The following is a 72,089-nucleotide window of genomic DNA, read 5'->3' on the forward strand; positions in this document are numbered from 1 at the left end:
ATGGTAACATGTTTCTGACATGACTGCAGAATGTTGCATGTTGATCTGCATGAGCATATTGACTGTGCTTCGGGGCATGGCTGAAATGTTCAATGTTTAAGATGGTGGATGCACTAATGTTTGATTAGACATGCAAGTGAGTGCTTAATTAAGACAAAGATATTGTGCTGTGCATGCTTGTGTAAACCTGGACATGCTGTGCTTCATTCTTCTGACAGAACAATCTTTAGTAGGGGGAAAAGCATTTTTCCCCCCCCCACAGTGCAGATATTACATAAGAGGGTAACACTGTTGTATCAATCATACACAGAATCATGTTGCGAAACCAGGACTATTACATTTCTTAATAATCTTTTATTACTTTTACTAGACCAAACTGAGTTGTAGCGTCCATTGTTAAAATGAGATAAATGTGAGACACCTCTTGGACTATCCTTACTTGCTTTTTTTTTTTTTGTCCACACAATGAACACGTATTGTTTGTTTTCAAACAACCTTAACCCTCCTATGGCACAGCATTAAACTGCCCAAGGCACAGAAACTGAAGCAGTGCCTGGTATTACTAATCATCTGGAAAATGAATATATAAAAAAAATGTATTAGGGAAAACAAATTTGCCAAAAATGCTGTTAATGTCAGCCAGCTTTCTACTTCTATCTTCCTAACACACATCGCACAAGTTTTCCCATCTGACAGAAAAAATCTCTCTACAATCCTGTTAATTACGGTCTACACTTGATTGAGGTCTTTGACATTTTGTTCAACTGCAACCTCTCCAGCTGATTAAAATGCATCTGAGTGATACTGTTTGATGTCTAATTAGATGTACAAGGAACCCCAAATCCATCTGTAGGTGCTAAATTACTCTCAGCTGACAGTGTTCTACAGAATCTGTCTGTGCTCTGAGGGAACTCTGATGACCAGCAGTGGGAGTGGATAGCCATCACTTGTTATCATTAAGACAAGTAAACACATGAGACATTTAAAACATCATGCCATTAGGAGGCTAGCTACTGCAAGCTTATGAGGGGGGTAAACAGTATGAAAAGAAGGGCTTTAGGGAGCAATGATGCAGACAGACCAAATGAAAATCCCTGCTCTCTGCAAAAGCATTCTAATAGAATGAGGATCCATTAAGCAAATGGTTTAGAATATCAGTGCTTATGACCATAGCACAGGTTTGTCATGCTTTGGGCATATTTCTGTATACCATTCGCCCTCTTAAATAATGCAGGTCTATGTATTGTCCAGGACTGAGTCATTGTTATAATTTGTAGGTGTGTGTCTGTGTGAGATTCTTCCCATGAATTTGGACAGGACTTCCTTAGCAACCCTAAAGGACTTCCCTGGAGTAAAAGCAGGGAACTTCCCATTGCACTCAGTCATGTCGTGATGCTTCCATTAGGAAATGTCATCCTGATAAAACGTGTATAGCACTCACCATAAAATTGAATTGCTGCTATCACACAGTAGTCCCCTAAGGATCCTACATAACCTAATTGTCTGAACAGTTTTGCCTGGTAAAACCAACTTTGATGATACATATAAGAGCATGAATTTCCTGCTCCTGATTACAGCACACATCCATTGATCTCATAATAGACTGCAATACCTATGAGTCAATTCAACTGCGCATGTTTTGGCATAAACACGTGCCATTCGTACAATTTAATCCAGTAGATCTGTATTTTCTCTTTGAATTTAACAATCCATCGACAGCATGATGTCTGCCCTTTAATTAATCTGTCAAACCAAAGAAGCGTCAGATTTGTGACGGGCTCTTTGACTTTGATTTTGATGCGGCCTGAAAAGTCCTTATATTCCAAAATCAATATCATAGAAACTGCACATCACTCTTCTCTGTCCCTGTGATTCTGCAGGAACGTCAGACATCCAGAGGTGATGAGACTCTGATGAAGATCCCTCCCATCTCACGTAGTCTCATCTGAACACAACCATAAAAATTCGATACATTTTTTTTTTTTTTTTTTTTTGGTCAGAGGTTACTTTTTGAATGGGTGAAAATCAATAACTTTTATTTATTTATTCATTTATTTTTTCTGACTACCTCAGTCCGTGACTTTTGCGGCATGACAGAGGTCGGAGAGCGTGTAAAAAGTTACCCCAGAGGAATAAGTAAGAGAAAAAAACCCCAAAAGAGCTGATGTCAAATACCCGCTTCAGTGAAACTCCATTTAAAACCCACTAAACCGATGGTGAAGCAGTTACTTTTGTCAATGTCATCACAAAACGGTTGCCTCTAAGCATACAGTGACATTACTTTGCCTTGTCTTTGATTGGTTCTTCCTCTGATACATATTTGCTTGTGCAAAAACCCAAAGTCACTTTATCAGTAATGACTCAACAGGGAGTAGTTTCCATGCTTTTAAGATTTCTTATTCTGCGAGTTGATGAAAAGTTAAAAATGAGATGGGGTGCTTTTATACCAGATGTTCACAGCTTGCCATTTCAGTTTTTCTTCTCTGATTTACTTTGAGACACTCAGTGGAAGATAAATCAAAGCTTTGGCAGTTACACCAGCTGTGTTTTCATTGGTGATGAATTTATGAAGTCATTTCCTTATAATTTCTGTCTTTTACTACTTGCTTGAATACTAATTTGCTCACTTTTTAGAATCATTCAGAATGTTGCCCAAAACACTGAATAATTAAGAATGACCCTCTCTAGCTTCTCTAAATGAATGAGGATATAACCTATCATCTTCACTGGTGGTGGAAGGAGAGAATTTGTTAAAAGCATTTTTAAAAAATCTCAAAGATTTTGGCATTCATGTCGGTTTTTAACTTATAAAAACTAGGCACAAAAAATGTCATCTTTTTTCGCACTTAAATATTTTGTGCTTGAGCCTTGTAGCTCACCTCATGAAAGAAAGAAGAGAAACTATTTTTGTTCAGAGTTCTCCATCACAGTAAAAGCAAAAAACAGATCATTTCATACAAAGCTCTGCATCAAGGAGAGACACAAAACAATGTACGACATTTGCTAAGTTGACCCAAGGGTACGTGAAAAGATAATCATTTCTGTTTTCTCCTGACGCACAAAGTCTTAGCCCTAACACATAGGAAATCCATAGCAACCATGTTGCTATAGCAACCCCAAGAGCAAGTTAGGGACAAAAACTGTATTTTGGCCATTGGAGGGAACACTAAAGGCTTAGAGGAAGTTATCAAAGGCAAGATGATAAACTTGGAAGAACAAGATAGCCCATCATCCATCATTAATATATCAGTATGTCAGTGCAAGCTGACGACATGTGATTTTCCTATCTTTCTTATAACTCATACACACTGAATAAATTGGAATGGCAAAACTGCTGTGGTGGGCTCTATTGTGCTTATTTTAATGGCATGGTCTTCGCACATAGAATCTTTCCTTAAATTTATACTTTTCTCTGTACAAGACAGTTGAGTTTGTTTTGACAAGGGCCAGAAGGGGGCAACAGATCTCTTGATTGGTCTATGAATGAATGGTATCCTCTCAGTAAATATCTAAGTTATTTGTGACTCACTTTCTGGTTAATTATTAAACATTCATGTTTCTTTCTCAATCACTGTAGATTTAAACATTGTATAAGCAGACTATGTGTTCGACAGGGGCTGACACAAAATTCAGCAGAAAGTGTAAAAGTGTAGGACAGTTTACCTTTATGTCTTCATAGACTTCACCTTTTTAACGTATTACATTTAAACGAACTTTCCACGGATAGTAAGACAGGTAGCTGCTTATTTTTCCCGCCTGTGCTACACAGCCAACAGTTTTACTCTCAGGTAAGCATGACATCATAACATCATGGCATCTCAGATTGTTCCCGACAATTAAGCAGCAGAAACCAGCCATAAGGAAGTCCCACCTTGGCTTGAATCTGATTGGCCGTAAAACAAAATCCGCACTATTGGTTTAATCTCATTGGTTTAGAAGGTTGACGGTTCAGTATCGTCCAGGCTGTGGTGAACGCGTCAGGTGAAAGTCGCAGATTGTTGTAAAGATCTGGAAAGTTGTTTTATCGTAACAAATTAAAATAGTAAAGTAAATTTCGTTTCTTTTAAGTGAAACGAAAACACCACAAAAAACTTTTGTAGAGCCGAATAGGAACGATGAAGAGCCTGAAGTACCGATTAAAGAAACACGAAGTTACTATAACTGTAAGTAACAATATGTTTGCAAGTGACTCGCCTAAATGTATCATAACTTCGGCGATTCTTTGCCTCGCGTTGCTACACTGATGTTTCTAAGAGGAGAATTGGTTGTGGAGCTGTTGTTGATAATCAATTAGCTACTAAGCGAGATCAGCAGTGCCTGTTGCTTGGACAAAACTGTCTTAGCAGGACTCTGAGTAGCTTACAAAAGTTACCGAATGGTAAATGACCGATAAGTACACAGTAGCATTTATTTTGCACTCAGAAAATGTGTGTGTGTGTGTGTGTGTACGTGTGTGGGCGAGAGTAGAGAGAGAAACTATTATGAAAATCAGTGCACCGTGCGGGTTAGTTTTACTCATGTGTTGCGATGATGTTATCTCTCTGATAAGCTGCCCCATGCTCTTACGACCTTTACATGGAATTCAAGGATTTACAACGCGCCAATAGTTTAACGGAACTCAGAATAAGGGTTCGATGATGTGCCTGGCGACTTCTGTTACCCATGGCTTCCGAAACTCAGCTCGTACAACAACAGAGCCCAAGAAGTTTGCTCTGTATATGTATGTATATGTTTATTAATTGATCCATTCATGTTCGCTTAGTCACACAGATTCCATACCAAAGTGAGCGGAGGTCAGAATTTGAATTTGACTCTCCTTTATCATTGTCCGCACAGTTCGGCCCTGAAAAGTCTGGCATATTATAGGCGCAGTATGAGGTTATTAGGATTCAAGCCCAGTCCTGCTTCAGCTTCAGCTGCCTGGAGCTCTCTTCCCTCTGGCCATTTACATGTGAAAAGAACAAAAGAGTTAAGTTTGTCGGAGAAACTGTGGGATGGTCTTTGAGAACTTCTTTTTGTTTTGAGTTTAGGTAGAGAATAGCAGGACTCTCTGAGTCTCTCTGGGTTCCAGAAGTCCAGCCACTGAGCTCCTGAAAGATGCCGGAAAAGAAAACTCTTTTTTTCTTCTTCTCCCCCTCAAGCAGTTCATTTGACAATTGCAAATATGTAGCCTGTAAGATATAGCTCTGGTGCCTGTGTTTGTTTTGACTTAGGGGATTCATGTTCATGTTCTCCACAAAACAATTTTTAATGTGGGGTTAGAGGAAAAACAAGACTGTACTCTGAAGTCTCTTTTCCTTACCTCTACAAGAATCAACGTGAAATAAAATGCTTGCTTCACCGTCATAGTCATAGGGCATTTGGAAACCATGTGCTTTGAACAAAGGAAGAACATTAGTGTCAATCTTTCCTGTGACGAACATCTCGTCAGAATGGTAATTACTGGCTTTTCCTGAGTATATGGCTACAGCAGTATGACAAATCAGTGACAGAGACAAGAAAAAAAAGAAGCTTTCAGGCACCTTAGTGGAGACAAACTTTTACAGAAGAAGTCTCCTGTTACTTATTGGTGACCATGTTGGAGGAGGTGGACACACCCTGCCCTTTGTGGAATTTTGATTCCATTGTCAGTCTCTCCTCAGGGACTCCTTAAAAAAGTGAAGAAAGTTCTTAGCTGATATAGCAGCAATTAGAGTAACTGCTAGAACATTAAGAAGGACATCTGGAAGAGGACCCCTGTCCTGACGTTTGTACAAATCTACTAAGTAGCACATATTATGTGTTGTTTTCACTCTCTGTCCTTGGATAAAAAAGAGAAGAAAAGAAAAAAGGTCTGGAAGATTCGTGTAGAGTTCAGAGCTTTTGTGTGCTTTTACCGAGACGCAAATGGCTGAAGGCATTGTGTTTGACACAATATGCACTGTGTCAGTCCTGGAGAGTTTGTGTAGTTCAATCAATGTGTGGGATTTTTTTTTTTCACCACAATGCCATAATCAGAGTGTTGGGAAGATTTGCGGACTGAAAGGCCTTGAAGCTTCCTTCAGGCTTTAAAATAAACGAATGATCAGTGACTTCTCTTTGTCTCCAGCTGCTACAAGAGAGACCTATTGATGAAACCAGTTTGAACACTCAGTGAGAAGAGAACTCTCAAAGCCAATTTTGTGCATCACTGGTCTTGTCTAGTGCTTCATGTTCAAAGAAAGATGCAGTATCACCCGGGTTGAGATCAGACATTTGGACAATAAGACAATATTGGATTTTATTGGATTTTGTCTGTATAGAGGTAGGTGATTTTTTTTTTTTTTTTTGCCTATGTAGATTTCAAGCCCCTTACTATGACAGACTGGAACAAACCTTGATTTTCTTGGTTGCTGTTTAGGCTGACAAGATGTTAAGTTTTACAAATGACCAAATTGATTAAGTGCTCCTAAGGCCACACCTTGCAGGGTCAGGTTAGTGCGTTTCATATGGAACTCAAGATTACGTAATCCAACAATGACAAAATTATTCTTGTGGAGTCTTTGCTGATATGGTTTGAGAAACTCAGAATAAATGACATTTAATTCATCATGGAGTTACGTACAACTTTACTGAGCTGTATGAATGCAAAGGGTTAAGTTGCTGCAAAATGGTTACGTTCATTTTTGTTTGCACAGAAATTAAAATAGATATCAGAAACTGCAGGTTTTTAATCTGAATAAATGCTTAGTGAAGTGAAATGTTCAAAGTATGTTTTCTTCTATAATTCTCTAGATCTCCACAAGGTTTCTGTTGGCAGAGTGCAGTCACTGCCTACATATTGATAACATTCTACTGTAACCCTTGAATTTGATGAATTGGACCATGGGATGAATTTGAAGTTAATGTCAAGGAAAATTGCTGTTGCACTATTTTTGCTCAAATTCCTCTCACACATAGAGTACACATTTCTCAGCATCTCCATTTTTGGGATCTGTATGTCCTCTTAAGAGTATTTTCTCATTTCTCATTATTATGACTTGTCTCAGTTCATTATGTCGGAAATTGCATGAATTAATCAATTGAACCACTTCTGTGCTGTGTGCTTTACTTATCTTATAGATTATTAAATGATTAGTAATGAAGGTTCTTTTTTTTTTTTTTTTTTGTTATTGCCCCCTCACCCCCTTCTCCGACACGCATCTATTCAGGCTAAGAGCAGTTCATTGATTGGTTGTGGTAAGACTGTATTTAGACGTGGGGCAGTTCTGCTTTCAAAGGCTTCCGCTGGGTTTGGCTGAAAGCTTGACCATGTCTACCATGGCCCCCTGAGTGCTGGGAGTCAGACACTGTGGATTGAACGTCATTCTTGCATGAGAAGAGGCCTCAGGATTATAGGCAGTTGGGAATGCATTCTGGATGAAAGCCCCCTCGGCTGACAACCACAGCCCTGGAGGTCTGAACTTTTCATCAGGACATTTCAAACTCCTTTTACTTTCATGGATAGATTAACTTTGTGCACTGCTCTTACCGCAAAGCATCGTTTTAGGCCCGACGACAAAATCGCTTGATTTATTCGAATGAATAACTAAGTTAAGAAAAAGTTGAAGACCATTATGGGATTTCTTCTGTTTTTAAAAATCAAAAAAGAGATCACACAAATCAACTCTGAATGATTAGCATTATCAAAGAAGTGTGGTTAAAAACGAAATTATTATTCATCTCTGTTACTTTCATGATAGTAGCTTGTATTCAAAGCTACTTTAATTTGCTGTCCGTAAGAGTCTTTTGAGTTGAGTGAACAAATACTGGGAGAATGGTTATCTTCATCTCCCACTGTGAAGGAGGAAGTGTTTTTTTTTTTTTTTTTTTATGAAAATAGAACTCTAAATGGACTTTTCAATTGTCCTTCAAACTTTTTTTTGAACTGTGGAAAGTGCTGTTTTCTCCAGTCACTGTGCTCCGGGCTTAAAAGGCAGATAGTGTCAATGAGTAATTGAGCCCGATGATTTACTGGAGAAAAGGAGAGGACGGAGATAAAACATTCTCGTCGCATCTTTCCCTAGCCGCCCAAAATCACAGCGCTACTAGAATGAAAAGGTGGAGTTTTTTTTTTTTACCCCCATAAAGTACTGTTTATGCTCTGTCAAACAAGCAACTCTCCAAGATCCGTTTCTTTTTTCGAGAATGCACAGAGGTACACTTGGTTAGTGGAGCCAGTGAAGTGAATAAAACATGTGCCCTTTTCCTTGGGTCATATGCTCCAATAGCCGCGTGCCCGCTAGTCCTCCTCTCGATTTTCGTGTTTCTCTGTCTCTCCCTACTGTGTCTCTCCCTACCGCGTCTCCCTACAATCCTTACTCCCTACTGTCAAGCGTTTCAGGGGAAGGGGTGGTCAGACCAATTCGAAAACATGTTCGGAAAATATCGGAAACGTTTATAATCCACAAGACAGGGATATTACCCATGGATCATTGGAGCCATTAGCAAAGCCACGTCATCACTTTAAATATGGCCTTTTTGTTTTATATCAAACCTAAAAAGTGTTGAAACAGACACACAGCTTTAATTATAAATGGTGAAGTTCACTGAACACTGTTACTTATGGCAACAGATAGCTCGTTAATTACATATGTGCTTATTACATTTGTTTCTTGAGGACTTGTTATTGCAAAGTTATATTGCAACGATGTCTTTTTGGGCCTTGAGGAGAAATTTGACAAACACGACTGGCTGTTGATAAAGAAAAGTGCTAATCTGTCTGTGACATCATGCAAAAAGCCTTTAGTTTATAGTTTTGGAGGAAAGAAAATTCCAGATATCTTCAACCTTGTTTTTTTTCTATCACTCATCTTGCACTGAACTCCTCCTGAGGGCTTAGAAGATTCCAATGATATGCTCTCCAGATGTTGGCTTGTTTTAAGGGACATCTCTTTCTCTCTGTCTCTCTCTCTCTCTCTCTCTCTCTCTCTCTCTCTCTCTCCCTCCCTCCCTCCCTCCCCTTCCCTTGTGTTTGTGGCAGTTTCTCTCTCTCTCTCCCCTTCCCTCCCTCTCTCATAAAGCCTGGTTACCTCCCCGTCCTCCTCTATCCTGGAAACGTGAGCCTTGTCCTTCTCCCTCAGGTGTCTTTCTGCCTGGCCCGACCATTAGCAGGAGCCTTACCTCAGAGGTGTGATCGTCTTACAGTTCAAATGCGGCCAGCGAAACAGCGGCTTTGTGTCGGGGAGGCAGCAGAATTGTCTCCTGTTTCAAGGTTGTTTTTGAGAGCTCGGGGAGTGGAGGCCTCTGATTAAATCTCAGCTCTGAGAGACTTGTGATGTCTCATTCTTTCCCTGTGTGTGTGTGTGTGTGTACGCTCAATAACAAGAATGACTGACCGTAGGGCACAATCAAATTTATCACAGTGCTCTGTCCCTCTGAGCTGTGCTCAAGCTTTCTCTCCCTAATACTAAGACAAATGCCTTAATCAAGGGATTGTTATTCCAGCATATTAAAGGAGGGATTCATTCTGAAAGCGACTGTGTTGCAATAAGACTCCTCTGCTGAGGCTTTTGTTTTGCCACGCTTTTCTGCCTGCCTACACACGCTTCTTCATGCTGCTCTCCCATAAGAGTGAGAGACAGAGCCAGACCCAATAAACAACAGCAGGGGCTTGCTCTATGACTCCTCCAGCTCTCTGACAGGGTCCCACGCTTCATAGGAGCCCTTTATGGCCTGTGTGTGTGTGTGTGAGTGTGAGTGCGAGTGCGTGTGTGTTGATAGCTCTCTCATTCATTTAGATTCCCCTTTGTAGAGAAAGAATAACCTCACCCCTGGCGTGATCTCCGTTCCGCTCTCTCCTGCTTCAGTCCGTTTTTCTTTCATGCTCTCGCAACCTCTTTTCCTCTCTTTCCCCTCTACCAACTTCATTCTAATGAGCTTTCTCTCTATATGCATCCCGTTCTCTCTTCTTTTTTTCACTCTTTCTCTCTCACGTTCTGTTTCCTTTATGCGCTGTCTCTATGCGTCAGTGGCCGCTTGGCAGTCACCCCAGCATTGGCCACTTCATTTAGAAGACCTTTCCTTTTTTTTTTCTCCTGATAATCATTTCATTTTCTCCATTTTAGTTGTGCCATTTCAGATAACAGTTAAATAAGTTTGCTGTGCTAATGTGGCAGGTGTCTTTCTCGGCCGACTTAACACGGTTACGCTCCTCTTTACGTCAAGACAGATATTGTATTTGGTGTTTTGATGTGCTTTACTCTGTTCTCTGCGTCGGAACATTTTTGCTCACAGCGGTTTTAATGGCACGGCCGTGATTAGTTAGAGAGTTATTTCTTTATTCGTAAACCATTGCTTTAGGAAGTGAAATATAGTTGGGTATTAAGCGAACAGTTGAGGAAATGCAGACGTTAAGAGGAAATGGATTTCTTCAAATTACCTGTGTCTAGAAACTTCCTTGGTTTTATTTCTTTGCCTGAGGGTGAACCATTGACTTTCAATGTACACACACACCATGTTGTGAGCTTTATATACAGATATGAGTAGTATTGTTTGGACTGCTTATTGGAATTCATGGTGTGACTAACACTGAAGTGAATATCAGAGTGACTTATTCATCCATTTGAATGTATTGACCCTTATTGTTAAGTGAGAATGCTGCGTGAAGTGCTAACATTGGCTGTAGGGGCTGGAACAAGATGAAAAGTGTGACGGATAGCTCTGTTTATTGATTTTGCATGGAATGCAGTTGGCAGACTGTCTTGTTGGCTGTTACTTTTTCATGCACCAACACAGTCCATTGTGTGGATCAAAGCTGTAAGAGACCAGATTGCTCACCAATTAGGGGTGGTTAAAATGTACCTTCCACCATTTCACACAAAGGCCTTCATTTGCTTTGGCTGTAGTGTCTTGGGTGCCCAACTTTTTAGATGGATTTGATGCATAGGATGTGTAATATATTTAGGGCACATTGCTTATTTTGTTAAAATGGTCAATGGTGAAGATTTTATTAGATACAGTTTCCTCAGTCTTGGTTGTTATTGACTACTAGACTCATAGGGAGTGGCAGATCAGTCTGGAATTACACTGCACTCTGTCCCGATGTTGCTAGGCTACCCGTAATCTTGTTGGAGGCAGAACAGTAATTTTATTCTTTGATTGCTTAATTGTTGAACAAGGGCAGACAGAATCCCTGAAGGAGATGAGTTTATAATGAAATCACATTACTTTGGTGAGGAAGATGAATTGATTCTTGGATATGAAAAGAGGAGGGAAAAAAAAAAAATTTCTGTGTGTGCAGAAGAAAAAACATATCCCTCCATTCACACATTGTAATTTCAATATTTTATCTCATAAAACCATAGATAAAAGTAACTGCTGCTGAGTGAATTCTTCAACTTGATCTAGAATAAATACAGCTCAGAAAGAGGTGATTAATGTTGTTTTAATCTTTTTTTTTTTAAGTTCTTCTTCCTGAGCCCAGTGCGGTGGGCTGGTTTTGGTAAATCCTATTATCCAGCCCCGTGTCCAAATATTCAGTGCATTTGTGGGCTGCCCTACCGCACCACAGCCACACACTGATCGTATCAGAAGTTTTACTTTTGAAATATGTATTTATTTTGGTGATGCCGTACACTTGTTTTTTTTTTGTTTTGTTTTTTTTTAAATTTATTTATGTTTTTCAGAAAATCTAATGAATCGCTGGAACGAACTGAGCACACGCTTAGTTACGATACCGCAGATACGCTCCCCCGGCTCCCCAGCGCAAACTCAACGTCACCTCTTTTTAAAGCGCGAATTCATTACGGAGGAGCGTTTCCCCCGAGCGTCCCGAGTGCTGAATGTTTTATGTGCCCAGTTGTGCCTCGCTAAATCGTCTGTGTGCGTTTTTTTGTGTGGTCGGGATTAGGCGTCTGGTGACTGCAGTCTGGCAGGGAGGACATGCTGGTGGTCTGTGTCTGCTCTCCCATGGAGTGAGACTTTGACTGGGTGGACAGGCCGATCTGTGCTGTCTATAGGGAGGAAGAGGGATTAAGTGACTGGAGCAGAGTGCAGAGTCTGGTAGGGTGGTGTTTTGGGGTGGGGGGTGGGAGCTTATCTGTGGCCCCCTGGGTCTCATACTGCTGACCTCAGCTCTCTGATGGGAGAAACGCCGTGCGAACGCAGCCTCCAAAAAAAAAAAAAAAAAAAAGTGCATTCTGCTGATGACGGAGATCTAAACAGGAGCAAAACCACACTAAAGTCCAGGCAACTGACACACTCGCTGAAAAATTTGATACAGACTTTTAAAGATGTCTTCTGCAAAGACTTAACCCCATGTGAGAAGATATTACATTTTGTTAATCCAGACTGTCAAATCTGACAATCGTCCTTCACACACTCAATCTTAGTAGATTTGGTTTTTGTCTTAGAATTCACGTGAAAGCTGAATGTAAACTAGTATTTTTTTTTTATTCTTCATACAGCCAGTGTTCAAACTGTGAACTAATGATAAATGATTTTTGAAGATAAATAGATGAGAAAATCGTGAAGAGTTTGTTTGGCTTCGTGAACTGAGCGTTTGAATGTTTAAGGGATTTTGAGAGAGCTGCCCTCTTGAGGTAAGGAAGAGTACTGCAAATGGGTTTCTGCAGTAAATCATCAGTGACCTCACTCTTTTGAGATAGGCAATGGCAGAGACGTAGTACTCAGAAATATCTGACCATTTCCCAAATAAGGGTCTGCTCACTCACAAAGGGATAAGAATGTGGAAAGGGGAGAAGGAATGAGAAAAAGAGAGGGAGGGTGGAAAGGGAGAGACTCACCAGAATAGACTGGAGCAATATGTCTAGACAAGTCTTAACTTGTTGTTCATCTTGCTTTACGGGAATGTTGCTAGGTGTCTACTGACACTTTCATAACGCTTTGATAAATCTCTATCCGTGTTTCTCTTTCTCTCTCTCTCTCTCTCTCTCTCTCTTTCTCTCACACACACACACACACACACGAATGCTCTAATTTTCTCTGTCTTACTCTGTCTCAAAGTCCAACACATATCAACACGTTCATACAACCACTCCTCTCATGTTCTCTCATACACCAGAGAATGATTACAGGTATCTGTCTAGCTAACAAGGACACTTCTCCAGTTTTGGTGCTGTCTCAATTACTTTGACATCCTAAGCTGTCATTCCATATCTGTGACACACCCAGTCCTTAGACTGATAAGTATCCTTAAGCGTCTACTGCAAGGAAAGACATGTCCGAGAGATTCATCCAAGTCAGCCATCCGATTTTTCTCCTCTCAACTCAATTTATCTGACTAGTCCTGTGTTTATTATCATTTTGCATAGCTGCAGCATTGGCCCCTCAATCAAATATACATATTCAACAGGATTTTTATACAAGAGATTGAGGGGGGGGGGGGACTGGCTTTGTTTTAATATGACAGGACACTTCCAAAGACATTGCTTTAAAAAAGAGGAAGTGGAGATAACAGTGTGTTGTTGTTTGGACTATGTTTTGCAATCCATTCTCCAGACCCTAGTTTACAAACCCCTGGTTTTTATATGTCAGCATATTTGGACTCATCTTCCCAGAGACAGTGAACTTTATTTGTCTTGACAGCAGATGTCAGTCATTTTGGGCTCCTATAGGCTGGAGACTGTATATAAGCATATACTTAAACATTCCATCAGCAATGTCAGAGCGTAATGTTGTCTCCATTTACACTGACATATTCTTCTGGGCTCACTGTCATGAAGTTATCTTTAGTCTTGTTACATCACTGACCACTCTTGTTATTGTTTCTCTCTCTCTCTCTCTCTCTCTGTCTCCCCCTCCACTCTCTCTTCAGAGGACCAGCTGGAACAATATTCTGGTCCCGTCAGCCAAAAGCAATAATCCTGCTCACTGTTTCTCTAGCCCTGCGATGCCGTGTCTGTTATTGCAGGGAAAGGAATTAAAATGTGCGAGTGAGCCTGCTGACAGGCTCTGGTATTTTTGTCGTACACCGAGAATGAGGGAAAAGGGGAGCAAACCAGGTCACTGTAACGCAATCCCAAACATTCCGGGAATTTGGCTTCCTTAGCAAGTCGCTTTTAAAATATGGATCTCCGTTTGTTTTACAAGCTGAATCTTTAACTCCCTCTTTCTTAACTTCCTCCTTGCTTTTAGTCACAATCAAATGAGTGTAGTAAATGCTTGGTTTTTAAGATCTTTGACTCACTGCTGGAGTATTTCTTTCTTAATAAACATTCTAATCTTTTTGAGGGATCACTTAACAGTACTAAATGGTGGAGCCAGGGTGTCTTTGCTCTCAGCTCCATCCGGGGCGACGGGTAACAGCCTTCCTCCTCACTAACAGACAGGATAACTAGTTTGGGGGCTGTTTATTAGTGCGGGTTTAAACACAGCTGGATTTAATAGCTTTCCTAACATTTGACTGACTGTGCTTGCGCCTCCTTAAATAAAATAGATGAAAGAGGTTTTTGGGAGAGATGAGTAAAGGTGTATTTGTGGATTTATGTAAGGAATGATTTACCCATAAATTCACTTCACTCACGGATTAATTTGTTTAGTATTGTAAAGGAAGGTTGAGAGCTCTCTGTGAAGAAAATGAAGTTGGGCTGTTTGGCACCAGCAAGCAGAGGATGGATTCTTCCCAACCAGGTCCTAGGTCATCTTCAATATCTGTCTCTCTCTCTGTCTGTTTCTCTCTGTCTCTCTCTCTCTGTCTGTTTCTCTCTCTCTCTCTGTTTCTCTCTCTCTCTCTCTCTGTCTCTGTCTGTCTGTCTCTCTCTGTCTGTCTGTCTGTCTGTCTCCCTCTCTCTCTGTCTCTGTCTCTGTCTCTCTCTCTCTGTCTCTGTCTCTCTCTCTCTCTCTCGCTCGCTCGCTCTATCTCTCTTTTCCCTTTAAGCAGTTATAACACAGATTGTTCTCTCTGTGGGTCCGTTTATCTTCAAGTCTTCAAATGACTCCAGAACATAACAGCCAGTAGCATGGTGTCTGCTACACATATGGTGTTCTCTCAAGCTATTACTCCACAGACTCCCATGTAAGAAAAAATGTAGACGACTTTTCTACGTTTGGCATCCTCTTGTCTTCTTTATTAAATGTCTTATTCTTTCCTTCTTTCAGCAGAACTAATGAGCCGTGGTATTTGTTCACCTTGGATGCTGTGATATCTTATTGTTCATAGGAAAGTATTTGAAGTGTGTGCCATGTTTTCCCTTCTTATTGGACGCTGTCTAATTAATACGGTCATCTCACCCATGAGGCATGTTTTGTTGGGAGTGATGCCCGGTGCATATCCTGTAAACATAATAAAATGGGAGTAATGATGAATAGATACTGTCATAGCCCAATTTCATTATGGGCAGATATAGTTTTCATTACCTGAGTAATAGCATCTGCACTTTCAGACGTACCACTGAGAGTGAGTCACATGAAATAAGGAAAATCAGTTATAAATATTGGAATCGCTATATGGTTATTGTTTCTGCCTTCTGTTGGGGAGAGAAAGGTGTCGTTTTGTTTCCTCTTTGATCTTGGTGTGTTGCTATGTGCGGAACAGACTCTAGCCTGTAGTTCTCAGTATATTTGGGGAGGAGGAGGAGGTAGGCTGCTCTAGTTTGATCTGGTTTTAGTGCCAAGGGTATGACCAGAGGGTGACCACCACGTAGAATCTTTAGTGTCAGAGGTCAACAGAAAGCCGATCCAGTTTGCCTTCCACCGGCTGTCGGAAGCAGGAAAAATAGCAAGTAGATGGCCTTGCCCCCGGGTCAAAGTTCACATTGAAAGACAGGCTGTGGACGAACAGCTGGTCAGGCACCAGGAAGTGTGTGTGTGTGTGTGTGTGTGTGTGTGAGAGAGTGTGTAAGTGTGACCCATACAGGAGACGCTAGACCAGCTGTTTGGTACTTAGGCTCTTCCTCATATTCTAATGGATATATGTGAGCAGATGGAAAGTTTGAAAGGATAGGGTGCATTTTGTATGTCTAACTCTAATTATCTTAGTGAACCAGGGCAGAATGACCTGATATGTCATCTCACGGTCCATGTCTAGGTCTTTTAATTACTGTATGCTGAATCATCAGTGTGAGTCAGGATTAGTGAACCCCCTAACCCCAGTCAATGCCCATCAGATTTGCTTGTTGCTCAGATCTGCTCATTAATGTTTTTCCTTTTTCGACTGTGTTGTGTAAATGATGTAATGACACTCGAGTAGTGTCACCCTAGGTGTTCACTAAGGCTGGAGAAACGGACACTTTTAGTCTGTCCACTTACTGTGTTGCTATGGTTGCAATAAGATTCGACAAATGGGCTCTCTTTTCTTTTTTCTGTCAATCACCAGCGGGCACGTCTGTCAGGCAGTGCTGGAAGTGGATCCTAAACTATAACTGCCCTTCATTAGCCGGTTTACATACCAACACGTTGGCCTCTCCTTAGCCTTTCTTAGCATACCAACCCACAGGCGTCTCTGTACACACTTGACCAAGATCATCAACGGTCGTCTCCCGAGGGCGCTTGCTAATTAAAGCATCAATTTGCCAGCGCCCTAACGACAAGTCCTTCAGACAGCAGTCTGCTCGTGCCCTCAGTGTGTCAAACAGGCCGTAAATAACCTATTCATTACAACACCTCACACCCCTTATCACCGGCCAGAACCTCACACCTCTTGGCGTAATTGGCCTTCAGTGCATTACTGTCTAATATCAACAAACCCACAATGGCTTATGAGCTAAGAGTTAGTGGCAGCTACCTGCTAACTGCGTCTCTAGGTTTACATTCTCAGTTTGGAAAGCATTCATTTGCGAGTGGAATGTATTTTAGGGGGCTTTATTTTTGGGGCGCAGCACCCACTTGAAATAGTTTTTAGACTTTTTGTTTGTTTGTTTTGTGTCCGGTCGGTTTCTGTTAGCTTGTTAGCATGTTTGTTTTTTTTTAGCTAGCACAGGCAGTTTGCTCAGTCACAGTCCCTTGACTCTTTGAGATTGTCATGTGACCCTTTGGGATTGCATTGAGACAGTCGATGGGACAGGACGATGTCCGTTTTATGCGTGTACTGGTACTAAGTGTTAGTATGCTTGCTAACTCATTTTTCAGCCATGTCTCTACTGATGTGGACCTGATGAGGATTTTTTTTTCATGCAGGGGAGAAAAACTCCTGTGAAGAGGTCTTTGATGTTGAATAAATGACAAGGTAACCTCCTTTCTTCATTCAGACAAGTGCTGTCATGAGTAACTCTTGACTTAGAGAAAAAAAAAAAGGCCGCTCTCTCCACCTCTCTCCTCCTCTCTCCTCTCCTCTCCTGTCTGAAGACAACCTGACACATCTAGAACCTTCTAAATTACGTGAGACTGTTCTCCAGGTTGTTAATACTCTCAGCGCTACTCACCAGTCTGGGGTTTTCCGTCTTTGGCCATGTGCCTTATTGAGGCAGCTTGTGGTAATATTGCAATGGCTTGTGGCGAAGCTGCTGTTGTGATGAGTTTGTGCACTGGGTGAGTGATGTTGACAGATTAGTATGCTAGAAGATAATACCTCGTGACTGGACTTGTTTTATAACTGCGGGTGAGATTATTGGGCATGTTTGCATAGGAGTGTGTGTGTGTGTGTGTGTGTGTATGTGTATGTGTGTGTGTGTGTGTGTGTGTGTGTGTGTGTGTGTGAGGGAGAGAGAAAGAGAGAACAAGAGAGGGAGTGCAGAAATAGAGAAACAATGTACATGTGAAGAAAAGTGGTGAAAATAGAGGAGGAATAGAGAGAGGGAGAGGACAGGATAGCAACTGTGTGAAGTATGAAGGCAGGAGTGTGGTAGAGCGTGAGAGGGTACATTTTGCTTGTGAGTGAGTCAGACTGAATATGTGTGAGTGTCAGTGCTGTTGATTGATACTAGTTTTGCCAGTTGATTGTGGCTTTGATGTTAGCCTATATCTCACTCTTCCTTCTGACATTTGTAATTCATGGCTGTCATCACGTGCCTTTAGGGGCTCTCCAAGCTGTTGAATATCAGGCTGAGAGATTTTGGCCCTCTGCTCTTAGATACACACACACACACACACACACACACTGACCCCCACTGTGCACTCTCTTGCAGATAGCTTAAGGTGTGTTTAAAGTGGCAGCCTATATAGAAATAAACTGAGTCTTTAAAGTTAAGCTGGCATTGCCATGGGGCAGGTCTTGCCTTGCTATGCCTAGGTGTTGATTTGAGCTACGGCCTGCAGAGTCACCCGGTCAGCCCAGCAGCCATCCTCTGGCCTGGATACAGCTGGAAAGGAGATCCACATACATTCTCTCTCTCTCTCTCTCTCTCTCTCTCTCTCTCTCTCTCTGTGTGTGTTTCACTTCACCCGCAGTCACCATCCTATTTAGATTTTTTAGCTGGAACATAACAAGGGAGAAATGATTTATTAAAGAATGAACTAGTGGTATTCCGGTAAAGTCCGTGTTTCTAGTTTTGGGGTGTCAGAATGATGAACGGCGGACAACCACCACCACCGCCCACAACACCCGCCCCCGCGTCTCCCCCCCCTTCCCCGGACCAAACTTTGACCTGGATTCAGAGAAAGTGTGAGAGGGAAAGAGGAAGAGGGACAAGACAAGACAGAAGCTAGCTGCTCATGTCCACAACATTAATAACAGCTGTCTATGGGATTTGTTCTGTTTGAGTGTGAGGACTAGAGGATATCTGTCCTTTATCCTGTAGGAACAACACTCATAAATCTAAAATAAGATATTTGTACTTTAAAGTAGTTTAGATTTTAACCCCTGCTGCACTTTGTAAGTCTTAAATTTTAGTTAATGCCCATCAGACTTTCCTTAAGAGGTAATTAATTCCTGTAAGCCTGAAAGATCGTTTTTAGATGCGTTTAAGAGCAGCAGTTTTTGCAATTTGAATATCAATAATCAAGGGGGAAACCCAAAACGATTTCACGTGAATGAAATACTTATCTAAAGAAATTCCTGCCTTTCGTCTGTTGTGCCTCGAAACATCTTGCAAATCTGGATTGACATTCAGTGAATGGAACCACCTCCCAGCTGTCACTCATTCTGCACAGAGACATAACAAAAATATACCATACACGCATACTCACCCACCCTCACACACACCTAAGCTCATTGTGTTTATTTGAGTGACCGGATCGCATGCATATTTCCATTTTTGCTCCTTTGTTTCTATGGGAAGGAGGTGGCGAGTAAGAGGACACTGGGCTCTCCATATGACATGACATGTGGGGAGTCCTTTCACATGTTTGCTGAATATCACTGCCAATCACTTAACACCAGTCTAGCAAGAGATGGGTAACACGAGATCCCCACTGACGCAGGCTGTGCAAATTAAATGTGTCCCCCCCCCCTCTCTCTCTGTCCATCTTCCATCTATTGCCATCCATCTATCTGACCCCCCCCCCCTTTTTTTTTATATTTCAACCTCCAAATAAAAAAACTGACGTCTTCCTTTTGGAAATAGCTCTCTTGTCTGAGTGTTTACTGTGAAGGTGCTGTGATCGGAGGGGGGGGGGGGGGGGGGGGGGGGGACGCAGTCCCAGACAGCTGTCTGTAAACCGGCCGACACCTAATCCAGCTACCGTGCATTTGGATCAGCACCACTGCTCCACACTCTGCACAGACAGACAGTTTAAGTGTGCCTGGAAGGCTCCCACAGGGGGGCCAAGCCAGTGGCTGCTTTAAATACGAAACCATAATCCCCATAGGTTAATATTTCTAGATGCAGGGTAGATGCCGATGTTAGCAAGGTTCCTACTTGGCTGGCCTTGTTTTGCTGCGGATTGCCACTGTAGCAGTTACTCATATCCCCGGGCATTCGCGGAGGGATATTATTAGACCTGTCCACCTATCAGTCATTGGAGAAAGGTTGGAGGGTCAAAAAATAAAGAGGTAACCAGTCCGAAAGCTTGTCTGTACGATGTTTACAGGGATATTTATGTCTACAGAGAGCTCCCATATTTACTGCCCAGGGTTGGATGACCTTGCCATTTGGTAGAGGGAAAGATACAGGAGAGTGCAGGGCAGCTCCGTTCTACACTAGAGGCTGTGACCGAGACTCAAAGAGAGAGCCAGGACCGTCTTATTTCCCCCCCTGAGAGAAACAACAAGAAAGAAACACAGAGAGAGAGAGAGAGAGAGAGAGAAAGAACGAGAGAGTGAGCGAGACTCAGCCCCAGAGGTGGAGCTGCTGTCCCAGGGCTGGCCCCTGTTGAGCAGCTCTCCCTCTGTGTTCGCGGAGCAGGGATGAAGTCACAGGGAGAGGCTGTGGCTCGGGGAGAAGCGAGAAAGCCCAAAGCGAAGCTACACATCCCCCTCAAAGGCGCAGGCTGCCTGCAGCTTTAGCAGCTGCCCCAGCGAGCGGGAAAGACCTTTAAACGAGACGGCCAGACTGTCGCAGCGCGCGGCGTGCCTGCTCAAACACTCGCTGGCTGAGTGTCATTCCCTTCGATACCGTTTTTTCTTTTTCTTTTTCTTTTCTTTTTTTTTTTTTGTTTTAAACTTACCAACCAGTGAGGCAGCTTCTCTACAGGACCAGCATCAGCGCCACAATGAGTCGATGGTTAAAATGCACTTCGATGTACTTTGTAGGTATCATGACGGTTTCTTTGAATGTAGTTTGAGGAAGGATGTTAGTGCAGGGCTGGAGGTTGAAATGCATGTTTGTGTCAGTCTGAAGCTGTAGTCAGCAGAGGGTTATGAATTCTCCACAACTATGAACAATCCAGCGAAGAATGTCCATGGAGAATGCTCGGTAGATCTCAGATGGATAAAGTGAGCCTTTGGGGCTGACAGCTTGTTTTAACTTGTCATGCAGTTAGATTCCCTTTTTGCTTTTTGCGGTATTTGCAGTCATCCTCCTGTGTTGTACCGTTTTGTTATTTGCCTGTCTAGAAGTTGTTGAAGTTTTGAAACTTACTGCTTTGCTTGTTGTCAAAACATGACTTGGTGTCATGGGTATTTTTAGTCTGTGAATTAAAGTGGTAATTTTATCAAGCGCAGTACGTAGTTTTATTTAATATGCAAGCTCATACAACAATTTTGTTCTCTGAGCTGTTCCGAGCCCTGTTTTTCTCTTCACTGTATACATTGCCTTTTTTTTTTTTTTTTTTTTTTTTTGGAGTGGACTTAGCTTCCGCTCTCTTCCTGTGGTCAATCTGTCTCCGGCGTCTCACTGTTACCATCAAGGCTCAGTGTTTATCTCAAGTTCATTGTCCCGTCTCTGTGTCTCCTGTCTCTGCTAGCTGAGGAAGCTGCTTTGGTGTGTCCTTATCTGGCTCTCCTGCTTGGGGGCTACAGTTTTAGGGATGAAGACGTGATTCTTATTCATACACTAATATGTTCATACCCCACATTTCTCTGTCTCTCTCTCTCTCTCTTAGAACACAGACTGGAATAAGTATGATGACCGGTTGATGAAAGCAGTGGAGCGTGGTGAGGTGGAAAAAGTTGCTGCAGTGCTGAGCAAGAAGGGGGTTGTCCCCACTAAACTGGATGTTGAGGGTCGTTCTGCGTAAGTACTGACACCCCACACATCCCCCCCCCCCCCCCCAGATGCTTTTGACACCCCCACTTGGGTTATCGGTAATTCCATTTATGCAGAACAGCAAGTTTTGTCTCAGACAGAAAACAAACATTTCTACGCATGCGCGTATAGCCGCACGCAGCCAGTGCCGCTTAGATATTTACACCTCGGTGAAGATGGAAAACTGGAAAACAAGCAGCCTAAATATTTTAAACCATGCCATGCCAGCAATGTTCTCAATAGTCTGTATACAGGGCCAGAAACATTGTATCTCTGCACGTTTTCTCATATAAAAAAATGTTCAACAGCCCTGCTAGCCATCTTTCCACACACGATGATTCATACCCTTAGCATGCGCGGTCATTTTAGGTATTTTACCACTCAGCGTAATAAATCGCTCCTTTACTCAGTCTCCTGATGGCAGAGCACATGAGAAAAGTGTCTTCTCATTGTCATGGAGTGCTCAAATATTAGTCATTTTTGCCCTCTTCAGTAAGGCTCTGGTACTCAGCAAAGTGAAGAGCTACTGTGTTTTCAGTGCCTCCATGTCTCTCTGCTTCTCGCGCCTCAGTATAAATCTACAGACTAGAACAGTATAAAATTTAATGCAAAAACATCTTCATGCCTCTCCCTGAAACTAATTAAGATGGAAGACCACATGGAAGCGATTATGATCTATTTAAACGTTGTAGTATTTGTAGAGTCCTCAATGTTTGGATTTGTGTTTTGTGGCTAATCTTAGCAGTGGTTTCTGTCAGTACGCAGGCCAATGCATGCTGTGGACAAAGAGGCCCTGGACGGCTTATTTTTGGGCAGGAAATGACGTTGACTTGAGCAGAATTAAATCCTTGCTTGTATACACAGAGTAAATTTAGCTGAAACCAAGCTATAATGTTGTGGTCAAAATCATGTCTAATTTAATCTTTAAACTTAATCTAATTTATCCTTTTCTAAATGTCTTCAGCTTTGAGGCTGTGTGATTGATGATATTGGATCCCAACAAGCATCAACGGAGAACATTTCGGACTTTTACTTGGATCGCTGTAAATGCAGTGTTCTCTGTGCAGCAGTTAGATCATCAGATCGTACAATGACTTCATCCCTGGCATAAATTTGGACTGGATGTCCCGTCCGCATAATCCTTAACCAAACTTTTCAGAGATGAAAAGAGGATGAAGTGTTTCTTGGTTCAGGTTATTTTGACGTGTGCATCGTTGAAAGCTCAATTTGAGAGCATTGGGTTCCAAAAGGTGTGGCACAGAGCATTTCCACGGAGTGTGTGAAATTCTTTTGACAGGCCTCAATGGCACGGATGGAGAAGGGCTTGGCTCATAACAAGGCCCTGGAATTTCTCAGGACTAAATCAAGTGCATTCACCGCCATCAAAGACGCCACCTCTACATTACAGGGCGAAAACGGAGCTGTGTTGTAATAAACACAGTTCTGATATATTAAGCCCTACTTGGCTGTCGCCGCGCTTGTCTCTTTTGGCCGCCGTGCGCGAAACGGTGTTAAATGTTCTGTGACCTGGACACACAGGCGAGCGTTACTGTGTAATGCGAAGTCAAGCGGTCAGTGCCCTGCCGAATCACATGTTGACTTAGAAGAGGTGCTCATATATAGGCCGGCCACACACAAGCAATTACATGTGCTGTTATTTTTACCTCCGCGCAAAAACCACGTACCGCGGGGTGGCGACTGGGGCCGGACCGCCTGCGGCACGTTTAAGCTCTTACCTCCGTGAGTGTTTGGGATGGGTCGTTCTGTAGCCTGGATTAGACCTCTGATGTTGTTTTGTTTTTGCCTGCTCTGCAGAGATGTGCAGCTGAGTAAACTTGCTGCTGTTTACCTTTTCATTATAGTTCTCAAGACGAGACACACGACCCACACCTGCCCCAGAAAGCCTATTAAACCAAACTAATAGGATTAGCCTATAGACCAGACATACTGACTGTGAACCCCTGCAGGTACTCACAGTCAATGAGAATGATCATTTAGACCTATTGTGGTGAATTATAGTTGTTAGAAGAGATGTCAGTTTTTTGGTTCACAGGACTGACGAGGTCATTTTATTCTAAATTAGCTATTAAACATATAGATCCTTTAGAGCAGAAGAGAAGGAATGGCCAATTTGAAAGTACCCATCAGATAACATTCATTCTTTGTATTGATTTCAGTTGTTTGGTCCAAAGATGATTTTTTTTTTTAAATTCCACCAAGCCCTGCATTCAGGTCTCGCCATTCAAACGCCACTCAAGTCATTAAAGCACTGAAACTGAACAAAGTGTTTTAAAGTCTGTTGTCACTGTGGAGATGTACTCTTCATGCAGGAGTAAGTAAAGTAGCCTGCTTGTTGTGAAGAACGTCTCAGCTGTAGGGCTGGTAACTCCCCACCCTTACATCTCTCCTGTGTCTCTAAAAATATATAACATATCCAGAGGACAGCAGACCTAAAAGTCAGTCACGGAGCTGGTGCCAAGCTAAAATGACATGTCTGGAGTCTCTCCTTCATGCTTTGCCTATGAGTCACTCTTAATGACCATAGACTCATATCACTTATTTTATCTTTTAACATTTACTCATACGCCTTCCAGAATATAGTTTTGGCTTGCAGAAATTCTGAAATCAGCAAATTTTTGGTAATGTTATTTTTATCCATTTCTCATTGTTGTTGGAAAAATTGCATTTGGAGGACCATGGCGATGCAGTGTGTTGATAATTTGTCCTGCGTGCAGAATATCTGCCACCGCCTTAAATGAAGCACGTCCAACCGACAGACTGAAGAAAACACCTGTGTTATGTACTTATGATGCAGGTGCTGTTTGACACAGGTGTGTGTGTGTGATAGGAATTAAGCAGTTAACAGCCCATCATGCTTTCGGGGCCCGCATAAAAATGTTTGGAGGGCGTAGTAGCCTTTTGTCTGACTACCTTTTGGCAAGAGGGAGAGATCTTAGTTTGGCAGGAGGAGAAGATGTGAGTGATTTTTAAAAGAGGAGTTGATATCGGGACATGGTTGGCAGGAGCTTTCGTGATTAAGCCTGCTCAGCATGCTTTCAGCAGGGGTTAAGGTGATGTTGGCATGGAAGTCTGGGAGAAAAACATCGACCACGGTCTAAAACGCATTCCCCCTTAAGAGAGATGTCTGTGCACTGGTTCAAGATGGCACGCAAAACAGACCAAAAAAAAAAAAAAAAACACGGCCTCACAGATGAGGAGACTTTGGTCAGGTTAAAGTGCGTAAACCCCGTATTATGGCTAAAAATACAGGTTTGTAAAAACAGCGCTGCAAAGATCACAGGCCGTGGTCTGCTGAACGGTTTTCTTCCCCGTGGTCAAAGGCTCTTGTGGCTGTGTCTTGGTGAGAAACACTTTTTTCCTGTCATGATTTAGGTTTGCTCCAAAACTTAAAAGGTTGTCACTAAATCCAAATCCATCCTATCATGCTTTCCATCCTGATGGCATTAATCTATTATAGTCCAGTCTGGACATAGTCATCTTATAGTGAGGAATCCTTAACCTTTTGGAATCTAGTCCATCATAACACTTTGTGTGAGTTGTAAAGATGAGATGAGGTTATTGAGATGTGGCGTGAGATGCGTGATTTGGGTAAACAAGCTCCTTGTGATAATAATAGCCAGTGAAGAGCAGAAGGTAATAGAATGCCAGTGAAGAGATTGTTTGTCAGTCTGGTCTCATGTTGTGCTTGGAGAGGAATGTCGGTGGTTATCCATAGCTTTGCATTCACAGCTCCAGGTCAAGGTCCTAACTACAGACATGCCAGTGTATTTCTCTTCACTATCAACACTCCTTTTAATAACGTACCCAAAACAAGGCATCTGTCCATTTGCTTCTCTGTGGGCTCTTTTAATACATGAACAGGTACACGGTTTTAAAAGAAGGAGAGATGAATCATTCTGATGTACAAATAATTTCAGTGGCCCCCACAAAGGACAGCCTGCACTTTGCCCGCCTTGTTCACGGCAAAGTGGAGCTGATGTGGTATTCCGTCTTTTACACCCAAATTGAAATAATGTGTGAGTGTCACAGAAATACTGGCTGTTATGTACAATTTGTTTAAAAGGGTCTGTCCTGCACTGTGAAGTGGAGAACGTTGTTTACTTAGCACCGTATTTTCGAGGGAGCGGTAATGTTTTTAAGCATCGGCGACCTACAAATGGTGTAAATATCCCGTATCCTGTTCTGCGATGGGTGAACGTGTGAATGGTCGCGAGATCAGGCTGCTGCCTCTGGGATGGAAGGGGTTGAGTTTCTCTCGACGCTTTGCGGTCAGTCTGCCAGAATGCTGATGATGCCCTTTGTAGCGCGGATCAAATTTCAGCGCGCTGTCGATCCCTCGCTCACGTCTGTTTCTCACTTTATCGCTCTCTCCTACGAGCGACCTTTGCTGATCTCCCTCTTTCTCTCCCTCCCTCCCTCTCTCTCTCTCTCTCTCTCTCTCTCTCTCTCTCTCTCTCTCTCTCTCTAGGTTCCACACCGCTGCTAGCAGAGGACACTTGGAGTGCCTGAATCTGATTCTGACGCATGGTGTTGATGCAACAGCAACCGACGCCACCGGTGAGACTTTTGGATTACCTGAGGTCCAAAGCTTTTCACTGAAGGCCGATGTGAACACACACAAGCAAAAATTGGTTTAAGAACCACACATGTGGCATGTTGCTTCATCAAACCCCGTGCTGTGACAGGAATAGCTGAACAAGAATCAATATCGTCTGATTTTTAAAAACTTTTTCTTGTGTAATCACCTAGACTAGCAAGTTTGTTTTTTTTTCCTGAATGTAAGAAGCCAAACACAAAAAAAGAGCAGCCTATTTCTCAAGATGATGAATGGGCTCAGTTTGAAGTTTCTAACTACGCCCTCAAGGGTGGTCTCAGTACTGCAACGAGATTGGAGGCCAGCTTGGACGTTTTCTAGACTGCTTTTTTTCTTTTTTTTTTTTTTTTAAGATGAACAATTGCAATAGTTATTTTCGCCATATTACTTTAAGCTTTAGCATTAGCAGTTCTAGTTCATAGTTGTGCTTGCTCGTGGAAAAAGAGTTAGTACTTGCTGTCAGTAGTCTATGGTCAAAGGATGACATGGCAGAAACTCAAAGGCTTTTAACAAGTGCTTGCCTTATATGACAATTTACTAAGTTTATAATATGAGAGAACAGTTCATGAATGTTTCATGAAATCTGTTTACCTCCTGCAGGAAAAAATGCCTTACATCTGGCAGCAAGGAATGGGCAGTCACTATGTGTGCAGAAACTGCTGCAGGTACAGTCAACTTGATCTAACTCATCTCATTATTTTCATTTTCCTATCGGTTGTGTAGTGTATGTCACTAGCCCTCACAATGTGTTCTCATCACTGAATTACATACACATCATTTCAGCTGTCAAAATGTGAATCACATCAAAGAAATAAACATCACTTGTCATTCTTTAAGGGCAGGGAGTTGACTTTCTGTTAAGGTGACTTACCAGACCTGTTAGGCACTGAGGTGAATTGGTATTTTTGGTTCCCACAGTTCAATCAAAACAAAACAATAAACTGTTTGAGCCTCGTGACACTTGGTCCTTTTTACGTACTATAGGTCCTCAATGATTTTGGCTCAAGATTTTTTTTTAAAATAATTTATTGCCCCCACACTTTGTAATGAAAGGCAAACATTCATTATTTTAGAAACTGGCTTTCCAAACTTATTACCAGTATATCGACAGAGATCCCTCAGGATATGTTTGGTTTTAAGCATGCCCAACCTTGCTTGCACCACTTCGACATTACATTTCTGACTTCTCAGAATGTATATTTTCAGAATGTACTAAAGAACGTGAGTACATAAAAAGTCACCCTGCCAAAATCAAAGTGGTTTCTGTTACTATTACAGGTGTAACTTGGCAAACCTGACAGTTCAGTTCAGGTGTGCCGCTGAAATATGAGGAGTGTAATCGATATGAATGTAAACATTTAAAATAAGAATTGAACTGAAATGTAAATGAAGGTTCTGAAACACACAACCTTTTGCTTTTAATCTCAGTGAATAATCCGATCAAAGAAAATGCACAAGACATAAGTTTGTTTTTTTTTTGACCCGTCTGTGCTTCAGTAACATCATTCATTCTAAGAGAGCAGCAAGACAGTGACAAGACTGTGATGAGCGAAAGCCTGTGATCTATATCTCTGTGCTGTCATCTTCCTCGTCACTGCAACCTGAGTCCAGCACAGGGAAAATCCTTCTGCCCGCGTCCTAGCGTATAAAGTTTCCTAAGCACCAGTCAAGTCCCGGTCACATGATCGCACTACCAGATTGGGAGCATGTTGCTAGAGAGAGGGTTATTTTTATAGATAGATGAGTGTGAGAGAGAGAGAGAGCGAGCGAGCTAATAAACCTGGTTTTGGGATTGAGATTAATCTACCACAAAGCTGTCTCTCTCTCTCGCCAGTTAGTTTGACAGCAACTTTCTCTTGCAAGCAGATTGAGGCTCAGTCTCATTTTAGCTTCCTTAATTCGTTTGTTTAAAACTCGCAACTCCTTTTGTTATTGGTATGATAATAAGAGGGATAGTTTGCATGCAAGTGCAGTGACACCCTGTTATGTATCTGATTTTGTTTGTGATGGGTACTAGAAAAGGAATGACATTACATGTTTGTGGAATGGAACAGCTGTGATATGCTTGTCATATTAAATTGGTGTGTGACTGTGTAAACTGATGTGACTCTGCAGCATAATTGCCCGGTGGGAAATGTTGACTTGCAGGGAAGGACAGCTTTGCACGATGCAGGTGGGTAAAAGCTTTTGTCATCATCTTTTTTTTTTTTTTTTTAATGAAATTCAACGCCCACCCCACCCGTCATTGTCTTTATCTCTCTCTCTCTCTCTCTCTCTCTCTCTCTCTTTTCATTCTCTCTCCCCTGCACTTCTTCCCACTCAGTCTTTCTCTGTCATTATCTCTTTATCCCATTCTCTCCCAATCTCACTCTCATACTTCTGAATAATATATCCTTTTCTCTATCATCTTGTCTTTCGCAGTCTCTCTCTCTCTCTCTTTCTCCCTCCTTCATCAAATGGTTAGTCATGCAGGGAAATGAGAATGGGAAGAGGGAGACTGCTGAATTGCTTGCCTGAGTAAGATTCTCTGAAGCGCTCACATACAGATCAATCAAGAGTTATTCTGGAAATTCTATTTTCCTCTTCATTTCTCTCAGGTTCTGAAATAACAATTTTGGCCATTCGATTCATTCAGCTTCTTTTTATCTCGTACTATATGATTTATGTCAAACTGACTTTGAAGAAGTTTGATTGGACGGTTTTTGAATGAATTCTCACATTCTTCAATGCAGCAGTTTACGGTGTGATCTGCTCCCCAGTGGGTAACGTGGTTATGGGTCCGTCTCATAGTACACAGATGTGTTGTGCCCGTGGGATTCAGTGTACAACAGGATCCCTCTCCTGACAATAAGTGCTCTCCTGTGATATATGTCACACTCCCAAATAAATGTCTGATTTGTGGTTAATGTCTTTCTCAAATCGTAAAGATGCTGTCTAACTTGCAATAAGAGGAAGATGGTTTGTCTAGTTTTATGTCTGTCCTGAAATGCTGGTCATCTTTCCCTCGGTTTGAACATTGAGTATTTTTCAACCATGTGACCTGCACACATTTTAATCTACATTTACCTGATGTCATCCTCCAGGACTTACTGCAGTCTTTTTTATTAACAATGTGTTTAAACCATGTTCAAAGCCACCTGTCTAAATAATATAGTTTAATATAATTATTGGCTAACTCTTGTAATGTACTTTAAACAAAAATGAAAAAATATGCCCCCAAAGCATTTCAGATGTGCCCAGTTTGGTTCTAAATAGTGAAAGTGAGCACATGACGATGTATCTCGTCCGTCTTCTGGACTTCGTGATGATGAATTGATCAGCTGCAGAGATTGTGGAGATGCAATGCATTGATTGTTAAGAAAGTTATTTGAGGGTGGTATTGTATTGTGATCTGTTGGTACTGGAGGTTTGAGTTGCATGCATTAAAAATACGTTTCTGAAAACCGATTGTCCAAGCAACCAGTTATTCCACATTAGGCGAGTAAATAATTTGATATTCAAGGCCAGGTGGGCACTGCTGTTTTTTTTTTTTTTTTGTCTCTGTGTGTTTTTTCTTTTTGTTTGTGTGTGTGTGGGGGGGAGGATTCCTGTAGAGAGAGGTGTGTTTTTTTTGTCCTTAATCTCCCCTCTCTCTTTCTCCAGTGATGGCAGGTTGTTCATCCAGTGTGAAATTACTCTGTGATGGTGGAGCCTCTGTCAACGCAACTGATTTTGTGAGTTTCATATCCTTTTCTGTTTGTATTGACACCCTTTGGCAATATTCATGACTTCATTTATTGGAGATATATTCGACAGTTCACACCCTATACAGTTTTAAGATAGAATGCATGCACACAGCTATGGATCAGCGGACCAATTCTTTCCCCTAAGAAATTCAGTGGTTGGCTGATTTTCAATTTAAAATTCAATTATGGTTTGTCCTCAAATTTGTTCCAGTACACAGGATGTCCGCAATCAAGCTCAGGCTTATTTTACAGTTTTAAACCCATGAATGTTTTTGTATAAGGCATGGTCATATTCTAGGGAGATATATCTTGTTTGGTAACACTGTGTGTGTGTGTGTGTGTGTGTGTGTCTGTGTGTGTAGGATGGCCGAACTCCGCTGGTGCTGGCCACCCAGATGTGCCATCCTCGTATTTGCCAGCTGCTGCTGGAGCGTGGGGCTGACATCACAGTCCGTGACAAACAGAGCAAGTAAGCGACGGGATAATAGGTCTTAAATGAGTGTTTATCTGAGCTGATAACACTTGTTAGTCACAGACTTAAATCTCTTCTGTTCACAAATGCATAAATGCAGCACTGTGAAGTCTTCAGTGGATATATATTTCTTTACAAAGATTCTGTGTAAAGTAAGCGCTGTAACAAATTTGTTTCACATTTCACACTTGATGTTTTAGGACTGCTCTGATCCTGGGAAGTGAGTATTCATGTAAAGATGCTGTGGAGGTTCTGTTGAAGAGCGGAGCTGATGTCACAGCTGTCGACTCTTTTGGACATGACAGCTACCACTATGCACGTATTAGCAAGAACCAGGAGCTGGTCGCCTTGGTAAAGAGTTACCTGGACAACGCAATGAAAGGTGCTTCCCTCGACACTCAGTCCCAGCCTGATGTATACATCTCTGTCTCGTCACCTACCTGTGGCACAGTAAGACAGATAAAAATGTCAGGGTAATCGCTAGACAGGCGTCACTGAGAATCTGAAAAATAGAGAGAAATGACAAACACATATTTTATTATGGTGTTTGTAGGATTCAGGACAGTGATATTGTATCAGCACCTGGTGGTCCTCTGGGCTTAGTCGGTCTCTGCAGAGAGGGAAGGAGAGTGTGTGTGAGAGAGAGTGACTCTCTCGCTGTTTTGTGCCTTTCTCTCATCTACCAGGCAGTAGAGGAAATGAGGGAAGAGCAGCAGAAAGCACCAAAAAGATCAAAGGACAGAGAGGTTCACAGAGAGGAAAAAATGCTTTCCAGCTTTCCATTTATGAAGAAGCACAAACAAACCCCCCACCCTCCACCCTAGTAGAATTGAATGCATTAAAAAGCTCATATTAATGGTGGTTGAAGCATGATTTTACCCCCCCCCCCCCAAAAAAAGAAGGTTTTCCCATGATTTATTTATTTTTCTTTCATGGCTGAACCTTTTTATAGTCTTCCGTCAATTTCCCTCTCGTCGTAACGACATAAGAGTTTAATATCACGCAAATACACATTTTCTCCTCGTTGAGGGCAGTGATTCTAATAATTAAAAAAAAAAAAAGTTACCCCAAACAACAGCTGACTTTGCAAAAGACTTCATTATTGGAAGGTGACAGTCGTATGCCTGTCGGGCCATTATTCACAAAGATGACAGCGTCGGATAACGTTGCCTAATTAAGATTCCCAAACAGTTCCCGTCATTGGTTCGTGTGTATCTGGAGCTCTTATTAAATTTGATCAAGTGCGGTGTCGTTGCCGCAGAATCAACACAGCGAATTTTTGTCTGCTTCAGCAAACATCCCAGCCCCTATCTGAACTCTTCAAATAAACACATTCACAGTCACAGTGTTTCACTTTGAGGCAGCTTATAAATTGATGATTACATCTTGTGCTCTCTATGTTTGTATTCACAGTGAAAGAAGCTGCGAGAATGGAACAGAAGAAGAGACAGGTAATAAGTCAGAATGAAAAAAAGATTCTCTCCTCTTGCACTTGTCCAGACAGAAAACAAAAACACAGGGAAGAGAAATGAAGACATTCCATTTTCTCCATTTTTTTTTTTCTGCGTAATCTGTCCTTCTGTGTAACGGCAGTCTTGTTTATATAATCCGGCTGCACATTCTCAGCTAATACAACCATTTCCACTTTTTTTCTTTATGGAATCACCTATTTCACTTGCTCTGGGCTGTAGTCTAGCACAGAGAGCTGACATCCATCACGCTTACCTTCTACAGCCTCGAATATTTCGGCGTGAAGTTAATAAGAGATTTCATTTTTGTGTATCATTTGATAAGCGTTGTGAACACTTGCAGGAGAATGAGGCTGGAAAAAAAAAAGCATTTTGTAATTCTGAAGGACTATGCACTGTTAGGGCGAAGCTACATTTTAAAATGCTTTCACTCATCCAGCACCCCAGGACCTTAATTTTGCACATGGCATCTCTTGTTTATAAAGCTTAATTAGTTCTGTCTCCTAATCTGAATGGCAGCACGGTTGTTTTGTTATTAAACATTAGGGTTCACTGAGGATTTCTCTTATGGTAAATAACCACCGCTGTAATATGGGGCCAGTACGTTTTACAGTTGAATGCTACTGCCATCTAGTGTTGGGGGATATAAGTGACGGCGCTAACTGAGAGATGCCAGGGACCCAAGAGCACCTCAGATGCTGAGAGTCGGAGTGCTAGCAATACTACGCTATTCTGAAGCAAAGATTTTACACAAAAGTACACCACTGAACTGTGTTTTGCTATTTTCGTTCCTGTGCAGAACATTATGATGGTGTAGATAGTGTTTGTGCTGAGGTGACGTGTGTTGTTGACCTCTCTCTACAGCAGTCTGTGGAGATGAATGCAGAGGCAGCAACAAACAGGGATCAAATCATACATGTAAGTCACATCCTTACAGACTCAGACACATGTGATGTAATGTTTTTTCTTAAACTGCGTAGTTAAATCGAAAGATGAATAATTTATCCTGACTCTGTACCTTCATTTTAGTATGTGGCTTCAATGAGAGTCAACCACTATACATAACAAAAAGAAGGAAAACGTAACATTTTGAAATAAAAGATTTCAAAAGATTTCATTTGCATATTTTAATACTAATAATATTTTAATCTGTGGTGGTGCTCCATGCTTGTTTCTTTTGTCCAGTGAGGACTGAATGAAAACGTCACCTGCATTGTCTGAATCAACAGCTCAAAACCGAATCTGTGTATATACATATATATATATATATATATATATATATATATATATATATATATGTGTGTGTGTGTGTTACAGGACTTGGAGAGGCAGAATGAGAGTCAGCAGGAGTCTTTGAGGAAATTTCATCAGGAGAAGAGAGCTCTACAAGACCAAGTCAACTTATTACAGCAGCAACTCAACCAGGTACCCACACACAGTGTTATCTGCTATGGAATGGATCACTTCTGTCCTCTACAATGATGTGTTTACTGTATTTGTCCTTATTATGTGCCCCTCTCTATTCCAATTTGCTCTGTCAACTGCAGGAGAAATCAGCTGCCCAAGACATTCAGAAGGAGGTAATTTGAATGTTGTCATAGAGATTGGTGAATTAATAATCTCTGGTTTTGCCCTTGCTTCTCCTATATATGGTCAGTGATATTGACTCATAATGATAATAGCTCACTCAAGGCAATGGTAATGCATCATTGTTTGATGTAAGCCATTGTAACCTCTTGTAAATTTAATGATGCATTCACAATCCTCTTATAAATAATTTTTTTTTTCTTTTACAGCTTTACACTTTCTTATAATGGTATTTTATAACAACGAGCTACAAATATCGCACTAAAATGGTTGATGATTGCATTAACAGAGTAAAATAGTATGTTTGTTTATAGAATATCACAGTGTGTATCAGCCAGGTTGCTTTTACATCAGCCCCTCTCGTTATCTCAATCTCATTCAGAGAGAAAAGCTGAAACAGCAGCTGTCAGTCAAAGAGAGGGAGGATGGGGCTCGAGGAATTGAAACAGTGAAGGTTCAGCTGCGAAGCCACCTGGTGAGTGACCAGGGCTAATGTTGGCATCTGCTCATCAAAGATTCTGAGCCCTCTGAAGTCAATCCAGCAACTAATCATCAAACTTTGTGATACTAATGAATAAATCTGCATTTTTTATTTTATTTTTTTTTTTGGTTTTGCACAGGGAGATTACTCTGGACAGTCTGTTATTAAAGGTAAGCAGGTCTCTGAAATGACAGCAGAAATTTGTACCTTAGCAAGACTTAAATGCTGTTGGAGATTAATTAGCAATGTGACATTAATTACAGAAACAAACCAAGCTTGGCAAGCTTCGTGATTGGGGATGATAATTATGAGTGTAATTATGATGGTGTTTTACAGGGAAAGAAAACCTTCTTGTCAGACAGTCTCTCAGCTTGGATTCAGCACAAGTAAGCCTCCTAAATCTTCATTTCCAAAGAGAGAGAGAGAGAGAGAGAGAAGAACATGGTTTGAAGGTCATATATTGTATCCTGCTTAACGGTTAAACTTTTGGATGTGAAACTGAATACTGCAGTTCAGTAAGACGTGAGGTCTGGTCTGACTCAGCTGTAGCAGGCTTAGAGAAGGCAATGCCATCCAAATAAGCTCCCCAACTCCCATTTCATCCTTAGCTTGCAGGTTGGGAGAGGGAGGTTTGTGATTTATTAGTTTTAATCTCTCAAGGCACTCCCTCTATTTGGGATCAATATGAAATTGTGGATGATGCAATTTTGGTGTTACACTGTGAGATTTTGCTTATTTATGTATTCACATATTTTTCATTAATCTCACAAAGGTTACTGTGTATCTGAATAATGAGAGAAAAAGCTGACAGTGATGTGATCTGTATTTTGACTATAGATATAGGCATGTAGTCTTTCAAACTGTGACACTTTAGATTGTTATTGCTTTATGTCTAAACCTTTAGAGTCAAAACTGAGTTCAGTACATAACATGATGTTAAGATTTGGCTACATTTCTAGAAACTTGTTCTCTGTCTGATGCAGACCCACCAGCCATCATCACCATCCCTATCTCGACCTCTGGAATTTTCCCGGTCTGTGGCAGGGTCTTCCGATGAGTCGAATATATTACGCGTGGAGCTAGAGAACACTCGGAAACGACAGCAAACAGCAGAGGAGGAAGTGGGCAGACTCCAGGTGGCACTGGCCAGGAAGACTCAAGACTACGAGGAGCTGGCTCAGAGCCACGATGCCACCAAACGTGAGGCTGACCGGCAAATCCAAGAGTTAGAGGCAGCCCTTGGAGATGTTCAGAAGAGGATGATGGACTCGGAGGCCAAGGTGAAACAGCTGCAGGCTCACGTGGTGGCCGTGAAGGAACACCTGGGCAACCAGATGGTGGATGACCTCAAAGCACAGCTAAACGATGTTAAGGCCAAATATGAGGGGGCTTCGGACGAGGTAGGCCGTTTGAGAAACCACTTGAAACAGAGTGAGAAAGCCTTGGAGGAGTATAAGAAGAGTGAAGGGCTTCTGGCTGTGGAAGCAGAGAGGCTGACTGCAGAATTGCATGCTTTGAAGGAAGAGCATGAAGAAATGGCAGATACCCTTATAGTCATGGAAGCTCACACCAAGGAGTTGGAAGCAAGGCTGGCATCCGTGGTACCAGGAGAGAAATTTGACAACATGAAGAACCTTTTAACCAATGCTGTAGATGAGAAGGAGAAGCAGCTGGCAGAGCTGAGAGAAGACTATGACCGGGTTCTTGAAGAGGTGGCAGAGCTCCACAGGGAGATGGACAATCAGGATGGTGTCTCCCTGCAGGAACATGAGAGAGTGAAGGCCGCTCTTGAGGAACAGAATACTGCCCTGAAGAAAAAGCTTGCTGATGTCACCTCCAAGAGCCAGGCACTGATCCGTGAGGTGCAGGACAGCGAAGAGGAGAAGGAGATCCTCCAAGAGGAGCTGCAAGACCTGAGCAAGAAGCTTCAAACACAGTTTATACCCCTTGAGTTCCATGAGGAGGAGAAGACTTCTCTTCTCCATACTGTTGAAAAACTTAAGGAGAAACTTGCAGAAGTGACTGAAAGGAGCTCTCAGTTTGAGGAGGAGCTCATAAAACTGAAGGAAGAAAAGGCCTCGCTGTGTGAGAATATGACCAACCTGAAGAGCACTTACATCCCCAGTGAGAGATTTGAGAACGAGATGGCTGCATTGTTGTCTCGTAACGCAGAACTGGAGAAGGAGCTCAAGAGCCTTCAGCAGAAGTATGAAGATAAGGAGAGCGAGCTGGACAATGTGGTGACTGAGAATATGTCACTGAAACAGAGCTTACAGGGAGAGTTTGTAACAAAGGAAGAGCACGAGAACATGAGAGCTGAATTGACTGAAGTCTTGGAGAAAGCCAGAGCTGAAATTGCCAAGATGGAGGAAGATGAGAAAGTAAGAGAGGAAGAGTTAAGGAAGGTGAAAGAGGGTAATGCTACGTTGAAAGAACAGTTTGAGAAAGTGCGGACTAAATTAGAAAAGGACTACATCAGCCTGATGGACCATGAGATAATGAAAAGCAAGTTGACCAATGCTTTATCAGAGGCAGAGGGTAGAGCTAAGGAGGCCTTATCCAAATATCAGACCTCTCAAGACAACATGGTCAAACTCCATCAGGAGATTGAAGCACAGAAGAAAGAACTGGACACAATACAGGAGGCTATCAACTCCAAGTTTGTCCCAGTCAGTGTCATGGTGGACAAAGAAAACTCTTTCAACACTGCTTTAAAAGACATGGTGGAAAAGCTTGATGAGATGCAGGAGAAATACAACCATGAAAAGATTGAAGGCGAACAACAGAGAATGGAGAAAGAGAAGCTGATGATGGCCATGGAGTCTGGCTTTGTGTCCAGTGAGGAGTACAGAGAGATGGAGACCAGGTACAAGAGTAAGATGGAGGAGTTAAGTTTGAAGCTGGTGGACCTGGAGCAGCAGTACAAGGAGGTGACCGTGCAGAGAGCAGAGCTGGAGGAACGTAACGCTCTGTGTGATGGCGAGATCCAGAGCTTAAAACAGAAGCTCGAGAATGAGAATGTGAGGTTGGAGCAGTTCCAAGCCATGCAGAGTACACTGACTGGAAGTATCCAGGAAGTGCAGGTGGAATGTGAGCGACTACGTGAGGCCCACAGGTTGGAGGTCCAACGTGTGAAGGACCTGGAGTCAGAACTACAGAACCATCTCTCCAGTCCTGCCCTGGTGGGTGATCACCTCCAGGCTAAGGAAGCACTGGAGAAAGAGGTGGCCCAACTCCAGTTATCCCTCAGAGAGGAAGAGGAGAGTAGTGCTCAGAGAGCAGAAGATGTAGCTGCTCTTCAGACAGAGCTCCTACAAGCCACCCAAGCACTGGAAGACCTCCGCAAACAAACGAGTCAAATGGCTGAGCTCCAAGCTGAGAAACAGAGGTTAGAGGAGGAAGTAAGCGACCTTTGCGATCGACTGTCAAGTCTGGAGGAGCAGTATGAGGAGCTGCACAGGGAAGCGGCCCAGGCCAGAGAAGATGAGAACAGAGCCAGGTCAGAGACGCAGTCTCTGCAGACAAAGAGTACCTCCATTGAGAGGGAGATCAGAGAACTGAAGGACAGGTATGACGACTCGCTCAGTACCATCGGAGACCTACAGAGGAGGATCCAGACATCCTCTGAACAGACTGAGGCCAAAGATAAGAGGGTGAGAAAAGCTATTTTGTTTATGGCCATTATTCCAAATGTGTCTCTGTCATCTTAACCTATATACTCATTAATGAAGTCATAACTGGAAGCTTTTAAAAGGAATGGTAAATTATGTGGCACTGAGGTTCATGTTTAACATCAGATTTGAAATCCGATGACCCTGTATAGCAACAGCAATGCACTGTGGAGATGTGTATTCTTATTGAAACACTGCTCTGTGTGTGTGTGTGTGTGTGTGTGTGTGTGTGCTTCAGATCACAGAGCTGTTGGCAGACGTTGAGAGGTTGAAGCAGGCTCTGAATGGTCTGTCCCAACTGGCCTACGCTGGCAACACGCCCAACAAGAGACAGACGCAACATATTGACACACTCCAGGCCCAAGTCAAGAGCCTGCAGCAGCAGCTGGCTGTGAGTATTACAGTACTAAAAAAACTCTACTACACACAGACACACACGTGTCCCCCCTCTTAGCCCTCAAATAACCCTTTGTTATGTCAGGTCTTTAACTGCACAGCCAAGCATAGCCACACATAGCCAAGTTGTCCCCTAGAGAAGTGCTCCTTGTTTATGGGAACATAGTTGTGATTTTTTAAACGAACAATAACAGTGTAAATAGCAAAGAAGGATGTGAAGTACACATGAAAAGAATTGCATTTAAGGTGACCTCCACAAACCGTACAGTACTCAATAGTGCCCGTGCAGCAGAAGTAGATTATACAACTGTTTATTCTGAACGTACTTACTGTCCTCATCAGTGCAAGTTCCTTGAGTTGTTTGACACGACTTTCTTCACAACAATCCGGAGTGAATCTTCATCTATTAAAAAAAACCAAACATTCTGTTCTACATGCCCTAAGATATAGATGAGGTACACACTTTGGGTGGGATTTTTGAACTTCCCATTTTTGAGACTTAAAAAGACATTTTAAGACCTTTGTACCAGAGGCTCTCACACAACTACAGTGGAGGCCAAAGTCTTTTGTTAAAAAACACTGAAAGCAGTGATCCATCAAAGCAGAGAGGATGAAATAATCTCCTTATACCAAAGCCTTCCATGCTGCTTTAGTACCTGTACATTTTTTTTAATCTGGTACTTTGTTGGACTTAAGGTTTGATTTCAGCAGAATTTCGGAGTACACAAAATGGTGGGCTGATTTTCTTTTTTTCTTTTTGCTTCCGTTAAATGAAGTTTCACAGTGGAGATTGAGTTGTTATGCTGTAGTCCATGTGTAGTCTCTGGTCTCATTGAGGCTGGCAGGTCTGGCTGACCCTATTTGAAATGTTTTAAAATGGGGAGACAGAGAGAATAAATATCTCTCACCTCTTTTAGAGGCGGGTGAGAGAAAAAGGGAGCGCAAGACTAAGAAAGGCCTGTTTCTGCTGGGTCAGCCCTCTTTTCTCTATGGTTTATAAGACATGAGGATAATGAATCTCTCTCTCTGTCTCTGTCTCACACACACACACACACACACACATGCACATGCACACACACAAGCACACAAAGTCTCTGATTTTATGTTCACGTTCTCTGTTCACACAGGATGCTGAGAGGCAACACAGAGAGGTGATTTCAATTTATCGAACCCATCTCCTCAGTGCGGCACAGGTAATGAGAGTGTGTGTGTGTGTGTTTCAGTACAATGAAATGCGTTGTTGTGTTCCCTGGGTTTAGCTTGGGTCATATGTGCAGACAGACAGGCTCCTGTTCTTATGCTGAGCTAGTCTACTCAACCCTTGCTGAGTACAAGAATGTGTGAGCCCAAACTGGCTGAAACTGGATTTACAAAATGGTTAAGAGTTCATGAATTGTAAGTTAGGAGTGAACTGAACGTTAATTGGTAAAACTTTGGTCCACTGCCTGAGCTGACTGAACACTGACAACAACTGTTGATTTAACTCCGTTTATTGTTTGTTTGTTTGTTTGTTTGTTTGTTTTAATCTGAACAGTTAATTGTGCTTGAGCTGTTTGTTGTGTTTAGGAAGAGATTTACCCTAGCAGTTAATTCATCTTATTTGGGGCAGTTTGTTTGTTGCGTTCATGAGCTGTCTGACATTGCTGACTGTGTCTTACAGGGCCACATGGATGAAGACGTCCAGGCAGCCCTACTACAGATCATTCGCATGAGACAGGAGTTTGTGTGTTAAACCCCGACAGCACGACTGACCCTATCTCACAACCTAATGTCATTCAGAGCATTCAAACCATTGCTGTGGTCCAGTACACTTAGAAAGGACCATTTAGACTTCTCCTTCCTGTATGCTGGTGTTGAGCGTGATGAAGATAACGTGGGTTGTTGTTGTTGATAAAGTAAACACACAAACAGGGTATGGTGGAGAACAACTACCCCCCCCCCCCCCCCAGAAAAGCAGTATCAGTATTTATTTTATGATTCCAGTTCATTACTCCAGTAGTATAATGCAGTTTTCAACATACTGAAGGCTATCATCGGCTGATTCCTTGTGCAAGAATGTATTTTGTTCTAACTCAAGCAAGACTTTCTCAGAAACTTAGTTCTAATTGTATTTGCAGGTTTAATGTGTATGGAGGGAAAAATGTGCCCCATACGCAGCTTATCAAAGTCCCTTAAGACAGAATTGCCTTTGATGGCTTTAATGTATGACTAAACATTAATCATACAGTGTGAGGTATGCAGTAGGAATGCTCGTGGAGGGGAGGGAGGGGGGGGGGGTGGGCCCACAAAATCTTTCTTGATGAAGGAGTGAAGACTGAATCCATGCAAGCTGAGAGAGATTAGCTCTGTGAGAGCGAGTAATGGATTCTCGTTTATCTGTTCCTCATTTCACGCCTAAATGAGCCAGGTAGCGCGTCAAAGATAAAACCTGGGAGCCCCTCAGCATTGGCCTGGTGTAACCCCTCTGTTCTCTTATAGTTGTCCTGCGTGCACTCACGGTTATGGATACACTTTCTCTTTTAATGCCCCGAGAACTACATCTCATGAGTAAAAAAAGGAGCAAGTATCTCCCTCTTCCATCTCTCCTTCTCTCTCTTTCTCTCTCTCTCTCTCTCTCTCCCCTTCCCTCGTCTCTCTCTGCGGCTTTCAGACACAGAAAGCAGAACTGAAAAGCCCAAACTAATCAAGAACACTCCAGGAGTCTGGTTTCTCAGGATGGGTTAGAAGCTATAATACTCTTTTCCTATCTCCCATATGTGAAATTAGTTGTATTTGCCACAACTCATGGTTAAATGGAACATGCTCTGAGGATATTGGTATGAGGTTTGGGTCAGCCAGTGTTGATCTTATGTTACTGGATGAGGTTATAGTTGCCTTAAAGTGACAGGCGCTGTGACATCAATGTTTGATCTCCTTTTGCTTGGATGGGGTGAGACTGCCCTCTAGTGGTGTGACTTGGCTGGCCAAGTTTGATGATGTGTATGACTTGCTCTTCTGGTTCACTTGATGTGTTGGAGATGTGATGCATTTGAGATTTAATCTTTTGTGCCTCCAATCTGATATATTTTTTCATGGCTTTGTAATACTTTTGATTAATAAACACTATTATGATAATAATAAAAATTCAGCAGGTCTGGAGTAGAATGGCACAATACAATTCAGGATTAAGCACACTGACATTTTATTACTTTAGAAATTCTATCATTACTTATTTTCAACAAAACAGTTAAAACCTACATCATGTGAAACAAACTATTTCTCTTTAATTGGCCACTTTCTTAAATGTACTGCCATAATTCTTATGTATTTATTACACATTAACTTGGCATGTGTTCATGCAGTTTTGCCAGTAACATATATAAATTTGATGATTTGACTTACCAATTTGAAAATCTTTGTCATCTGTATTGGAGCTACACAGTATTTCATATTAAATTAATCAGTATAACTTATCTATTTCATCATATAATAATTTGTTAAATTAGTTTGTGTTTTTCCTGCAAAGATTTTATTTTGTTCTGCAAATTAGTGAGACTTCAATAAAAGTGCCTATTTTAGAAAAACGCCTGCCTGCTTTCATTTTTATTGAAAGATACAGCTTGGAAGAATGTACTTTTTTTTCTGGAGTTAATCTTACTTTGAACAACACTTTAAGAATGAAAACAGCCCCTCATTTCTTTCAAGAAGAAAATGGACCATTTCATTCACCAAAAAAAACCTTACAGCTAAAAATAGCTAAGAATGAATGAATAAGTACTATTAAAACCCCTTAGGGAAAACGTTCTTAGATAGTTACATTTTCTCAGACAACTCTTAATGCTGTAGTCAATTTTCCATTTGTATTGTCAGTTACATGTTTTTAAGACTTATTGTCGTCAGCTTATTGTAAAGGTCTGTTTGAAAAGTGATAACCTTTCCCAGTCTAAGTGAGCGAGAGCCTCCTGGCTGGACAGAGAAAAGAGCCTCTCTCTCTCTCGCCTAATGCGCTTCACTTACTTGCTGTTCGACCAAATCGCTCTCTATTAAACTGATGAACAAAGTCAAGTGCTAAATATGTGTGAAAAGTTAAATGTGCGTAGAATTGTACAAAGAACGTGTAGAGTTCTGGTCTTGATTTAAATTGAAAAAAAAAAGGAAAAAAATGTTTGTTTTGACATGTGCAAATAGTTGGCAATAGTGTGCCATCCCTCACATTTCTCAGAGGTCTACTCATATTGGTGAACAGAGGGGATCATTTTAGCTGTGTTCAGATGGCCTCTGGGAAGAGGTCAAAGGCCACAATGCCATAACGCAGTTTTACCACGTCCCTGTGCACTGTGAACAGAAGCATCTGGAAGGTCTCTCTTTCCCTCCCTCCATTTTTCCTTTGAGTAAGTGCAGTTCATGTGGTTTCACTTTAAACACAATCAAAAGGGGGAATGAAAGTGCCTTTTTGGCATGAAAGGCCTCCTTTTATCTTGTAGCTTTCATTGATTTGTACTTTTGTGCTTCTCTTTAAGGTTTGTTATTCCACAAATACCCTTAAAGTGAGACACGGACCTAAAAAGCACAGACGATATTACTCCTCTTCGATAAAGGATTTGGTCTTTTTCTGAAATTTTCACTGATATGGATATAATTTTTTTTTTTTTAGCGTTCCACGGGGACTTTAAAAGCCAAATATTGATATTTTCAGAATATTGATGGTCTAGTCTTGATGCTCTATTCCATGTCAAAGTGCTGTGATGTGTTTTTGATTTTTTTTTTTCCCTCTCTGATGTCTTTTTTTCCTCCCGCTTTCCTTGTCATGTTTGTAGAGCTACACGACGTCCTTAAATCGGCTCAGTCTCGTGGCTAAGAAAAAAAAATAAAAAAACAAAAAAAAAAAACGGTGTTTTGAAATGAAACCCTTTGAGTGTGTATAACCCATAGCCCTGTCCCACACACCTTTCAATTAATCTGGCATTTGTCTCTTATTTGATTAGTGGAGGAAGCAGAAGGCGCTGGTTTCAGGTTTGCTTTAAGCCCCTCTCCGCCTGTCTGCCCTCCCCGCCTCTCTCTTTTTACGACTCTGTTATTTGTGGTCTTCTCTGTATAAGCTGTTCTCAGCAATTATGGCAAATACAATTCAATCTGTTTGGAGATTTCCCTTTAATCTCATTTCCAGGGCCTTAAGCAGAAACAGCCAACTTCTCCAGGCTTTTCTACAGACATTAATCATCTCTTTAAGCATCACGGTGCTGCCCTGCAGTTTAACAGCCCCCCTGAAAGGCTGCCTGTGTTAGGGGGCCCTGTCCCTCTTGCTGTGCTGTCATGCAGTTTGTAGCTCTTGTGCAGTGGTGTGTCTGCTGATTCATAGCAGCTCTGCGCTTTATTGCCTTTCGTGGCCAGAAAACCCGTCCACATGTCATACAAATTGTTCCTTCACTTTTTTGGCTCTGTGCCTCCGCTCATTCCTCTCCTCTCTCACTCTTTCTTTCGTTCTCCCTCTCTTGGGTCAGTTAAAAGGTTGCGGTGGTATTTGTTTCCTCTTTGGGTTGCTGACCGCAGCGATCTCAGTAATAGGCCATTAGCCGGCAAGTAGCCAGAGAGCACTCTCTCATTAGAGCCTGTGGGCTGAGGGTATGGGGGGAGGGGGGACTTCTGGCCCTGTTCAGCCTTTAATGCTTTTGCAGACTTCCAAACACTTTGTTGCCCCAATAAAGTTCATTTATAGGATAATAATGCTCAGGAGGACACATGGTATTGGTTTGAGCCGGATGACTTCAGTATGCGTCTATAGGAGAGCCTCTGATCCCAGCCATGACTTTGGGATTCGCACACCTCAGACCAGGAGAGAAAGAAAGAGGGAGAGGCCCTGTTCATTTCCCAGGATTTACAGACTGGTCAGAGGTGAGGCCCATTACTAACGCTCACCCTTCACCCCGTCTATCAGAAGAGCAGCTTTTATGTCTCCAGAAAGCCTACAGGGTCTGCATTCGCTTGAGTGTCCTGTAAATCAGAATGACATGGTAAAGGAACGCACAGATTTTGCCGATACACACACTTGTCTACCTTAACTCCACAGAGAGAGAGAGAGAGAGGGGGAGAGAGAGAGCGGCTTGATTAGAACACACACAAACACGCACATAAACTCGTTTAAGAATCCAGTGCTTTTGCCACTGATTGGAAACAGATCTGCGGTCACAGAGTAATTATGCAAGAAGGGTTAAGACGTTGCTTGCCATCTTTCCTTGAAACGCAATAAGGACATGATACACGCGGCTAAACGGTTTCATGTGAGAGCACTGTTTTTCTTTTTCCCTCATTAGCTCTTGGTTAACCGCTAATGCCTAGTGAATCCACTTGCTTTTTTTTGCCCCCCCCCCCCCCCCCCCCCCCACCCCTCAAAGACTTACTCAGAACCAGATGTCAACCACCACCGCCCCCCACCCCCCTCAAAAAAAACATCCCTTAAAGCCCAACTTCTTAATAGTCCCAAAGCTTGCACGGAAAATCAGCCTGGTTTCACATGTCCGCTTGGGGCTGACACATGAGGCTATGTATGCGGTTTAACAGGGTAAGCCTGTGGATTCCCTGGCTGGCTGCTTGGAAACACTGCTGAAACCAATTGAGGCTTTTTGATGGTCTTAAAGGCCTGGGATGGGTTTGTGAAGGGGTCTGGATTTTCAGTTGGTGGAAAGGACTGTGGGACACTGCAGGCTTGTTAAATATTGGTCAAAAGGTTCCCAGTGTTTTAAGGCTACTTTTCCATCACATTGGTTTTCTCGCCTTTCACTCTGACAAAGCAGAGGAGCCACATGTCCATCATGCATGTTAGCAATCATCACAGGAGAAGAACATGAAAGGGATTTTTTTTTTTCTGTGTTTTGGTTGATGCGAATATATCTGGGAGGGTGTCTGCAAACAGATCACTGCTGGTCTGTGCATTTTGCAATGTTTGTTTTCGAAAACGTGAAATCAGAGATAATGCCACAATTTTTGTAACAAAATATTGGCTTATAACACCTTACATACAATATTATTACTGTGTAATTAATTGAAGTCTGTGTGGGATAGAGCCCGAACTAGGCATAGTTGTAGATCAATGAATAAATGCATAATTGTTTTATGTAGCTGCTTCATGGAGGAAACATATTTGCTTGATTATTAAAATATTTCATTGAATTATTCCAGGGCCTCGAGGAACGATGGCATTTAGTCGCAGATGTCAGAGCCCTGTACTGTGTGAGATCAGCAATTAGTTTTGTCTTTTGATTTGACATCCTGCTCTGTGTAACTCAATCTGTCTCCTTCCTGTCACTAATTCCCCCAGAGAGAAGCTGGCTGGAAGTGTGTAGTACAACACAGGAGGCGTAAGAGAGTGTTTTTGACCGTTTTCCCCCATTAGAGCAGCAGTTATTGGTTATTAAGGTAAAGCTGTGTGTTTATCGTTAGTGATGAAGGACGAGCCCAACCAACAAGCCACCCCCCCCCCCCCCCAAAAAAACCCAGAAAACATTTGCTATACAAGGTTGTAGTCACACAATCCAATTAGAGACATGAAAGCTCATTCTCTTCTTGGGAAGGATTTCACAAGACATAAACAGACTGTAAAGAGGAAAAGCACATCTGTGTTTGTTTCATTCTCCTGAAACACAGCCACATTTGGTAATCTTTAACAAACACTTCTTCAAATAATCAAGAGCAAATTTTTTTTTTTTTTTTTTTTTTTTACAAAAGGGAACAAAATAAATGCCATGTGCTTTGGATCTCACCCCTGGGGGTTTGCTATTTTGTTGAGCTCAGTGGATTTTTTTTCTATCACAGAGAGAAAGATGTTAAATTGAAACAAGTGTGCTCTTCAGGAGTATTTTGGTTTGTTTGTCAAACTTGAGTGTCATCATCACTTCACTAGGTGTCCTGAATGAACTCAGTGTACTTCACATATATTAAATCTAAATCCATTTCATATTGAACATGACATCTTGTGTTGCTCACCTGAAATAAGGTTGCAGCATTCAGTTGCCTTCTCTTTCCGTTTAATTGATGTGCTTGATCAATAATAATATTTTATTCCTCTAAAAATGTCGGAGGGGGGTCGGGGATAATTGGATCCTTTAATTGTACCTGCAGCAATTTTAATAGAAAACTAAACGTCGTGTCCCTTTAATCAAGGACAGGCTCGTTTGATGTGAGGGAGTAGGTGTGAACCGCTCTCGGCTCTGCCGCGCTGAATTTTAATTAAATCACCATCCTTTTTCTCCCCTTCATTAGTCGAGGCAGTGGGTTAACACCTTCTAATGTAGCTTTAAATCTGTTTAATCTGAGCTCTTTCATCGGCACTTTCTCTCAGGTGTACATCTCTCTGTTTTCCCCGGCTTGGCTGCTCTTTGATTACACCTCTGAGCCTCAAACTTGTCTTTGAATTTAAATGCAAATGCCATGATTATCTGCTTCCGAAAAGCTTTCCTCGCGGTGCTGTGCTGTAATCTGGAGAGGGATTTCTCCCTGTTTGGCCTTCGTCAGCTCCCTCTGATTTTTTGGCTTTACAGATGAACTGTGCTCTGTTGGATAGCGAGGACAGATCCAGGCTTTCATGTGCGCACTTCACAGGGCTTTTGCCTTAGACCTCTCAAACCTGCACCCCCCCCCCCTCCTCATACCACCTCCCCCCCCTCCATACCATCACCAGCAAAGGGAAATATTTATAACTTATCTGCACAACAAATATCCAGTCAACCTCATGTGTCAGCACCCACAGATCTGAAAGCAAATCCCTGATGCAAACACGTTTCTCTCCCCCACAGCACAGGAACAAGCAAGTTTAATGTTTATGTACAAGTTAGGTTTGGATCACACTGTGTAATATTTCAAACAGTGCAGTTTCGCGGTAATGCGATTCGGCCTGTTTCAGACGCAGCTAATATACAAGTTTACATAACCTACTGAATATTATTTCAACACTATCTCTTACGGCGTTATTTTAAAACATTGTTTATGGAATATATTATCAATTGACTGTTGCTTGCAGATTAAACCTTAGCTTGCAACGGCATGCTTCCAGCTGACAGCTACATGGGTATGTTGAATATGTAGCTGGAAATGATGAATTGCGCACTCTTAGCTGTAATCACTGCAATCTTATTTTACACCTTTTAAAGATAATTAACACGACGAACCTCTAATAGTAGATTTCACTGGTGATTGTTCCGCTTTTAGAGTGGAGTAAATGGATTAATGTCCAGACGTTAGTATTTTTAACCCCACAGCTAGCCTACACTAATCACCATGCCAACACACTCTATTACATATTCACTATGTAATGCCTCATTAGCCTCACAGTCTGTCTGCTTCACATAAGCCACCGACGGAGGCTATAACCTACACAGCTACTGTATCGCTCTGAATTACTGCCTTGTCTAAATCGGTTTGACTGTTCCTCTGCATTAAACCGCTGGCTTTCCATGGGAGCTTTTTAAGACATTTCAGAATAAATCCACATTGCTTTGAGGTTGGATCAGAACTGAGAGAACCTTGGTATTGTTAAATGGTAGTACCACTCCGATCCTGCAGAGGGCAGAGTTGCATTGCAATACTTTAGGAGTAGCATTGAGACATGCACAGGCTGCCACTACCTCACCGCTCTAAGTCCCCGCAGAGAGGAAATGGGGTGGATTAGTGCTGTTAAAAACAGAAGGAGGCATAGTTTGCAGGCTTATAATCTGCTGATTAAATTCAAGACGTTATTTTTTCCGCTGTGCCTCAGCCATCTGAAAAACTGAGATGTATGCATATGACAGACTGAAAAACATTGTCATTCTTTTAGTTATAAAGTTATTCCAGTATTATGACAGTTACTAATACCTGTACAAAATAGGTATGTTTGTGAATAGTGGAGGACATACTGTGTTCCATTAATCCACTGGATTTTGTGATGTATGTGGATACAGTCTTAATACATTAGTCTTTTAGGTGTTAAGAGAAGCTGTTAGCTTTCATTCATGCCTGGTGTCTCTTTTGCCCTGTCAGAACACTGTCAGAAGACCTGCCCCTTGACCTTTGGCCTTTGGCTGGGAATCAGAATGACAATGTCCAGTCTTCCTGTCAGTACATTCTCCTGCTTTTGTCTCAACTATTTTTTTCTCTCTCTTTTTTTTTTCTTTTTACCCATACACTCACTTACTGACACTCCTTTTCATCCACCCTTATTTTTCTCTCTCTCTCTCTCATACACACATTTCATCTTAGCCTATTCTCTCTCACACACACACATGCACACACACTTGCACAGACAGTGTGTAAAGGCTCCACTCTATGGAGTGAACAGCCATGACCTTTTCAGCCTGCTCCTCCCACCACAGCCTGGCAGCTCTGACAGACCACCCAGCAGAGTAACACTCACACTCTCTCTCTCTCTCTCTCTCTCTCACACACACACACACACACACTCACTCACTCACTCTCTCTCTCTCTCTCTCTCTCTCTCTCTCTCTCACACACACACACACACACACACACACACACTCACTCACTCATTCTCACACACACACACACACACACACAGAGACACACACACAAACACACACGTGCATCACAAACACCAGAGGCCTCTGATCTGTTCATCATTCTTAGTGTTACAGTCGCAGCTCTGGATAGCTCTGGGTTTTTTTTTTGTTTTGTTTTGTTTATTTGTTGTTGTTTTTTTTTTTACTTTCATTGCCATCGCACAGTCTTCATACAACCAGTCTTTTGTCAAATGTAAAACAATATTTTTTTCATTCCACCTCAGAGTTCATCTGTAGGGTAAAACACTGATTGGACCAAAGTAAGAACAACACTTCGAAAACATTCTACAATAAATATTGATTAAATATTCTTGAATAAACACTTTAAAAGAATTCTCTTTCTGGCTGCAGGTTTGCTCTGTGTACGCCCGGTAATGAATATCTTGGATCCATCTAAGTATTTACTCAGGTGAAAGGGACTATCATCCAATATTTGTGTGATTTACTATTCTATTTTCACTGGCGGCTTCACTCGCAGGTGATTGGTGGACGCTCTTCCCACTGGGCAATGTGGTAAAATCACTCGGTAATACCTTTACGAATGTTTACTCAGCTGCTGAAATGATTGTGGAAAAGCCTATGCGTGAGGCCTGGATGGGAGCATGCAGATGTCACCAGTAACTGAGGTAAACAGAGTTCAGATGATTACTGCCGCCGAGCGGAGGTGCCCTTGGCCGACAGTGCCAATCTCTGCCCAATTAGTCTGGCTAAGCACAAAGCCAAAACCGGTTCGATTGCTTCAGCCTTGAGGTTACATGGGTGTACTGAATGTGAAATGCTCTTTGAGTGCTTGTGCTCTATTTTTTTTTTTTTTTTGTTAAACGTGTAACCCAGACGTAATAGAAATGAATGCATAAAGAGGTGTATTCTGTGGCTAGGTATGCTGTGCTCAAGTAATTAGGTCAAAACATTCCTTTTGAGGACATGAAGTCAATGTTTTGAGTGCTAAGACAACCACAAGATGTCTGATAATCTTTTATTATACTCATGTGGTGCAACAGGAAGTCTTGCTGACACTCCGAAACTCAGTTTATTATTTATATCTAACTGTGTTAACTGGAGCCACATATATCAGAGGGTGTCAACAGATAAAAGCTTAATCTGTGAGTCATTTATGATAATATTTAAGACAGCATCATATCATTCAGCTTATAATCATTTCATTTTTTCAGGTCTTTTTGTCTTCACTGTGGACTAGGTTGAAAGTCTAATGAAAAGTGCAGATAGAGTGATGACTCCTGAACATGGATAATTATTGGCTGTGAGAGAGAGAGAGAGAGAGAGAGAGAGCATGAGTTTGAAAAAGCATGGAGTTGTTTTGGAGTTAGTGTGTGGCCATGATTAGGTATCTTTTGCTAAAGTGTTTCTGTGGTTTGGATTCTGCTCTGTTAGGTTAACACACTCACACACACACACACACACGCACGCACACACACGTGCACACACACGTGCACACACACACGCACGCACACAAGAAAACCAAGGAAAAAAAAAACACTTATACTAAGGCCTCACACATCTTTGCTCATCCTCACACCATAAAATGAGAGTCACAGAGGCTTCTCAGACCTCTTTTGTTGAGAGCAGAGCATTAATTATTTGGGATAGCAGATGCTCACAGATCGAAATATGCATGAATTAATGTTATTGGCAGCAAGTCCCATAACTTATTAGTTTTCATGATGCATGCAGGAGTGGTTGTTCCTCTGGTTGTTTTACAGAGATCATAAATCTGGTCTGTCATCATCTCAGACACTTTGGTGGAGATTATTCCACTTCACTAATGAAAGGAACTGCAGCTCAACACTACGAATGCCTTCGGGGGGGTTAACGGGCTTGGCAGCTATAAGATCTCACTGCTGTTTTTCTTACTCTATAGAGACTCTCTCTCTCTCTCTCTCTCTCTCTCTCTCTCTCTCTCTCTCTCTCTCTCTCGCTCTCGCTCTCTCACTCTCTCTCTCTCTCTCTCTCTCTCACTCAACATGTATGTGTGTATGTGTGTGTGTACTGGGAAACAAGTGTGTAAACTGGAAGAAGAGTGAAGCATGAAATGCACCCAAGCCTTACACCTGACATTTTCTCACACACACACACACACACACACACACACACACACACACACACACAAGACACTCAGGTCATTCTGTGTTCAACTTCATTGTTCATTCGTGAGGTTCTGAGGGAGAAGGCTAAAGATGAAAGTGCGTTCTGCCAGATTCAGGAACTGGTAACGACGTGATGTTATGACATGTTCATAAGATTATTAGTCATTCTGGAGATATTTCTGAGCAGTATTGGATTTAGCATGTTTAACCTATGTCCGTGATCAGTTTGTAAACGTTATTCAGTAGTTGTGAAATACAGGCGCATTGCTATATGGGTTGTTCTGCTTGACAGTTATGTGTGTCAACAGAGGAATCACATGCTGATCCAATCATTCTCTTCTGCTTCCCAGTAACGAATTGAGGAAACTGCTTATTATTCGTCCACTGCATCACTCTTTCCACTTTCCTTCTAGTGGTCTTTTTACAGCCCTATAACTTGACTGTCTGATACAATAGGACAATATGATAAAATCTGTACTTTTATTTCCTAATTTTTGTTCATTTCAGGTTTATAATGATATTTTCTCATGCCACCTCTTTTTTGTTCATCTCATTTTGTAAATTGCTCTGTCTCTTGTTACTTCTGTCTCAGTAATGTGGTTGACAAATCCAGATTGGTCATTTTTATATATTAAACTTCAGCTTAGAGGATTCAATTATTTGTAGGACAAAAAAAGTCATTTGCATTTGTTGACAATCTAATCCCATTCCATAACTCAGTCTCATCATGATCAGTGTCAATATAGTAAAGTAGTGGAATGGTTTGTCCCGGGGTAAATGAGACACATTAAGATGTAATTTGCAATCTGTTTAACTAAACCGGAGACCCGGAGTCACAGAGTGCTTAACCCCAGTCACACTGCAATACATCCAATAGCTCCGGAGGGGTACTATTTAAACTATTTTGTCTTTTAGCACTGTTCTGGCAGCCTGCCATGAGCTGGGTCCCTTCCTTGAGGGCCTTTACACATGAATCAGGGTAAATGGGAAATTATGGATATTAAAAATGTTAAAAATGTAATTAATAACCATGCTGTTGGAAAGAAATTTGTTAAAGTCTGCTGTAGATCTTTTCATGAAGACCATAGGTCTACAGGGACATTTTTTGGTTACCGTGCCCTGGAAAGTTATACCAGATTACCACCCAGTTGCACTCCTGAGGGTGGTCTGTGGGAAACTGACATTAAGGGCAACTTCACAAAAATATGTCCTAAAAACTACCCTCCTCATTTGGTTCTTTTACACAATTATCAGGGACGCATTAAAGTGGGCAAAAACGATCCTCTATTAGTTTTGTTTTAAGGAAACTCACCAGAGAGAGCAATGTAGCATTGAGCAAGTTTTTCTTTTTTTTAAATTTGTAAATATTTCCACTGTGGAGTGTGAATGTGTTTTTTTTTTGTATTTTTATAGTTCTAATGAATGTGGTGTCAACACTGGTCATATATCAGTGAAAAAAATATCACTGAGCACAGGTCCCACAATGTCTGTTTATTTATTCATGTCTTCTCTTAAAAGCAAGGGAAGACTCCTACGGTGAATGAAAGAAGTATATTGTAAAGCATGTTTTGTGGGCCTGTTCCCCCCTGGATAAAAGCACATTGTAAAGGGATACGTTTTCTCTGTTAATCGCCTTTGGTCTACATGTAGCATGATGCTTGTAGCATGACAACCAGCCGCATCTGACCCCCCCCCTCCCCCTCCCCCCCCTCCCCACCAACCATACCGATCCTCTGGTCGTTTAAAACCAACTACGTGGATCGGCTCATAAATCAGAACTCTCTCTTCCCTCCCCAGTGTTTCTCAGTGGGCTCGCCCACTGTATTGCTGTGGAAACCGCTAGTGACCCGAGAGGCACACGATAACCCGGCTGGAGATGCTCCAGAAGAGTTTAGTTGCGCGTTGAGCCGCAGACACAAAACAGCACTCGGGGGGAATCTGCAGCCGCCCATAAATATTCAAACCCAAAGAGCTTTATAGAGTTTGTCGTTAAGGATTTATGACAGCCTGCAGACGTGGTTGGGTGTCGTGGGGTGGGGGGGTGGGGGGGTTACATGTCTGAAGGCCTCAGTTTTGGGATGGAGAAGCTTCTCAGATACTCTAGAGTCTGTGGTGAAGAACAGGAAGAACAGAATTCAAAACGAGTTCAGAAACACAACCACCATTGCACATTAACCAGGACCTGACAGAGCAGGAAAGAGGCTAGGTGGTTTCACTTCTGTGTCAGGAAATCATCAGGGTTTGAGAGTTTTTGGAGATGTGTAATTGCTTTGTGGAAGGCTGAGGTGCTGTAAGTTTCCATGACTGCGTTGGTGAATTCATATTCATATATTGTCGTTAATGGTTTGTAGATCTTGCGTGACCAACGATTGTGAATTCACATACGATATGCTTGCTATTTGTCTTTTATATTTGCAAAATTTCGTGATGAAAGAACTTTGGTAAGAATGGACCAAATTTGATTTCACTTGAGTTCCTCTTTTGGGAAAAGTGGAACTTGTCGACTTCACACCCACTCGGAGTGACACAAGCACCGACCTTCAGCGCTCTCACCTCGGTGTTAGTGTCGTGAGTATGTCAACTGGTCCACTCCCACAAACTCATAAGGCACATCATCAGCAACCACCAGGTCTGAATGTGTCTTTCACAACCAGACCACAGAAACTCAGTTAAAAACCCCCACCCTCAGATATGCCCCAAACCACAGCGCCCTTCTAGCAAACTCTCTCTCTCTTTATCTGTCACTTAGTTCTGTCTCTATCTCTCTCCCCCTCTTTCCCACACATCTTTGCTGTCTCTCTCCCTCATCTACGCTCGCTCTCTCTCTCTCTCTCTCTTTCTCTCTCTCTCTCTCTCTCTCTCTCTCTCACTCTCTCTCTCTTTCTCTCTCTCTCTTTCTCTCTCTCTTTCTCTCTCTCTCTCTCTCTCTCTCTCTTTCTGTCCCTCTCTCTCACTCACTCCTTCTTGTGTTTTCTCTTTCTCTAAAACCCTTCACTTCCCTTTTCTCTCTTCCTCTTGGTGTGTTTGTGGATGTGCGCAGTGTGAGACATGGCCACAGCCGCCCTCATTGCAACAGCTCCATTTCCTCTTGACAAACCCACAAGAACCTCTGCTATCTTTTGGTTTACTTAAAAAAAGGCATGTGTTAATAGTCGTTGCCATGCAGAGGCTGTATCAGAGCTGTTTAGTGGTGAGTGATGCATAGCTTTCCTGCTCTTAATGCATTCTGGAATGGATGTTGTATTGTATTAAGTGATCAACTGTCAGCATTGTTGGTCTCTTCCAGCTGCATGCAGGTCATCCAAGCCTTGTCTAATCTGTGGTTTTTAAAATAAATGCTGCAGAGAGAGAAAGAGAGAGAGAGAGAGATACACAGAGAGAGAGAGAGAGAGAGAGAGAGAGAGAGAGAGAGTGTGTGTGTGTGTGTGTGTGAGTGTGAGTGAATGGCAAATGCATTTAAAAATGGCCCCTTCAGTGGTGTGGGAGCAGATTCAATGGTTTGTGTGGGTAGCCTCTGGGCAGCCTGGCTGGGCACACATGTGATTGGTCTGACCTCCATTTTAGGCCTGCTCTCTGGAGGCCACTAGTATGGTTGTTGTATGTGTGTGTGTGTGTGTGTGTGTGTGTGTGTATGTATTTATGAGAAAGAGACATAGACATCTGAGGACAAGCCCCTGGAGCCTGGGTTTATGTGAGATATATCCCCTCAACATTCTTCTGCTTCCTCAAACCACAATCCCTCCAACATGAGATCCTGAGAAAAACAGCTCAGAGAAAACTAAAAAAACCCCAGGAAGAATCAAGTCCTTCATTTCCTATCCTTTCAATATATTGTTCTTATGCTCTGTTTTTCTCCTTGCTTTGAACCAGAATAGAAAAGGTTTTTAGACATCATGTAGCTGTACAAACGTGTAGCTAAGGGGTAAATCCTACTGCAGTGTTCCAATAGGGTGGTGGCTGGGAAGGGCGGGGGGGGGGGGGGTTGTTTTGACGTGTATTTCTCTGATGCTAGTCTGGGGAACAATAAAAGCTGGACCGGTGGCAGTTCCTTTGATATGGGGAGAGATAAATTATCAGGAAATAATTTTGCCAGGGTGCAGGACAATGCTTAAGATTGCTGCATGGCCCTATCTGTTCTAGTCAGCATTTAATGAAAGAGATTTGTCACTTTAATAAGTGTGGATATCAGACAGTATTGGGGAGGGAGGAAAAACACACACACACACACACACACACACACCACAGAGTTCTCAGAGGAGAACAGTGATTGTAACTGTGCCATGTTATGTTAAAGCTTAATCTGTCACTCTCTCAAAGCTCAGTGAAACCCAATTATTACAACATTTCTTCCACATCAGGGCGCTTAGTGGTTACCCTGTTTTAGCTTTGTTGATTCGGTGCTCATTAGTTTTAAAATCTTAATATTGTTAAATGTCTTAATAAACCCTATCTTCCTTTTCTCTCAGTCATTTGTCCTCTGTCATTTATCATTGCACGCCAGAAACAATGGATTCTCAGCAGCGTTCCTTTAGGCCCGCGAACATTAATCTCATCACAGACAAACAGTGTGCCTAAATGGCCAGTAGCTCCCCAGGAGCAAGAGTAAGTAGAATGTGGTGTTAAATGTCTGAAAGTTCATTTTTATTAATGCATACTAATGAGGGAAACTGAAAAGCTAGTTTCTCTTCTGTGTCAATGGTTCCTCTTCACATATTTATTTTTTTTTCGCGTAGACTGCGGTTAAGGCGTCGGTATATTTCTCTCTGCTTTTAGGCGTGGGAGAAACACAACCAGATACACTGGGAGCGGCGAATAAATCAAACGAACCGTCCTGGTGAACTCTTGGTCTTGCTGCAGCGAGATTAGCGCAGATGCTGGCCTTGTTTGAGATGTCACTCATAGCGTTTTTGTTTTTTTGTTTTAATGTCAAAGGCAGTATAGAAACATTTATTTTCCATCTGTCTCCCTGTCTAATTAGACCTGCAGTTTACAATGTGCAGGCCTTTCTGCGGTAAAGGCAGGCACTGTTCCAGACCTGCCAGCACTTCGACTTATCCGCAGTTTGTGTTTATGGCAATCAGAGGACTGCTTTCTCTTCTCAGAGACACTGCTGCACTGTAATATTTGTGTACTAAAGGATTATGGCTTGCGGGCCCTTTGGAACAGTCTTATTGATTCTTGGAACCACAGCATTTGGGTAAAGAGATGATGGGGCTTTTATATGTTACTGGTAAATGTGCGGCTTGCCACATAATCCGATACTGTTATGAAGGTCTCTCTGTTTGTTATTAGCTGAATTGTTTTTATGAAATGTTGAACTGGCCCTCGAACCATCAGTCCAGTTTTATCGTAAATATACAAATTATAACCCTTATGAATCGATACTGTAGGGCCATGGTAGAGTTCAGCAAACGTAAGGATCTCCGAAAGGCGCATCAAAATTGGAGTGCGGCATCAAACTGGAGAGTGTTAAATTTCTCCCAGTTGTTCCGCAAATCAAGGAGACAGAGCCGAGGAGGATGCAAAAGACGCTGAACATTTTGGATTCTTTACAAACTCCTTGGTCTGTGTAACTTTACCTCACTCAAATTCCGTTTGATTACACGAAACAAATTTAGTAGTATGTCTCTCTAAGCAACAACTGCCAATAAGGCGAGACTTTGTATACCTTAACTTCTATCATCCAAACACACATGCAGCATATGCCCAGACGCTATATCTATGAGTGGAGTACATTGTCTACAGATTTATAGCTTTATAAGGACTACTGGAAACCCACTTACTCAGCATGTGACCACAGAAAAGCTTCTCTTACACAGATCTAGGCCAAACAAAACTCCGCTTAACTTATTTACAAAGTTCTCAGAGGCTAATAGAGTGTTCCTCTTACGTAGAATAAACACAAATCTCTAGTTGGCTTAGGAAAGTGAGAGATACCAAATAAAAAGAAGTATAAGTGTAAGACTAATACATTTTATTTACAAAGAATAATGTTCAGCCAAATACAATAAAATCCCAACATGGCAACATGTGTGAGAGAGCATATGAGAAGCACGGAATGACAGTTCTTTTCACTTCAAAGTGCTAGACACGGGCATCGAAGGCGGCACCAAAAACCGACCAGTTCATAAGAAAACAGAGAGGTGTTTAGAACGTAATATGATATGACACTGGAATGAACAGAGTATACTAAACATTAAACTTTATTATTTCGTCACCCTGGCACGAATAACAAGGGCATGCCTTTGGCCAGAAGTGAAATGATAACAAACACAGTCATGTACTGGAATGGGCATGTTCTAAAATTCACCCTGTTTTGTTTCAAAGAGACAAATCTTGACATTATAACCAGATGTCACTAGTGGGACTGATTGTGGTGATGTCCTCAAACTGATGTTGTCAGATTATACCATAATCAACCTTCCTATGCTTGCCAAAGTCATAAAAGCGTTTTCCAGTTCTGTCGCTGACAGTGTTCATGTCAAACATGAATATGATTCAGAGTGACGTGAAGCCTACCTCATCCATCTACCACTGCCGTCACACTCATACACCCAGCAGAGGGGCATAGGCCACACATACACCCTTTCTTCTGCTTTCCTGCTTACGGCAAACTCTGCCAAGCTCATTATCCTGTTAACACTACATTTATCTGACAAGACAAAAGGGAGAGAGTGACAGGGCCATCATTAAAGTTTAATGCAAAGGCATAAAAATGGAGAGAGATGTGTGTTAAAAAAGCTGGGCCTTAACCAGGCCCTCTCTCTCTCTCTCTCTCTTTAATGTCTGAGATGGGCCTGACAGGATTATTAATCAGGAACGGAGGAAAATCGGACCTTTGCTCTCCACTCCTTCACTTAAAGTCTTTAGTTAGCACCATTACAGAGCAACCCCAGGTCAGCAGGGCTGCAGCTAATTGGTTCTACAGGGTTTTGAATAACAATGAGCTAGGCCAATTATAAAATCACTCAGATGCGGAGCAAAGGAGAGAGAGAGAGAGAGAGAGAGGGGGAAAGAGATACAATGTTCAAACCAAACTCGTCATACATCAGGAGAGAGAGTTAGAATGTTAAAATTAAACGCACTGTACAAGAAGAGAGGGTGAGAGAGAGAGAGAGAGAGAGAGAGAGAGGGGTATGTTGTTCCTTTGGTCGAGTCTCTTTCTCCCTCTCTCTCTTTCAGACTATTAATAAAATTTATAAATCAACTGTGGTATGAATTTTAATAGAGCGCTGGTGAAAACAGTGGAGGTCCCTGAAGATAGCTTCAGCTCATTTGAAATTCCATTTGCATTAAAGATTCACATAACACAGGAAGATTTGAGGGAAATCTTTTCTTTTTTATCTCGTGTTCATTCATTAGTAATGATTTTTTTTCTCTTTCGAATCGCTTTCGAATCTAAATCAGCGTCTCTTCAAAATAATGTCTCGTCTTTTTTTTTTTTTTTTCAGGTCTCTTTGTCATGTCTGCTGTACAACTGCTCAGATGTGCATGTGTATGTACGTTTCTCACTGTGTGCATGTGCGTGGGTGTGTGTGTGTGTGTGTGTGTGTGTGTGTGTTTGTGTGTGTGTTTGTGCGTGCGTCTGCGTGTGTGTGCCACGCTGCAATTTTTTTTGTCCGCTCTGTGGCCCCTGATAAAGATGAGAAATGGCATTGAAACTCAAGTTAGAAAAAAAGTAAGAAAGAGAGAGAAGGAGCATAGCACCTCACCTCAGATTTCATTGTTTGATCGATATTTCTGCCCAACCACAAGTTCTTATTTTGTCCATTCATTCATTCATTCATTCATTCATCCATTCATTCATTTATTTTCTAAGCCGCTTATCCTAATTAGGGTCACTGGGGGTGCTGGAGCCTATCCCAGCATTCACTGGGCAAAAGGTGGGGAAACACCCTGGACAGGCCACCAGTTCATTGCAGGCCTTATTTTGTCCAGTAAATGTCAAATTAGGTATTTACTTTCATATTTCGTTAAATGTTTACAGAGCTTCTACTTTTTGGACTTAGCTGTACTAGTAATGCATACAACATTTGCTTTCTCTGTTGATTTTTCTCCACGCAATAATCCATAACCTCAAGCACAATGATATTAACTGCTATTACACACTATGAAATTTAGCTTTTGGTGGCAACGCATGTGTATTTGCAATGCATGTTGCATGTAGGCTAATGCCACTGGCATAAACATTCTCAACTCCTCCTTTTTAAGTTCATTGTGGCAGCTTCGATCCAACGTTTTAGTAAAGAGATTGATGTAAACATGTCTCAAAGTTTTCTGGTTTTTCAGTAGACTTATTGAATTTCACTCGGGTTAAGTTTTTTATTCTGTTTATAGAAGTTTTTTTTTCCAACGCCTGGGAACTTGTTTTGCCCTCTCTCTCAGAAACTCAAAACTCGGTGTAGCTTCGATTTATATAAACAATATGCCCACACATCAATCTGTTTGTTTATTCTGACAATATATTTGTGTTTTAGATGTTTCTGTTCCATATTCATTTTAATATCATTTTAATAAATCATTTTTTGACAGATCCAAACCTGCAATAGGAAAACCGGCAGTACAGTTTCCCTGTTTGCAGTGATCTCGCATTATTTCAGCTGCCTAATTACCAAATTAATTGTGCCATTTTGATTGTCGTGTTTACTGTTTGCTTTGTGGAGGCGCGATGCTGTTCTATTTGTCTGTTTGAAGACTGAGACATCTCTCTGAATTATTCATACCTCCTTCCTGAATCAGACTGCCTTGCCATTTAAATTATGAACACTCATGAAAATTCTAACCTGTTCACAGTGCCTAAAGCTATGGGGGGGTGGGGGGTTGTGAGTGAGATAGATAATGAAAGGGGTGGGGTAGGTGAAATTTGACGGTGTCAGGGTTGTAATATACATTATTAGAGTGCGACAGCTCCCACTGTTCTGTCAGCCATGCCCCACTAGACACATACAGACAACTTCCTCATACAGACCTCTCACCTGCCAGTCACACAACACAGCACAGTTTCATACAAAAAACAACAAAAAAACCCCACCTGATCTGGGAATGAGGGAGGGGGTGAATGTACCTACACTCACACACACACACACAAATACATCTGAGACTGTGCTGAATATAGATCAGTGTTGATCTGCTTGAATTATGAGTTTCCTTAGTTTTACATGATGAACAAATATCATGTGATACCAGTGGTTGAGAGAGAGATAGATAGAGAGAGAGAGAGAGAGAGAGAGAGAGAGACAGAGTTTTAAAGTAGATGAGGTGTTGAGAAGCAATGGGAAAAACAGGGGATTGCTGTCTTTCTCTATAGCTCAGTGTGCTTACTGCCAGGCTCCTCTCTCTTTCTCTCTCTCTCTCTCCCTCTCTCTCCCACTCTCTCTCTCTCTCTCTCTCTCTTTGGCAGTACTCTTTAGCTCTATCTCTTTCTCCTCTCTTGTCTCTCTCTTCTGTTTATTTCTTATTTCTCTCTGCCTGCTCTCTTTCTGTCTGTATTCCTCTGTTCCTGCCCCTATACCATCTCTCTCCCTCTCTCTCTCTCTCTCTCTCTCTCTGACAGGGTTATGCATAATGGTTTATTTATCTTCCTCTCTGAGTCTGACTGAGTTGTGTTTTCTCCTTGTTCCTGGGAGAGAGAGTGAAAGTGAGAGTGTGTGTGTGAGGTCTCAGTTTTTGGTCTCAGGAGGGGTTTGTGGTGTTTATTTTTGTTTTTCTTCAGTGAAAATACAGAGGCCAGTGGAAATAGAGAGGCCAGTCTGTCTCTCAAACTCAAGTCAAGATTTAACATTTGGGGCCTGAGCTGACAGCTCTTCTAGAAGCTTCTCTCACACTATTACTACCTGATGCGTATGCTTTTATGGTTTGGATTCAAAAGATAACTGATACACAATAACTATAAAATAATAAAAGCCAAGATTCACCATTTGCATTTTCTTTATGATGCCACTTAAATGTAGGCACTGAGCCTCAGACAACAAACAAATGCCATTTACATCTGTCACATCACTACTGGGTGGGTGTTTGTTCTTTTTACTGAGCTATGAGACTGCTATTCTAATGTACATGTATGCAGTCATATGAATTCATGTGAGAAGCTAGAATGAAACTATTTCAAAACTAGTTCTCACTTTAAGCATTAGGTTTATGTTCTCTTTCTTACTCTTTGCGGTCAGAGATACAGTTTTGTGTTTGTGTTGATAATTAAATATGTGTCTTTAATGCTTCCTATTGGTGAGTGTGAGAGCAATGGAGCATGTCTCAAGGGATTATGGGTAGGAGCAACATCCTCTGCACTAACACCTCATGAGTGCCACGGGGTACTTGCTTGAGAATGCACACACACACACACACACACACACACACACACACACACACACACACATAAAGTGTAAATGCTCAACTCAATGGATAAAGCAGAAGAGAGAGGAAATAGTGTGACATTCTTTAATCTCTTCATTAACACACAGAATAATGACGAAAAAAAAATCATTAAGAGAAAAAAAAAAAAAACATTCTCTTAGGCTGTAAGGGCAGGCAGACTTCCTGTTCTCTAAAGCTGTAGCAAGCTCGAGCTACGCCACTACGAGAGCCAATTTACATAATTAGAAAACGAATTGGTGCTATTATTATGAGGAAAAGCCTGACGGAGGGATATTAGTACTCCCCCAGCAGGAGGGAAAGAAAACGAACCAGTGCTCTCTCCATTCTGCCTTCCTCTCTCATCTTCAAACACTATTCATCATGATTATCTAATTAGGTAGCATGCATTCTAATGATATTTATGCTTTTTTAGTGTGGTTATTTGCATGTGTTTCTTGAGATTGCTTTTTTTTTTTTTTTTTGAGGAGGGCCCGTTTGAAAGGGAAAAAGAGAGAGAGAGTTAGAGAGAGAGAGTAGCTGAGATGATTAGAACGTTTTAATGGCAGGAAACATCATTAGAGATATTCCCTGTGCTGCTGAGTTTAACCAGCCTTTGCTGCACTGAGTGTGCATCACACACTAGGGAGAAATGCTAGAGTAAAGAATCATTACTCAACTGCTCATTTAGAGGCTTAGAGCAGCTACAGGAGAATACAGCCAGTCAGCGCCCACAAATAAGACCTCTGACAGAGACAGCAGTACAGGCTGCATGAATTAATGAGTTAACGAAGAGGTTTAGGGAAGATTTTTATCATGTCGTTTTGGTTTTAAGCGAAGAACAAATCCATAATGAATGTGTATTTTATTGTGCTGGAATGTTTTGTCTGTATTTTTAATGGAGTGGGTTGCTATTTGTATATGCATGCTTCTGTGTATGTGTCTGTGTGTGGGCGTATGTGTTCGTGCAGAAATGTTTACATGTATGTATGTATGTATTAAAAAGTAAAAGGCTTTTGAAACTTTAAAAAAAAAAAAACTCATCTGACATCTTAGAAGCCTGTTATATCTCCCTCATTGTGAGGGAAAAAAACTGGGCTGAATTCATCCAACTCAGTTTTTGTTGTATTTATACAATGACAATAAAATGAATAAAATGGAACTGAATGCTGCAACCCTTATCAGTGTACCTACTTATCTCTCATTCCAAACAACTGAAACTGGACTGGCTGTTTTGTGTATTTCTGCCTGTGAAGATCACACTTCATCTCTCCGGATGTTCATTTAAGCTCATTTTGAGTACAGAGACCTCTAATCTGGCCTGACTATCTTTCAGGAATGGAAGTAAGAGAAGTATCATCTGAGTGCATCTAATATAGTACAGTCATAGTACAGAATAATAATAATGGTAGTACAGTCGAAAAGAAAAACAATAATATATATATATATATATATATATATATATATATATATATATATATATATATATATATATATATATATATATATATATATATAAAAAAAATTTTTCCTGACTGTGCTATCATTTCTAACAATTGAGCACTTAGACGCATCATGACTGGCCAACTAGGCCAGTGCTGAGTCCAACCTGAGAAGAGAATCCAAACTGAGAGGAGACTCCAAACTGAGAGGAACATGGTGTTTCGAGTCAGTCACTGCAGTCATATTTTAATGAGTCCCTTTGGGGCCTCCAGTTTTCGTTGTTTTCATTTTTTTTCCTCCTCTAGGTACCCACATGCTATCCCTCCCTACATCACTGTCAGGTAAATGGGATGTTTCCCATCATGCCTTTGGCTTGGGCCTGTAAGTGTGTTAGAAGATGTCACCAGCACTGCTCTTGTGCACCTGCTTCACTGTCCTAATTGAACAGATGATCCACCGATTTGTCAAGTTTATCTTTTGCGCCTTGACGACGCCTGCACACAGCTTAGCTCTGCCCGCCAGAATACTCTGCAGATGTAAGCAGTGTTTTTTTATGACAGATCTCACAGTCATTACTGCATTATTCATCATGGCATTAATGTCTTCAGATAGCATCACTGGCACAACCATACTGTCTCTTTTACACACATACGCGCACGCACACAGACACAGACACACACACAGACCCACACACACACACACACACACGCACACAGCTGACTTGGGAAAACTTTATTATGCTTCGCTCTGACGGGGATGTATACAGATAAAAGATAATTGCCTAGCTTGACTCTTCCATTGATATGAAAATGGGATTTAAATTATTCACAGTGGTTTAAAGGTTAGTTGAAGGTTATTACTGGAGGGAGGCAGTGAAAAGAGAGAGACACAGCCCTCTCCATGGCATGCATCAGCCAGGAGGTTACCAACATCTGAGAGGCTAATTTGCCAAGCATGCAGCTTTACCTCCTTGGGAGCAAACAGAAAGCCTCTCATGGGAACTGCAAGCAGGGGAAGTCAATTATTTACAGCTAAATTAAAGGTGACTTTAACACACACACACACACACGCACACGCACACGCACACACCACCACCCCTAGCAGCAACATTACAAGCTCTGTGTAAAGTAAACTCCCCACTCTGCAGCTTCATCCAATGGTTTCTGACATGTTCGGCTACCGCTGGGATTTTGTGTCATTCCTTACAAAGCATGTTGTTCAGGTAATGAGCCAGTTTAGCAGAGGACATTTCTATTCCTCTTCACAGGTCTGTTTGAGGGGAGAAAGTGGATTGGGATGTTTGGCAGGTGATACAGAGATGATGATGATGATGATGGCTTGGCAAGGAATCTGTGGAAAATGACCTTGGCCATTGTTGTCTTCGCTTTGAAGAGACTTGCTATCCGCGGCAGGGGGACTTTTCAATCCCTGAAGTATTACCACTGTAACACTGCGTGCCTCTCCCATTATCGAGAACTCTGCCTACTCTCTCCTATGACATCAGCAGTCCCATCTCTCAGTCTCTTGAGGAGGGCTGTTTACATCCATCTCCTCTTCCTGTTTAAGGATGATGCATTTCTGAATTATTCTTCATAAAGAATATTTCTCCAGTGTTTTTTTTTTTTTTTACTGAGATACATGAAGCAGGAAGTTGTTTAATAAATGATAAATGCAGCATAGCAACAGTATGGAATGTTTATTTGTTGGGAAAAAAAGATGGATTTTTCATAGATCAACATGTCTTTTACTTTCAGACAAATATTTAAAAAAGGTCACATTACTTTTTCAATTAATTGTGATCCTAAGACCTTCAAAGCTAATTCATTGCATAACCATTGTGAAATACGCAGGAACATAATATTTGTATTGATGTGGGCCATCTTTGACACATCCATGTTATTTGAACAGTTTGAACAGAAGTTCTAACGATTTCTTCAAGAGTTCATACTCATGGAGAACTCATGCGTTCTCCATGAGTGCATGCAGTTTTAAACAGGACAGCACTGACTGTAGCAAAAAAAAAAAAAAAAAAAAAAAACCCTGTTTACTTGACAACTCCTTGCAATGCAGCAATTCTTCATGTCAGAATCTCTGCCTCTTTTTTAACAGCTCCAACCTTCCTTTCATCCACACCCTCCACTAAAAAAAGTTCAATAATTCATCTCTCTCTCTCTCTCTCTCTCTCTCTCTCTCTCTCTTGCTTTTCATGCAATGCATTTGTTTTTTATTTAAAACTCAGAGGCGGCTTGTTCTATACCCCCTCCCCCCCCAAGTCCACCTGCGATGAGTTGTATCGATCACCTGCAGCTAATCATTTCATGCCATGTTCCGCTGGGAACAGATGAGAACCGTTTCCCGCGTCCTCGTCTTTAATTAGTGATAGAACCCATGGGCGCTAATCCATGAGCGCTCCTCTGATATTCCTCTGATGTGCTGGGCTTTGATTTCTCTGACCCTACAAGGAGTACTGGGATTCAGACACGCTGCTGGAATTCTAATGCAGAATCTTTCAGTACACTATGGGAGATGCTTTCAGCTCCTTGGAAAGGGGATAAGATGAGAGATCTTGTGAGTCTGTAGATGAAGGCTCCTTTTGTCATGAATCAAGTTTTTGTTGTTGTTTTGCTTAAAACGTACACTACAACTTCACAGCAGAGCCTCATTAGCATTCAGAATCGACCATGGGTATACATGGTTTTTTTTTTTTTTTTCCCTTCATGGTATCTCACGACTCATATGTAGTGCATTGTCATTAATCAGTACGGCAATTAGCATAACATATGGTCTAGAATGAGTGGTAACAAACGTGAATTTTGAAAAGAAATCAGTCTTCATTACATTTTTATGCACAGGCATGGAGGCTGTTTCCAAATGCCTTTGATGAGACAGGTATTGCATATCAGCTGCCAGCTTGTTTTGATCAACACCTTGCTAGCAGTCCTCAGGCTAAGCTAATTAATATTAGCAGGCATAGGTTTGACAAAACACTGACAAGTAACAGACTCAGTTTGACTGCACCACTGAACTAATAAAAAGGCATTTCTAAGAGAGGTTTACTTTTCAGAGCTGAGGTAAAACTATTTATGGTGTTCATATACAGAAAGTACTTTAATGCTGACATTCAAATAATCAGAGATAGTTAATTAGCTAAACTCTGTCTTGGTCTTGTGGTTTGTTAATGTAATGTAAGAGCTGAGTGCAAACGTGGGATGGATGGCATATCTTAAAAGCCGTGGTAATTCATAAAAATTCTTTCAAGACTTGACAGCTTGCACATGAAAATTGCACATATTTGACGGATTGAATGAAAAATAAAAATAAAAATCGCTCCAAGGCTTAATAACATGAATGAATTAGAGCTACACTCAACTGTTCAAATTCCACAATTAATGAAGAACAACATCAGTAAATGTGGTTTTTATGATTGTCTGCCTTCATTGTTAATAATATTTTGGGAAGTCATGCTGATTAATTTTAGCCTGTACTGTTGCTTAGTGCAACACCAGCTTGAGGGCCACTCAGTTTCTTTAGAATTTTTAAAATGTTTGATCCTCAGTTTTTATGGACACACACACAAACACACACACACGCACGCCTCACAGAGGCTGTACTATGCTTTGAATCCTTCCAAGAAATGTGACCATACACACTGCAGTTTTCCTTGATTGTTCGTCCTTTCAACTCTGCATTAACTGTACATTTTTATTTTAATAGCACTAAATGATGGTTATGAAGATCTTCCACATGGACTTCCACATCTTCAGGTATTCGGATCTTCACACAGACATCACTTCTTTTTAATAAAATTAAGTGTTTTGTAGGTTTTTGCCAGTCTGTAGCAAGCAGATCATTAACTGTTTAGAAGCAGTTAAATATACAAATCATAACCACATCCTGACTTTCTTTGCAACTTATGGTGCATGAATATGACATGATGAGATTTAAACATTACTGCATTTTCCCTGATTCATCTGAACCTCAGAGAAAGACCCAGGAACCTAACTGTAGTCTCCCTCCTGTTTCAGAGGCAGGTGTATATGGCCAATGCCAAAGACAGAGTGCTATTGGACAGGATTCCGAGTATGTCTCCTATCAGAGATAGAGAGATGGATCCCTGTGCCCGTCAGTCCTATATGCTGAATCAGCGTCTCACAGGCCCAGACGCCTCTATTGAGTGCTTTTATCCTAGCCACACTCTCCTCGTTTGAAACAATATAGCCTGAATGGTGCTATTGATTTGAGTGGATTGTGCTCTGGTAAGCCCTCCTTCAAGTTCTGTGCTATATTAAGCAATCACTGCTACTGCTGATGACAAAGCTCCCTGGGCATTGGCTGGCCTCTAATAGGCCCAGTATTACTCATGTTAATTGATTGGGAAGCAGCAGAGGCCCTAGGAGGGGAGGCAAATTATGGTGATTGCGTGCAGAAATCAACCCAAGTGCCAGTAATTAGCAGGAGGAGAAACAAGCCTCTAATGACAAAACCCTCATTCACTGCCGGGCTCTTCAGAATGATAATCGAAGGAAAAGGGCTAATGTACACTTAATGAAAGACCCATCTAAATTAAGAAAAGAGTAACTTTTTTTTTTTTTAACTACTAAATCTCTGTAACGAACAAGCAGTCAGACTTGCTGTGCCTGCATGCATCTATGTGTGTGTGTGTGTGTATGTGCGTGTGCGTGTGCGTGTGCATGTGCGCGTGCGCTGTATTAAGCAAATGCACTATAACCTGCGCTCTTCAGGGCTTACTTCTGACACTTGATAAAAAACATGTCCCCGTTAAAGGGGTCTGAGGGAGAGCTGCATGAGTGTGAGTGCTTTCAGACATGGCTGCTTTTCAGATCAGTTCAGCTTTAAGTTGTGCTTTAATGTATCCCTCCCTGCTCCAAAGCCAAGCATCCATAAATCATCATGCTCGAAGGAAGCTTCCATATCTAGGGAACAGTAACCACACGCTCCAGTCACGCATGTTTAGATATACACGGCTCTGGCATGACTGTTGATTAGGACACGCATCACAGCCATTCAGACGCACGAGAAGGGAAGAAATGTCTGCCATTAGGGAGAGTGTAATGGCGAAACCATCTGGCATGTGACACCTTACTGTTATCCAATTGGCTGCTGGAAAGTGTATCTGTTTATGGATGTGTGTGTGTGTGTGTGTTTGTGTGTGTGTGTGCGAGCGCGTGTGTGATGAAGCACGTACTGTTGCTACCCAATTACTTTTCACTTTGTGCGTGTGTGTATGTGTGTTAGTTGCTGCAGTGTCTCTGTCAACAGCATGTGTATAATTTGCATTTTTCTTTTTTTTCCTCGTGAAAAACTCACCAGAGTGCAGCGAGATTCATTCACACTTTGTGCGTTCTGCTCCTTTTCTTCTTCTCCTGTCATATGCCTGATTAACACCAGTCTGCTGCTTTCATTACACCCATTTACACCAACAGAGTGTGAGGAAATTATACATCTTATGAAATACTTCCTTAGAATAGTGCTGGAAACGACTTAAAACACCCAGATGTCAACAAAGACATTCTCTTGATAAATCAGCTCAAAACAAATCTGTTTTATTTGTTTAATTATTTATTTGTATATTTATAGTCCTAATGTACTGGACCCAAAGCGGTACTGCATGATTAGCATAAAAGTGTCCCTGTGACTGCGCTGCATAGATTAGCAGCACAGGCGGAGGGGCCCAGTGTTCTGGCAAAACAGTGTGTGTGATAGAGCTGTGATGTATGTAGGCCTGGGTGTCATTTGTATTATTCATTGAATTCAGAATTAGCCTGTTGGAAAAATCCAATTTATGCTCAATATTCTGTTTCAGCCTGTGAAAGGTTTTATGTCACTCAGTGGAGAGCTCTCTGGACGGCTAATTTGCTAATGGAAAGGTCGGATTGTTTTGTGATTCCTCATTGCAACTTGTTGGGCCTGGACTCCTCTGTGAAGATGGGTTTTAGACTATTGTGATTTTTCATACGGCAGTTGTAGTCTGATGCTGCAGCAGAGAGCTACACTGGTGTTGTGAAGGACTGATCTTAATACAGGTAGTGCTATTATGCTTTTGGGAAACTGAAGCCTGATTTGTCTGTCGCCTATTGTCTCTTAGTTGTTTATGGGTTTTTTTCCCTGAGGTGTACTGAGAAGATGAAGCTATGCTATCTGTCAGAGAGAGAGAGAGAGCCCGGGAGGAAGCCATTACCGCAACCCATAAAACGCCACAGAGTTGGAGCGACGGTTACTGGTGGAGTTCCTCTATCGGCTAACGGAATGTTTCTGTAGCAGTGCCCCCCTGGCCCAGTTTTTTTCTTTTTTTTTTTTTGCGGTAAAACTACCATGGCATTCTGCAGTTAACAGCACAGATCATTTACATAGTCACAGAGCTAATTTTCATAATGTTTTCTTTATTATCTGAGGAAGAAATTAACCCAGGAATATATTTACATAGCAGCCGCGAACGGTAACAGCTTGCTAATTGCCCGTTAGATGATTAATAAGCTTACAGCAGATGCTAATGAATCGTGCACTCACTGTTTCAAAGGTGCTCTTGCAGTGTGCGTGTTTTGGCAGCTTAATTACTGCGCTAATTATGTACTTGTTGCGTCTGCTCTCGAGCAAATGCCATCAAATATTAAGAAATATTACAGTAAATCATATCACCAAGAACAAATCAAAGTGAAGTGTTGTCATTTGCGTCGGATGGAGGGAAATAAGACATTTTATCAGTTATATCTCTATTGATTGTGTGAGATAATTTGTTCTGATAATATTCTGCGCCTCTCATGGAACACATTCTGGATGCAATGCTGATAGGCATTCCTTAATACAAACCAGGGACTCCTTTTTTTGGATAGGGGCTAAGGCAGCACCCTTTGCAGAGACTTTGGAAGTGGCAGTGTAGCACTTTACTTGACTGCATGCCCTTGCTGACCTCAACTGTCGCTCAGCCAGGTTCAAACCCCCCGACCCGACCCACTACGGCGCCTAACCAACCGAGCCATGGCGGCTACTTTCCTTAATACAAACTAAGATTTTCCATTTTTCTATCTCTCTGGTGGTCTGTTTCTCAGTCTCAGTATTGTTCACGATATTATTTGATCTTGAGCCCTTTTCTTTGTAGTGGTACCTCTTAAATTTCAAAAACTAGCTATGATTTCATGTCATAAGAATTTTGGTTGTGTTTAAGTGTGATATGGGTTGAGTTTTTTTTTTTCTGTTTTAACACGCAGTAGTAAACTGTGTGGTAAACTGTGGTTTATCTAGGCTTGATTATGATTTTTGAGACATGCTGTACTCTGTATACTTTGCTTTTTGAACAGAAAGCTGAATTTACTTAAAGCGAGCTCATCTAATATTGAGAAAGACAGGGGCCTACATAATCCTCTGGGGGCTCTGGCATAGAAAACAATGAGTATACAGCAAAGTGCAAGGTGCTTCTTTTTTTTTTTTTTTTTTAAGGTGTGTGTGTGTGTGTGTGTGTGTGTGTGTGTATGTTGGCAGGTTTCTGGTGAATTCTGTTATGTTTGTACTTGCATTGCAGTAGAACAGCCTTCTGCCTCCTGAATAATTTGCAGTGTTTTTGTTTTTGCCCTCATCGTTGCTGTAAAATCCTTACTGCTTTTCCTGTGACTCCGTGTGACCTTAGTGGATACCCCAACACCCATGGATGCTTGGGAAGAATCTAACCCCACACATAAGTCTAACCGAACTGGGCACAGTCCAGTCTAACCTGCACATGCAGTGGCCTGTACCTCCCAAGCATCCGGTCTAACATTTTCACTCTAAAATCCCTATAAATTTGTAAAAGAGAAACTTGTTAGGCATCTTAATGTGAGGAAACCCTTTTCAAAATGAAACGTGTGATAGGTTTATTACCACGTGCAGAATGAGTCCCTTCCGTATAAGCATAATCACAGAGAGAGAGAGAGAGAGAGACAGAGAGAGTGAGGTGTGCATGTATGAGTGAATGAGAGGGAGAGTGTTATGAATTTTTGATGCTAATCCTCCTCATTTTTATCACAGGAATGGCAGGCTCAGGAATCTCATTGATCTTCCTTTATAATCCCAGATTAAAGTGGTCTCTCCACGCAGCACAAGGATTAAATGCCTAAAAAAAAAAAAAAAAACAACAACAACAACAACAAAAAAAACATTCTCTGATGACCAGTTTGTCACAGGCATTCCATGAGTGCACACCCCTCACCCCATCCTTCCTTTTCTCTCTGTTCTCTCTCTCCCTCCCTTACACAACCCTGCAACATGCAGTCTCTCTCTCTCTATCTCCCTCTCTCTCTCTCTCTCTCTCTCTCTCTCTCTCTCTCTCCATTTCTCTCTGCCTTTTGTTCTAAATTGGCAGGATAATGCTGATGTAGCCTCTTTAATGTGGGCTCCCAGTGGCTGCTTTTTAATGCTCGTTTCTATTCATTAATTCCAAAGTTGGCCTCAGTCTGCAGAATGTTGCTTATAAAATATTAACTTCAACAAATCTTCAAGGGCTTGTACAAAAACATAATAGAAGGACCAATTAAGGGAACGGCCTGCAGTCAGGATTTTACGGCTTGTTTAATTCAAGCAGAATGAGAACCCGTGCATTTTCTATGCGTGTTATAAAAACACAACCTGTAAAACAACACATATTTTATATAAGAAATCCTCCCCATTTGAAATGTAAATGCTTTTTTTTTTTTTTATTTAATGGCAGACAGCAACCAGGCTCACTCCTTAGACAGATGCTGCTGATGCTTGCAGTAGACGTATTGCATGCGAGCTGTAGGTTATGTACTTGTCTATGTGTGCTTTTTTAGCTGTTCCATTATTCATTTATTTATTCAACCACAGGCTTATTCACTGTGTCATATCTCCTCTTCTCTCCTCCGAGCGAAGGAGTGTGTATTTGAATTCCTTAATAGAAGTGTGAGTGTGTTGAGCGTTTCAGGCAAAGTGCCACATATCTAAATTTAACCCAGATACCATGCCATTCTGGTGGTAAAGAGCCTTTAGGAATGTGCTTATGTCCCAGACCTTTTATGTTCAGTGTATGTCCTTATATGGCACTCAGATGTCACTGCTGTTTTATTCATATTTCGGCACTTGGGTGCATTTCAACATGCAGCAAGTCAGTTGTGTGTTGTGTGTGTGTTTTTTTTTAAATGTTGAGAGCAGGGCTGAAGTATAGATATCAGTATGGATATTAGTATGGATATTTGGACACAAATGGTATTTAAATGTTGGGAGCAGGGCTGAGGTATAGATGTCAGTATAGATATTTGGACACAAATGGTTTTTAAATGTTGAGAGCAGGGCTTAAGTATAGATATCAGTATGGATATTTGGACACAAATGGATTTTATGTTATCTCTCTGTTACTATGACCTCTAATTTCTGTTTGGTGTACATTACAATAAAGCAGTATTAGAATACATCATAGAAATGATGAAGATCTACATGTGAGATAAAAACATTCCCAAACAGTAGAGTGAAGTATTAAAACTTAAAACTTTTTTGTGTGTGTGTCTGTGTTTTCATGTAATATTGCAATATCTGCTAGTATTTCTCTCCCTCTCTCTCCCTATCTATATGTGTGTGTGTGTGTGTGTGTGTGTGTGTGTGTGTGTGTATATATATATATATATATATATATATATATAAAATCATATATGCAAATAAATGTGGTATATTATGGTAATTTTTAGCTTTAAGTACAGTATTAATATGCATTAAGCTTTGAATATAGTATTACATTGTATCCTTCAGTAACGAACTGCAAAAGAGAAGGAAATTCATTCAATGTGGGC

At 41.6% G+C, this 72,089-nt stretch overlaps 1 protein-coding gene across 1 annotated transcript; it reads left to right on the top strand.

Annotated features, from left to right (window-relative positions):
- Window positions 1-4,115: 4,115 nt before the first annotated feature.
- Window positions 4,116-39,613, top strand: uacab (uveal autoantigen with coiled-coil domains and ankyrin repeats b). The gene is made up of 19 exons (XM_030794165.1): window positions 4,116-4,163; window positions 21,316-21,446; window positions 25,948-26,036; window positions 26,674-26,738; window positions 28,189-28,246; window positions 29,716-29,786; window positions 30,161-30,267; window positions 30,471-30,652; window positions 31,684-31,721; window positions 32,604-32,657; window positions 33,057-33,164; window positions 33,287-33,319; window positions 33,709-33,801; window positions 33,947-33,977; window positions 34,144-34,193; window positions 34,791-37,460; window positions 37,717-37,869; window positions 39,002-39,067; window positions 39,535-39,613. Exons 1-19 carry the CDS (start codon window positions 4,116-4,118, stop codon window positions 39,604-39,606), a joined length of 4,119 nt encoding a protein of 1,372 aa, XP_030650025.1. The 3' UTR covers window positions 39,607-39,613.
- The last annotated feature ends 32,476 nt before the right edge of the window (window positions 39,614-72,089 follow it).

The sequence above is a fragment of the Chanos chanos genome, chromosome 2 (genome assembly GCF_902362185.1).
Source record: "Chanos chanos chromosome 2, fChaCha1.1, whole genome shotgun sequence".
Lineage (NCBI taxonomy): Eukaryota > Metazoa > Chordata > Actinopteri > Gonorynchiformes > Chanidae > Chanos > Chanos chanos.

What these genes read in the sequence shown, in the direction of transcription:
- uacab (XM_030794165.1), top strand. Translation starts at nt 4,116, where the DNA reads ATGAAGAGCCTGAAGTACCGATTAAAGAAACACGAAGTTACTATAACT. An exon ending in CCTGGACAACGCAATGAAAG is followed by an intron (nt 30,653 to 31,683) that starts GTGCTTCCCTCG and finishes TTGTATTCACAG; the next exon opens with TGAAAGAAGCTGCGAGAATG. An exon ending in TTCAGCTGCGAAGCCACCTG is followed by an intron (nt 33,802 to 33,946) that starts GTGAGTGACCAG and finishes GGTTTTGCACAG; the next exon opens with GGAGATTACTCTGGACAGTC.